The sequence below is a fragment of the Sebastes umbrosus genome, chromosome 11, assembly GCF_015220745.1.
Source record: "Sebastes umbrosus isolate fSebUmb1 chromosome 11, fSebUmb1.pri, whole genome shotgun sequence".
In the NCBI taxonomy this organism is placed as follows: Eukaryota; Metazoa; Chordata; class Actinopteri; order Perciformes; family Sebastidae; genus Sebastes; species Sebastes umbrosus.
Window position 1 is genome coordinate 10,445,144 of NC_051279.1, and position 52,529 is coordinate 10,497,672.

The 52,529-nt window shown below is 39.6% G+C and overlaps 1 protein-coding gene across 2 annotated transcripts; it reads right to left on the reverse strand.

The window, feature by feature from the left end:
- Window positions 1-5,639: 5,639 nt before the first annotated feature.
- On the reverse strand, window positions 5,640-27,943 carry rspo1 (R-spondin 1). Of its 2 annotated transcripts, none has more exons than XM_037785668.1 (6): window positions 27,441-27,943; window positions 22,139-22,810; window positions 18,321-18,515; window positions 14,802-14,945; window positions 13,099-13,323; window positions 5,640-7,327 (listed from the first exon to the last, which is right to left on the reverse strand). In XM_037785668.1, the coding sequence occupies exons 2-6, from the start codon at window positions 22,233-22,235 to the stop codon at window positions 7,128-7,130; spliced, it is 861 nt and encodes a 286-aa protein (XP_037641596.1). In that variant the 5' UTR covers window positions 22,236-22,810; window positions 27,441-27,943; the 3' UTR covers window positions 5,640-7,127. The 2 variants fall into 2 exon arrangements, with proteins under 2 accessions (XP_037641596.1, XP_037641595.1); XM_037785667.1 differs by having other exon boundaries at window positions 22,139-22,813.
- Between the last annotated feature and the right edge of the window lie 24,586 nt (window positions 27,944-52,529).

The window sequence follows — 52,529 nt, forward strand, 5'->3', positions numbered from 1 at the left end:
GCCAATATTTCTACCTGCACTCTCTGAAAAACACCATTGTTGATTCACACTGTTCTCCATCCTTACCCCCAACTAATAATATCATAACATTGTTGATTTAAAGTCATGATCCTTGGGCTCAAATCCAAAAACTAGCATGCTAGAATGAGAAGTAATAACATTTTGATACAATTCTTTAATACATAATTGTTGTTGTTGATGTTCATAAAACATAAATTCACATTCAGCTGCCATTTGCTATTAAGATTAGCGGCGCTCAACAGAATGCAGGTTGTCATTTAAATAAAAATCTAAGAAATTAAAGAAATGTTATAATATGTTCTTTTCATTTTGATATATTGCATGAGTAGACTTATTGCAGCTGTGCAGAAGTAGTGCTATATTTTACAAACCCAGTTATTTGAAATAATCATCTAAAAAGATTGTGTGATTATTGTAAATTTCAATATGTGAAAGACAACAAAGATTTCTTTGACTCTACTTTGACAAGGGCAAAATTGTGACGGCTAGACGACTGGGTCAGAGCATCTCCAAAACTGCAGCTCTTGTGGGATGTTCCTGGTCTGCTGTGGTCGGGACCTACGAAAAGTGGTCCAAGGAAGGAAAACCGGTGAACCGGCGACAGGGTCATGGGCGGCCAAGGCTCATTGATGGCATTGAAGGCTGGCCCATGTTGTCCGATCCAATAGAAGAGCTACTGTAGCTCAAATTTCTGAAAAAAGTTAATGCTGGTTCTGATAGAAAGGTGTCAGAACACACAGTGCATCACAGTTTGTTGCGTATGGGGCTGCGTAGCTGCAGACCGGTCAAGGTGCCCATGCTGACCTGTGTTCACCGCCAAAAGCGCCTACAATGGGCACAATGAGCATCAGAACTAGACCACGGAGCAATGGAAGAAGGTGGCCCGGTCTGATGAATCACGTTTTCTCTTGCATCATGTGGATGGCAACGAGTTCGAGGTGTTGACTTGGCCTCCAAATTCTCCAGATCTCAATCCAATCGAGCATCTGTGGGATGCACTGGACAAACAAGTCCGACCCATGGACGCCCCACCTCACAACTTACAGGACTTAAAGGATCTGCTACTGACGGCTTGGTGCCAGATACCACAGCATACCATCAGAGATCTAGTGGTGTCCATGCCTCGATGGGTCAGGGCTGTTTTGGCGGCAAAAGGGGGACCTATCGGCAGGTGGTCAGAATGTTATGGCTGATCGGTGTATATCTGCTGCACAGAGATTTGTGGGTGAGAATAGCCAGAAAAGCATGCTGGCTTGCATACTGCAAAATGTGACCAGATGTAGTAGAACATCCTGGTATTTTTGGCATACTGCATTTGACATACTATGCTTTGGGACATTCTAAATATTGTTTTGGCATACTAAATAGTATAGATATGGGTATTGGATTCCATGTAGTACTGATTATTTCCAAAAGGAGGCAGTACATATCAAGTATCATATCTACCATTTCTCAAGCATCTTCTAAACGTTTCCTCGTTTGTGACCTTTTCCTGAGCCTCAGACACATTTGGGGTAGATCAAGCTTTGCAAATATAAACTAAAGCTCAGGCTGCTTGTCTCATGCATACTCTGGGTTTCCCACTTTGCTTATTACAAAAAGAACTGCTTGATACATCCTTGTTCCTTCCTGGGAAACCTTACTCTCCCTTTCTTCCTTCTGCAGTAAGCGTCAAGCATAGAGTCAGCTACAAACCCAACAGATGATACTGCAGGAATTTAGTGAATATCTCTTGGACACTTGAACATCTGGCATTGACTCTGAACATCGAACCCTCGTCTGCCAAATTTGTACTCACTACATCACCCTAATGCCTCCATTATGATTTCCATTTCAAGTGACTTATGTCTTTTAACCATCATCAGATGTAGATTTGTCTCTCTCTCACAGAGTAGTGTTGGCTTCCCTAAAACGTTGAAATAGTTTTCTTATTTTGATTTAGCAGCCCATACTTTTATAGATATCTGTTGCTGATCAAACATGCCAGTGTTGATGTACAATACATGTTCTCTTTGTCCAGATTCAACCCCTCAGATCTTGAGCCATAGAGAGGGGATGGTTCAGAGATGGAAATTAAAATGGATCAGTGGGATTGCTGACAGGACATCTCCCAAGGCTAATCTTTTAAGAACTGGAAGCCACTATAGTACAGGGAGGGAAGGGTTCAGTGCTGGCGGCCACTGGTGACTCAGTTGGAGACTCCAGTGGCCTCATGTACTCCAGACCTCTGAGGACAGAGCACCATAAGGAGATTTCTTTAAGAATTATGTCATTGAAGCTGTGGATTACAATGGAACTGAAAACTAACTTTTTCACAGGAATTTTGAGTAAGACGTCAATAAAATAATGAATAGAAACCAGAGGGAGAGTTTAAAGTGTCAAATCATCCAATAACAACCTTGTGGGGGTATTTACCAAGATTGTGACATATCCACTGCTGTCCTGATACAGGTCACTGGAGGTGAATGGAATTATTATTTATTATAATGAGAATTATTCATGGTCCTCATTAACATTTCTTAACAGCAACGTGTCTTGCCAGAAACAAGTCCCTGTTATGATCTGTTTTATCTGGAAAATGATGTTGCAGCTGTTGTTTTCAAGTGTACTTCACTGAGCAAAGTCAGCATTTGTTTTTTGTTTAAATTATCATAATTGAAAATATTGGAGAGTTTTTCTTTCACGCTGAAGTTTAAAAGCATTACCGATAGAAACAAACTATATCAACACGTTCTCATCCCAACTCGTCAGATACAGACCCGTCGCCGTCCCTTTTCAGTCATAGTAAACACATGCTTAATGTTGTGAATTAAAAAAAAAACACTTGCTTAGGTTTAGGCAACAAAACCATTTAGTTAGGTTTAGGAAAAAACAGCATGATTGGTTGGGCTTGGGGCGGCACGATGGTGCAGTGGTTAGCACTGTCGCCTCACAGCAAGAGTTTGCATGTTCTCCCCGTGTTAGCGGGGATTTTGTCCGGGTTCTCCGGCTTCCTAGGTTCATTGTTGACCTGTCCAGGGTGTACCCCGCCTTCGCCCAATGTCAGCTTGGATATATAACACCTGAGTCAGCTCCACTCGCTGATGTGAGATGCAGATGATGACTCTGATGAGTTGATTATGTCTCACAAACCACAAACCGGATTAGAAAACATTAGTGGATTAGATTTAGTTGTAGTCTAGTGGTACTTTGTATTTAAAGACCTGTCAGTCCATTTGAGAGTGATATCATCTGAGTTGCGGTGTAGTGGTGGTACCCTTTTGTTTACATTTGGATCAGGGATTGCGGGTTTAAGTCCAGCAGACATGGACTGGGTGTTCCCTACTGACGTGATGCACTCCCTGGGGTCTGGCTTAAAGGCCAAACTAAAGTAATGAAATCATTCAGTGTTAAGGATCTTGGCAAATCGAGGTTACCCATATACTCCAAAGATTTACCATTCATTTCTCTTGGAAAACATGGGAGTGGGGAACAACAGAGTGAAAAAAGAGAGAGTGGGAGGTGAGGGAGAGCTCTGTCCAATGGAGCCAGGGTAAGAATTTATGGTCAGGAAGAGCGATGAATGTGTAATTTACGGTGCATACTCTACCATTCCCCCTGCCCTCCCTTTTGGTAATGAGAAACGGCTGTTTTGTTGTACGGCCAGGGCATGGTATACCCCCTCCCTCCTGGCTATGACACACCATTAGTTTTTATTTCTGTCTCTGCTTTTACGACCCCTGCCCAGGCGCCAGCATTTGGCCGGTGATCGGGACCATCACACCATCTAAGCTCTTCCACCTCCCAAAATGGCCTCCTGTATAGCCGGAGGAAGACCATAACTACTGAGGACTTTCCACTGGAGATAGATAGCATTATACTCCCAGCAGACCTTTTAACACTTGGGTCTATTATTATTTTATTGGTTATGTAATTGTACTATTGGTTAAATAATTGTTGACATAAGAGAACATCATGAAACGTCTGCAATGAAATCTAACTTGGCAAAAACACGAGTGCTCAGACAGGCTGTAAACAAGTTCATCCAGATTCTCTAAACCACTTTATTTAGTGGTAAAAGTGAGACAAGTGAGTGCACCTGAAATGTTGGTAATAATCCCTCATTTGCACAGGAAAACCGTGTATGTGCAGACCAGTTACAGCAGTTTAATTTTATTGCACTTTATATAAATGTTTACTGTATTTATGTATTTTAAATCATGTTGTTTGTTGGCGCTGAGTCCCGTTTGTCCCCATGCTGTATTGTTTTCAACGCTAGGCCTATATGGTGAAGCCAAAGACAAGTCTGGCTAACCTTGGGGTAAATCCTGTGTGATTGTTGCCTTGTGTTTTTTGCACTATTTGGACTCGCCAACTTTTCAGATCTCAGCTGTTAAAGGAACATTGTGTTACAATTGGGGGGATCTATTGGCAGAAATGGAATATGATATTAATAAGTATGTCTTCATTAGTGTAAAATTAAAATGAAAATAAGAATCAGTGTTTTCGTTACCTTAGAATGAGCGTTTCATATCTAGATAGGAAGCGGGTCCTCTTCACGGAGTTTGCCATGTTGCACCACCATATTTCAACAGGAGCCCAGAACGTACAAACCAAACACTGTTAAAGTTTCCTGCTTGGGCCGGAGTCCATAACGTTACTCATTCCCGTCGCTGGTGCCTCTCCACTCACTTCCCACGTACACACACACTCTAATTACGCTACTCCTACAACAACTGGCTTTAGAGAGGGTCATTCGTGCTTTCGCGTTGGCCACTGTAGCAATCCTACACTCTTGGCACACGGGAGAAATTGTAATCTGCAACCTCACTCCTAGATACCGCCAGATCCTACACACTGTTCCTTTTAAAGGGGACATATCGAGCTCATTTCAAGTTCATTCTTGTATTTGGGGTTTCTACTAGAGCTTTAATGTTAAAAAAACGCTTTATTTTTCTCAAACTGTCTGCCTGAATATACCTGTATTCACCCTCCGTCTGAAACGCTCCGTTTTAGCACCTGTCTCTTTAAGCCCCCCCTCCCGAAAAAGCTCAGTCTCCTCTGATTGGTCAGCATTTTCCGGTCTTCCGCATCTGCACTGTTGCCGTCTCCTCGGCTTCACGGCGTCACAGCAGCTGGAGACTCACTGGGTGTGTCGACTACGCAGAGTTTAGCGGCCCTTACCTGTGACTGTATAGTTGTGACATCGCAAATTTACGGAAGTCCTGATGACTCGTTTTAGTTCCGGTTATTCATATTCAGTTTCTAAATATGGGTTGTGTGCATTTCTCCGTGGATTGAGTGTTTTGATACTTTCACAGTATTGCACATGCGTCTGCTTTATAATCAACGATGACATGTAAATCTCACTTGCTACAATATGGGACCTTTAAGATTTAGAAATAATGTGCAAAAATATGAAAATATAACCCAAATTGTAAAACGAAATGATCCACAACATAGTGAAATCTTTATAAGAATGTGTCCTTATGTGTAAAACGTGTCATACACGAATACATACTGTATCTGTAGCACTGGTATAGACTGGGGGGAGAACTTCGGATGAATAAATGCTGGATCAATTACAGACAAAACCATGAAAACCACTCTAACTGAAATCAAACAAACTAATAGCACAATCAGTGTATGACTGAAGTTTCCGTCAGCTTCATCTGAACTTTATTTAGGCTTTCACAGAATAAGCTATACATGATGATTCTAATACTTCTTATGTTTGATGATAAACACAGTTTGACATATTCAACATCACAATCCATAGTATGAATGAATAATGTAGCGTGTAACACTTCTCCTGAAACTAATATCTTGTGTAAAGCGAACAGACCCATGGAAAACATTCTCCGGATCTGTAATGAAGCTTTTGGAGTATAAATGTGTAAAATGCTATGATTGTTCTGAAACTTGAGCAGTAGGAAACATTATAGTTGTGCAAAATCTTCAGACCCTGTTGCAAACAGACGTGGTTACTGAGCAGCTGATGATTTGATGGCTTATATGATAATCGGTGGCTTGTAGTTACTGCATATTCGATATATCACTGTGCATTTACATTTCCTTCCTCTTGTTTTCCAGAACCTATTCCTTCAATCTATGAGACCAATATTAACACACATGTGCAAACGTTAACACACATGTACAAACGACCATTGACAAACAACTGGATTCCGTGCAGAAATGCATACAAAGTACACTCAGACTTTAGGTAGAGACACACACACACGCACACACACGTTTGCATGCACAAAGGCACGCACATGCAACCTTGTACACATGCAAATACTTGTGTTTTTACTCCTCGTTTTCTGTGCAGAGCTATACACCAACATTTAATTCGGAACAAACAACTACGCTATCAAATGGCAAAAAGTTTGTGTCCAGACACCAGAGAAGGATATGAGCCAGTAATCCTCCAACATCTTCTCTTAAACTTCTTTTGTAACGGATTCCCTCCTCGAAATAACACACTGTACAGAAGACTTTCTGTCCTCAATGACCACAAATGATTTCCAGTGCCTTTCTTTTTTAGTTTCATCTCACAATAGGAAATAAAGGTACAAAGATTTAATGCTATCCATTGTCTTTACATCACGCACAGCGGCTGTTTGAGGAAATCCATCCGCCGCTTCTCACAAAACACAAATGAAGAACAGATTGTGATTAAAATCGGACTGGAACAAAATACATCACAGACCAGAGGAGACCCCTTCATTCATTATCAGGCTTCCAGCTTGAATGCTGCATTTGAATCACAGGAATATGTTCTCAGTTCAAGACGTGACATAGTGCCGGGTTCATAACACGAACCACGTCGAACCGCAATCCTCAACGAGTCCAACAGTGATCCCTCACGGTGGAATGAAACTCAACAAGTCTTTCTGGACACACCGCTAAGACACCAGTATCTTCCAGATAATGTTCATCTATTCAAAAAGCTCAGAAGCTTTTTGCGTTGCAGCAATTCTCCAGTTCTCTTTGCATCGTCTACAATGCATAGCAGCATTAATCCATCCCTTCATCACTTTGACCTTTTGTCTATTGGCTGGTGCCGCTGGGTGAGGCATTGTCTCTGTTTTTTCTCTCGGGCCCCATCCAGCAGGCGATGGAGTTTAGCTGACAGAGCTGGTTGTGATGCTGGGAGCAGTGGTGGTCCTGCTCTGGCCTTTTCGCCTCTTCCCTCCTCCTCCTCCCCCTCCTCCTCCTCCTCCTCCACCTCCTCCTCCTCCTCCTACACGGCTTCCTCGTCCGCGTGCGTTCTCCCTCTCCCTCCTGTTTGGATCATCTTGTCGGTCTCCCTTACTCTTCCTCTCTGAAATGCCAATACATAGAAAATATTATTTACAGTACATACCATTTCTCAAATAAACTCCAGTGAGATATCTGTCATCATCGGATGTTGTACGTAGAAGCGCCTCCGCTTGGCTAAACAAAATTAAAAACATGGATTCCTGAGGGATGAGAGGGGATGATAACGGATGTTGCAGGATTTGTGGTTGTGTGGTTTTTATTACAGGCAAAACAAGCATAAACCTTGCAAATCCAGCCCAATATTATTCATAAATGCCATCACAGTGCTATGTTTAGCCACGCTGACAGGATAAGTACAGCAGCGACCCGTGTGCCACAAGAGATCAACAAATGATAATCAAACCCAATAGGATAAATTAATACATCTAAACATTTGGAAGCCAATTGTTTGTAGCCAGGTTAATTATCGGTTCACCACTGTGGACTGAAATATCTAAAAACTGTTGGATAAACTGCCATGAATTTTTGCACCGACATTCATGTCATCCAGAGGCTGTATCCTAATCATTTTGGTGATCCCCTGACTTGTCCTGTTGCTCTACAATGAGTCCAACATTCCTGTTTTTTAGTGAAATATCTTCGCATTTATTGGATGGATTGTCTGGAAAGTTGTTACAGACTGTTCCCCTCCAGGATTAATTGTATTGTGTTTCCAATACTTTAATTTATGACCAAATACCTGAGACACTAATGACATTCCCTTCAGCTTCAGCTGTACTTTGTGTTTACTGCTAATTGGAAAATTGCATCGTGCTGAACATAGACTGTATAGATGGACGACGCATCTCCACTTCCTCCCACTGTACAAAAGTGAAGCCAAAATATCCCGGATACGGGAGCTGCTATGTTGAGTTTTTGATGTAATATGGAGCCAGAGTCTGTGCAGCAGTGATCGGGGGTCTGGAGCCGCGGTATCGAGGTCCTGCCAACACACCCGCCCGAGCCAATCACGAGCTGAGCAGGGCCGCAGCTTGCTCGTGTGAGCCACCTAGCTTCTACATTACGTTAACCACGGCAGCTGTTTAGCTAGAAAGACACACAACTAACCATAATATCTCTATAAATACATTTATGATCAAATCTGCACATGTTTTATTACCCAGAAGTGACAGTTATGGAAAGTCAAAGTTGCATCTCCTCTCTCATGCAATTCCCGAGCCTCCGGCTGCGCGACTACTTCCCTCAGAGCAGCTGTCACAATCACAGCTGCCAATCATGACATCTCACCCCCTTTTTATAGCATTAATTAACTAATTAAAACCAAACTTATCAGAAAAATTAACATTAACTTAACACTTACATCAGCGTGATAAGAACTACCGCAAATGGCAGAAATCATGACATGTACTTAGACTTTGTAATTTGGCCCATGTCCCACCCACTAACATGGAGGGGGCAGGATTTATGAGCTATACTGCAGCCAGCCACCAGGGGGCGATCAAGATGTTTTGGCTTCACTTTTGGGGAGCTGTCATGTCGTCCACCTTTATGTACAGGCTAAAGTGCTGACATGCCAAATTAATATAATTTTTCATGTTAAACATGTTCATTATTATTATTTTAATTTCTATGTCAACAGCCACTCACTTCTTTGTCCTACTAGACAGACACATACTATATGACTCCCTCCATCTCCTCTCTGCCGGTACTCTTGCGCTAGGATCCACACCTGTCACACGTTTAAGAGTATAATTGCTCTCTAAATACCAACATCCATCACGGTGTGGTTAATGTTCATACGTAACCCATTCAGGAGGGGAAAGAGCTTCTGCTGCTGATTTTAAAATGAAGCACACAGACTGTAAGAGCACTCACGACACTCAAGTGACTCAATTTTCTGTCACATAAATCACTTAGAAGGACCCAATAATGGCCCGTAAGGACCTGAAGAGCTGTGGCAAAGTGGAAATGGACATTGTGTCTGCTGTCAGACGGCTATTGTTTAGGCAGCACTCGAAAAAGTATTCAGTTTTGTATATGTGAGGGAGTGTAGTTGCGCTGGAGGATGTTTGTTATGAACTTGTGCGTTGAGAGTCTCTGCACATCCTGGAAACTGAGTGAACACGTGCCAACGGCTGGACAGTGTTCACTACGCAGTTGACAAGAGCAGGGCTTATGGCGCCACCATGTTTGTCTACTGCTGTTCAGTAATAACTGACGGTCTGTGTTTATTTCTCTACCAGTATTTTGAAACTTGTCATACAAACAGTTATGATTCCTCGGTTTAAGCGCAGAGTAGAAAAACAAAAAGTCCAAAGGTACAATGATCTCAAATTTCAACCAAAACGTGTTTATACATAGCCAGTGAAAATCATTTGAGGGTGATGGAGTAGATTCAGTGTAGCTGAATGTGGACAGACACAATGGCTTTACTGTCAAATGAAAACCAAGGCTCAGTCCCACACAGTAGTGCACAAACAGGGATTACTTTTTCAAGGGCCATTAGTGCCAAAATCATGCAAACAATACTGGCGACGTCATTTGGTGAGTTGACTCAAATCATACAAGAAGGTTTTATGTTCGGCATGTTCAGCAGTTATGTGTTGTCTTGAATTAAAGCAGCAGTAAGTAGAATTGGAGCAAATATGATTAAAAAAAGTTATTTTATAAAACGGTCACTATATGGATATAGTAATATTTCACAGGAGGAAAACAACCAATCAGAGCCGAGCTGGAACCTGCCGTCTCTGAGCAGCTGTCAATCACTTGCAAACTCCGATCAAACGGTCAAACTAGGCAGCGCTGATCAAATATTAATCAATATTCTGTTACTGTAATGCCTATTTCTCACTTAAAATGTTTTCAGAAACATCTTGTAGTGTACCATTTAGCTGTAAAATGAGAGAGTTTGCTCCGGCTGGTGGGCGGTGCTTGGTATTTCCTCAACTGAGGATGTTTCTGGAAACATTTGAGGCGAGACATAGGCATTACAGTAACAGAATATTGATTCATATATGATCAGCGCTGCTTAGTTTGACCGTTTGATTGGAGTTCGCTAGTGATTGACAGCTGCCTTCGTTGAATGAACAGCCGATAGGAACGCTTTCCCTCTGAAATGACCTGTGATTGGTCAAAGTATCCCGTCACAGGCTGGACTTTTTATAGCCATGAGGAAGTGCAGAAGTGTAGTTATCTCTCAGAACACTTGAATTACAATATGCTGAAAGGTTATTATGGAGTTTTTGCCTAAATAATGCCGAAAATATTCTGCCTACTGCAGGTTTAATAAACCTATTTCCGAGCTTTTAAGGCCACCATTCAAACAAGCACTTAATATTAAGCTGTAATAGTTTCAATTTCTATCAATGAGGCACAATGAACGAGAGTGAAGCATGAGTAAAGAGTCCTCACACACACTCTGCAGCGTCTGAGCTGATGTGCTCACTGTGTAAGGACTTAATTACTCCTCTAACAAATCACTAATGGAGCCAAGAGAGGGGGACTCCATCGGTTTATGACAGCCCTGATTGTACCTCCTCTCCATCCAAGCTAAACAATTTTGCCTGACAAATGCAATAACACATCCAGAAAACTCTGTTTTCGCGTGAGACCCTTTCGCGGAGCTTCAGGAAAAGGGGGAAAAAATTTGCAGCCAAATCAACAGAAAGCGTGAGTTCTGCAGACCACTAAATCACTAATGTTATACAACGTCTGCCCCCTGTGTTTTATATAGCCAGCCTGCCAGCCAACTCTCCCACAGATGAATCCACAGCTGCACTCTTTTTTTTGTTTTTTTCTTCTTGTTACGGAGTGGGTTTACCCACATGAACTGGTTCACCGGAGTCATGGTACCATCACCCATGAATTACCTCACAGAGGAACATTCATCCCGGTGCATTCTGGCAGTACTATGTGTCTTATTTTCATACAAAAGTGGCAGAATAGAGGAAAAACAGGACTAAAAAATCTCCTTAACATCAACAATTTCACAATCCACAAAGCTTCTATGACTCATCACTCCTCACATGTCATCCTTGCCTTTTTCTGATATGACCCACCTTTGTTTAGAAGTTTAGAAGTCTTTTCATAGGGCAGTTTATAATATTTCACTGTTAATTATTCATCTGAACCAAAGGCCAACATTCTTTCCAGGATGCAGGCGTCAGACAGAGTAAATTTGCCTCTCATTTCTCAAATTGCGCTGTCACAGCCAGTCCGACGAAGATCTCGCTCACCCACTGAGCAATTACAAGCCACGCCAGCCTCCTTCCCTCTAGACGTGACCACAGATCTATATGGGACGATGTCAGATCACGTTCTATTCTTTAGACCTCACAGCCCTATAGGAAGATGGTGCTCGAATATGCAAGCCTTTCCTACATGTTTACTCACATATATCCAGGCATACCATCTGTTACATGTTGCAACATCTGTACAGTTGCCAACACTGTGCAAATATAGTTGCGTAATGTGGCTGCTGTGCCCGAAATCCCCTAAGCGTGCCACCGTCCAATAAAGGCTCTAAATACCGCTCGTTAACAATTCTCTCAGTCCTTGTAAATGACTGTAGGTTTACAACTTTGGGTAAAATTGGCACATTATGCAAAATAGATTAGTATATGGTGACATTAGAGACATTTTCATTAGCAAGAAAACAAACCCTACAGCTTCAATAAACACTGTTAAAACAACAACTCTCCCTCTTATTTCTGCGTTTCGCAAGGTTTATCATCCCAGCATCACTACGGGGAAATATTTCCTCACTACTAAGTACAACATGTTTGAAAGCAAATTGTTTTTGTAGCTCTTTTCATCCAATAAACTCTGGATCACTTGCCCAGATCTGTCATTTATTAGCTGTGATCGAGGCCAAGAGCGCATAATAAGCTGTTATGAAATTCAATGATGGCCATTGACTGGTGAGAATGACTGTTAACCTGCTGGAGAGCAAGCTGCTGTGTGGATGATAAGAGCCCAAGCAAACATGTCACGGCCGTGTAAACCTCACGCTTCAATGGTTGTCTGAACAAATAGCTCTTTCGAGCTCTGATCCCTGTCCAGCTTCGCACTGTATAATGCCCGCCCTTCATCTGCTTGGCTCGTAGATGGTGTTTATTGTTTACATGCTGAGAAGTCAGGTGATTCTGTATCCTTCTGTGAGCGCAGCCAAACCAAACCCAATCAACATACTGCGGGTCACAGACACGAACGCAGGCCTTCGGATGTTGAGTAATGGCTCCATCGATCAGTCATCATATTGACCGGTGGAGGCATTTTATGAAGTACATGGACTTTATTGCTTGTTCATCTGTAATGTGAGTGTCACCTGATTTTATTAGTTGTACTTTCAATGCGTTCTCATCCCAACTCGTCATATACGCTTTGTCAGACCCCTCGACATCACTCTTTTCAGTCGCAGTAAACACGTGCTTAATGTTGACAAGTAAACAAAAACACTTGCTTAGGTTCAGGCAATAAAACCAATATTAGGTTTAAGAAAACGAACAGCGGTCTTGTGAATGAAACACTTGTGTTTGTTGGACCCATTCACCTCCCCTCCTGCTCGTCCGGTGCGTCTCTTTCTGCTCATAACGCTACAGCACCACACTCCCGTTGCACTTTCCCTGAGCAGATTGGTTTCTATTGTAGTTAATGGAAAGGCCCGGTGCATCTCAAACCGACACTAAAGTGTGCCCAAAGCGTCAGTATTTGACGCCCTTGGAATGAGAACGGGCTGGTACATTTTAATTAGAAGTCCTTACTACATGCCATTCCCTCTTCAATGTATCTGTTTTCTGCACTATACTGTACAGTACGTGTATTTGCGTTTACCTCTCACACAGGGCGTCTTGGTCACGACGCACTTCCTCCTCTCTGTCTGTGGAGCACAGGTCTGTGAGGGCACAAAGGCCGGGGAGGTGTCTGGGCTGGGGACTTGCAGAAGGGGCACGCGAACCCGAGACTGGGAGCCTTTCTTAAATCCACATGTTTTGTTCTTCTTCGTACAGGAACCCCATTGGCTCCACTCGCCCAGTTCGCACTCTGCAGGACGCTGACCTGGGTGAAAAAAATGTGTGAGTGAATGCTCCACAGCTCCAACATCTCACATTTGTTTCACAGCCCTCACGTCTGCTTTTCACAGCTCAGCAGTTTTAGCTCAGCATAATGGCTTTAAGTAATTTCCAAATCTGAAAGCAATTTGATTTCTTCTGTTTTTTGACCTGATAAGGACAGATTGAGAGGACTGCTATGAACCTGAAAATGTACCAAAGCAGATGGCTATTAAGCATACAGCGCTCACAACAAAGGTTAGTTTTTATGGTTTTGTTTATCTATACTCTTACTTATGATATTCTAATTATTTTCAACAACAACAAAATGAAAAGATCAAGAACAGAAAGGAAAGATCAAGAGTTCACTTCCACTTTTCCAAGCCAGAAAATAGAACATAGACAGCTGCTCGGGTGAAGTGATTATAAAGATTGAGTCAACATGTGACTCCCACCTGTGAGCTGCTTCAGTAAGTGAAAGACCCTGAAATAATATGTTGTGGTTCATTACAGGAGCATTAAAGGGACAGTGTGTAGGATTTGGTGGCATCTATCAGTGAGATTGCAGATTGCAACCAACTGAATACCCCTCAGCTCAACCCTCCCTTTCCAAGCCTGTCGGAGAACTACGGAAGCCTTCAGGTAACGTAGAAACGTAAAAGGCTCTCTCTACAGCCATTGTTTGTCCATTCTGGGCTACAGTAAACATATGGAGGAGCAACATGGGGGACTCCTTGAAGATGACCCGCTCCCTATGTAGATATGAAGGGCTCATTCTTAGGCCCTGTCTACACGTATACAGATATTTTTAAAAACGGATACTTGAAAAATGTAACAGTCACAGGACGCCAAGGCAGGGAACACTTTAAACATGTTGAGGCCGAATGGTGATTGAATGTGCTTTTGGGTGATTGAAGGAGAGGTTTGGAGCTACGAACATAAACCTGAATGACCTCCCTTTCGTCATTTATGCATGTAAAAAGACGCAGAGTGATGACATCATCATGCAGTTTGACCAGGAATCCCAGCCCCCCCCCACCAACAATAACTGTTATCCAACCGACTGTAGTGAAGCTGAAGGAAAGGGAGTGAGGAGGGTGGTAACAAAATTCCTTGACCCTTAACTTGGGATCTCACTTGTGGTGACATGTAAATATTGGCGAGTGTTTAGAGTCATTTTTACGTTTGAGTGTGGACAGAGATATTTTGTAAAAAGAAAGTCTTATGGACAAATTTTTTTTTTTTTAAACGGAGGGGAAAATATCCATTTTAAAAATATCTCTATACTTGTAGACATGGCCTGAGCTAACAAAAACAGTGATTCTCAGTTTCAGATGATTATACACTAATGAAAACATAGATATGAATATTATATTTAATTTCTGCTAATAGATCCCCCAAAAATGTTACACACTGTTCCTTTAAGAGATGCTATGGCTAAAGTTTTGAAATTGGTAAACAGTTAAAAGGTCAAAGGTCACTCACCGACACACTCCATGGTCTCATTGGCGGTGCGCTGGCCTGGAGGGCAGCTGACATAACATCGCCCACTGTGTGAATACAAGCCCTCCTTACATTTTGTGCAAAAATTGCGATTGAAACACGCTTCACAATTGTCTATTTTACATTCTGAAAGACAAAAAGAGAGGATCAAATGAAAGGAGCAAATCAGTTTAAGTCACATTGTGTCTGCTGATGCTGATGTGTTTACTTTTAGCTTCAGATTCTTTATCTTCTAGAGAATGAACACAGGAAATATCTCTATGCTTTTTAATGGAAATATTCATTTCTGGCTGAAAAACAGCAAATGGTTCTCTAGAGACAGGACAAGAGGAACTTTTGTTTGAGTTCCTCCGAGAGATTTATTAGTGATTAAACAACACAGGGTCTATTTAGGGGGAGGCACACTCTTCTCTTAAAAACACATGCACCACAGGCCTTGAATGAGCACAGCCAGGAGTGTATTACTTCAGTGGGTTTCTCAAGAGTTTCTTCACACCTCAGACTCATTAAAATCTCCGGTCAAAGAAACAACATTTCGAAATTTGGATAGTTACAAGCACAGCAGGGTAAAAACCTTAAAAACCCCAAAACGCTTTAGTCTCATATTGAAAGGCACATCTTTATTCTCATGAAAAACAGTAGAGAAAGTTGGAAATCTGCAAATTCCTGTCAATATTTCTATATGGGAATTGTACTCAGACCTAGACTGTATTCATGTGTACTAAACTTACAGTAACAATGTCTACTCTGCAGCTGGTCCGATGCCAAGGTCAGAAATGACATAACAAGTTCCTGCCTCCTGCTCCCAATTACTATTTTTAAGCCCTTGACAGCTAAATTTGACAGTACTGACGTTTGTAGCCCATAATGTAAGACAAATGTTGCTAACAAGACATTTTGGGATGACATGTATAAAGTCAGATGATTGGATAATAACCCAGGTTAGCCACTGAGGGCCTCCAAAAAGAATTTCCCCTCTCTGCAACAAACCAGGACGGTGGAAGAATGCTGTAACACATCGCATTTGTTGCAAATGATCCAATATTTTCATAAAAGTGCAAATATGTCCAACAATAATAATAATTCAAAATGTGTCATCTGCACTGATGCATCAAACTCGCAAGGGAAATAAGATAAATGTCTCAATATAATTCATTTATATGAATAAGATACTGATTATGTTGTCTATCTCTCAGTATACGGGCTGTAAAACACAGGGCTCAAACAAGAACGTACAGTACCATCATTATAGTGTGACAGCTGGAGCACAAAATTACAGCTCCTATTTTCGAAATCTCTAAATCTGAAATATTACATCACCATAACCAGAGAGTTTTATCTACTTTGGGGCAGAGATGGGGACTCCAGTCGATAGAAAGACCACATTAATTAGGCTTTTAAAGGTTCTCTATTCAATATCCAGAGGATTAATATAGCATCAAACAACTATTTGCTATGTAAAGTATAGAAAATAGTAAATATAGAGGAGTAATGTCTACCTGAGTAGAGAATGAAGTCACTCTCCCTCTATGTGTGTTGTAATCCGAGCTTCTCTGTGCTTTGATGACATAGCCGGACCGGCCGTGCATGCTTTTTAGTGCATGTTCGTGCATATGCTTGTGCCCGAACTGGTTAGCTCACAGCCTCTGCTCTGCACTGTCCCGACCAATGGCGCCGTCATAGAAGCGTAACACCCACCCTCCGGTTCCCCCCCAGGAAAACACGGTTAACTCTGTCAGTACTGTTGTCGTTGTTTTCACTGTTAGTGCTGTTAGGACCGCTAGCTGCGAGCCACCAGCTCAGCCGTCGCCATGTTGGAGGCAATGGAAATGCTCTGAATTTTTTATTTATCATCTTTAACGTCGGCTACAGGACGGTTACAGGTTTATTGTTGACCACATAACGTTACAAGCTTATTAGGTTACCATTACACTGGGTTTGAGAGGCTACAGGGATGTGTACATTTACAGTAAGCTGTCATTAGTTGGAGACAGTACCTGAAATGGTACTGAGTACCGGTACTACTGAGTCGTGGTTACACCCGTGAGATACAGCTGAGACACCTGCATAGATTAAAATGAGATTTCTGAATATTGCTGTTGATGCGCCGTTATTAGCTAGCTGCAGTACAAATGACTCTGAGGCATTGCAATAGCCTATTTAAAGTGATTATATAGCAGTGATGATAATACAGAAGCCTACATGCTTTGACTTCCTTAGCTATTGCTATACAGTGCTCTGTGCAGACCAGATGGCATGCATCAAGATGAACGCTCATTACAACCATAAGAGACTTTGACTTGCACTTGTAAAAAATGACTTGTGAGCATATCTGCTTTGTGGTTATGTGATCCTGAGAGAAAATATGATTTAGCACATCTGACAGGTATTATGTGATGCAGGAATAGGCAGTCAAGAAAAAACATCTTTAAAGAGAAGAATAGCCTGCATTTTTCTTCCCGTAGCAGAAAATCACAACAGGCTGGTAGGCATAGTAGCTGCCCACTAAAAACCTACGACTAACTTTAAGCCATAAATATCATTAGAGTTTGATCATTTGAGTTAATCAAAGTTTTACTGTGCAAAGAAAGATCATTTTAGATCTGCTCACAATCAAATAAACCTTCAGAGAATATACAGACTGTTTAATGCAGTTAGTAAGGGTGTATCAGAATGAAATATGTGTAAAAGTGAAAGCATAACAAACAGATTGAGACTTGGCATGAGCTTTGCACACAAGGTCCAAATAAAAAAAACACAGACATCCTCTCAAAAACAGACAAACAACAATGCATTTGAGATGTTTTCGTTGGGATTTTGTTCCGATCCTGTTTTCTGCCCACACGCAAGGGGAAACAGACTGAGGTGCTGGCACTCCTCGGCTAAAAGTACGGGACCGGTGCCACCAGAACCAACTAAGAAAGTTTATTACTGTGCAAACGTGTCCACCCTTTCACCCAACTTCTAAATGAGCCAAACCTACCTAAAAATTCTAATGACTTTCCTCCAATTCAGCAAATACTTTGCACTATTTGGTAGCTATTTCTGTGCCCTTTTCCACATGGATAAGTAGCAGCAACAGAAGGATTTCATTAAGTGGTCATTCTTTATTCGCTCACAAGCATTGAAAAATAGTAGCACATATTGGTTAAAAAGAGGAGGCAGCATGAGAATAAAGGGTGTGGTAAATGGTAGGATTTCTGTATTCATATTTTAGGTCTTTGTTAAACACACAATGTGGTGTGGAAATATACAAATAAGATACACAAGACTAGCAGGGTATCCCTCTACTCCTCCAAATACCCCCATATTGTACACAAACAGGAGATGATGAGCCAAAGACAAACAGATCGTTTACACTTCTGCGGGCTTGATTCAACATCAGCTGTGTGGATTTTTACAGAGTGGGCTGTTGCCAGCGAGTTAGCTTCGACCCTGTGTGTATTTGGAAGTTTACAGATGTGAATGGTCAAAAGTTTACAACACAAAGCAAGAACTCACGGGTGCATCTGTTGTTGCCTTCTGGGTTCCTCATGCCAAAGTATCCCACGGGGCAGGAGGCGAGGCACACGCCTATCTGACGGATGTCATTGCGCTCCAGGAAGATGAAGAGCTTCGGCCTGCATTTAATGCAGCCGTTATACTCAGAGCATCTTTCGCAGCCTTTGGGGCAAGATGGTGGCAACTCAGTACTAACTGTGGAAACATAATAAACAGACAGAAAGGTGCAGTCAGGTTAAAGGACCAGTGTTTAACAATTAGGCAGAAATGGAGTATAGTATTTATAAGTTTTCTTTAGTGTATAATCACCTGAAAATAAGAGTCATTGTGTTTTTGTTACCTCAGAATGAGCCATTTATATCTACATAGGGAGAGGGTCCCCTCTCCACGGAGTCTGCCATGTTTCAATAGTAGCCCAGAATGGACAAACCAAACACTTTTCCTGTTTTGGTCGGAGTCGATAACATTACTCACTCCTATCGCCGCCGCTCTCTCTCTCTTGCTTCACAACTCACTTCCCTCCTACACACACCTCTAGAGAGGGCCATTTGGGTTTTCGGGTCGGTCACCGCAGAAATTCTACATGCTTGGCACACGGAAGTTTGTTGTAATCTGCAACCTCACCGCTTAGATACCGCCAGATCTGTTCCTTTAAAGGAATACTTCACTCCCCCAAATTTGTATATCAATTACTCAGCCCGTTTTACCATGAATTCTTGAAGAAAACTTTGTTTTTCTCGCATGCCTCCAAGGTGAACGGAGAATACAAAAACGGAGTAAATCCTTGATGGATTGAAGTCAATTGGGGCCGCGTTTAACTACAGCAAAACTATATCAAAACATCCGTTTACAAACTCCCACACAATTCGTGCAGTATAATCCAAGTCTCATTTATCCAGTTGTATGCTCACTACTTCCCAAACACATGCATTTTTGCTAAAACCTTACAACAATTCTGCATGAACAGTCTCACGCTTGCACTCGTAAATTAAAAATGTATGAGTAGCGGTGGGGGTGAAGTATTCCATTTAAAGGAGCAGTGTGTAACATTAATGGGGATCTATTGGCAGAAGTGGAATACAATATTAATAAGTATGGTTGTTTTTTGTGTAATAACCTGAAAATACGAATCATTGTGTTTTTGTTACCCTAGATTGAGCCGTTTATATCTACATACAGAGCAGGTCCTCTTCACGGAGCCGGACACCATGTTTCTACAGTAGCCCAGAACGGACAAACCAAACCTGCAACCTCACCACTAGATACCGCCAGATCCTACACACTGCACCTTTAAGGTAGGAAACAGAACAGCATGGTGTACTATCAAATTATTATAAATTATTTCAAGTCATAAATTTTAACAAGGAAATAAAAGGGGCACTTGTCAACATTCTGCTTAGGAGAACATCAGGGAACCTTAATATTTTGCTGGCATCTCCACAGATCCAGCCATAAACCTGCCAGCGCTTTATCACTTCAACAAGCACGGGTTAATGCTCGCAGCTTAATCTAACCGGGGGCCAGGCCAAACATCTTTGTTTGAACAGTTACTCACTGTTTACTTCAAACTGCTTGCCGGAGATCCTTAACAGATTTTCATTTGGAGAAACCGGGGTAATTGGGGCTGACAGCCGAGCGAGAGCCAGTCAAAATCAGGCAACTAACATCACACATGGCCTCCAGTGGGGTCAGTCAGAAATGATCTGGGCATCAGAAACCGCAATAGTGATGGACATAGCCAAGAGTCAAACAGCACGTATCCCGCTGTTCTAACTCTGCAGAAGCATTTACTTCACGTCTTTGTAATTCCAGACTCAGACATTAGTCAGATCCCCTCATATTCCGAAAAGGCGCAACCGGTGTATCACCGGTTATGATACATGCAAGGAATCTAAATCATTTCTAGGAAAAAAAAAAAGTGTGTCAAAGTGCACATCCTTTTTCTAGGAGTCATTCAGAGACAAAATCACAGTCAACGGAGTTGATTTACATTCCTGTACTGTATCAGCTCTAAATATACATACTCTCACACAGCCATCCATCTGCCGTCCTGCCTCCCAGAGATAAGTCGGACGGTAAAAGCGTTAAAAGGGTTCTCCCATGAACAGATTACACCATGCGTGTGAGTCACGGTAACCTCAAATGCAGCAATTACAGCCAGGTCCTGTTGCTCGCTATCACAAATGTAAAAAAAAAAGAAGAAGCTAATAATGGCCCTAGGGAGTCATCTTTAACCACAGCCGAGGGGAGTGTTGGAATCAGAGAATGTGGTGTTGTAAACTGTTTGTGACACGTGGTGGGTTGAAAAAGAGAGAGTCTGTTCTGTCTGGAGCTGCTCTCCTCTCTGATGGTTTCAGTTTGATCTCTGCGTGAAGTCATTCAGAGAAAGAAATCTGATGACATTAACCCATTCGTGCCCAAAGACTATATTTAGTACGGCCACAACATTTGTTCTGATTGGGTAAAAGTCTTGAAATTTGGTATGGACATAGATTGGGCAAGTCAGTACAACATCAAGATCCTATGAAAATCCCACTTTTATTTATAATCAAAGAAAAAAATTAGGAAAAACACTAACATTGTGTTTATCAAATATTTTCCATATAATTTGTTTTACAGTGCATATGTGTGCATATCTTTGATATTCAACTTGTTATGAGTTCATAGATACCAAATACTTAATTGTGCTGAATTTAGTTTCTGAAATACAGCCATTTTCTTAGCATACTATGTCTAGTATTTGGGCACATGGAACTACTGTTTTTTCCTAAAATATAATGGAGTCTATTGCAAAAAAACGGTACACTCATGTGCCCAAAGACTAGATATAGTTTGATGAGAAAAACTCCCTTTTCAGCCAAATGGTTTGACCGATTTTGAAAATGTATTCACATTTGTGCTCAGACAAGCAAATTTAAAATCAGTTTGCAGGCACAAAAGGGTTAAATAAGTAAAAGCTGTAAATCAGAGGTGTAAAATTAAATTGCAGACCACTTCCATATCCGAAGGGGAAAAGCCTCAGCTGATCGTTACGCTCATGTATATGGCGAGTGACCCAAATCTTTCTGTCCTCATTACAATGGCACATGACAAACTTGCAACAGCATTTAAGGTCACTGCATAGACATGTGACTGTATACTGTAAAAAAAATGTTCCATTTCTATGACATAAACGACTTCCCAGTGAGTGTGATTTTAATAAAACCACATCTGCTACTGTGGCCAGTCATGGTATTATATGAATTCTGAGTTCACAGCGGCTGGGGTGAGCTTGGCATTGCCTGAAAGCTCCTTGTGTGTAAAGGAAGAATTATTTCAAAGCTGACAGTAACACGGGCGCTGAGACTCTAAGGCCAGAGATATACTGCGAGTCGGGCTGAGCACCATCTTTGTGGTTGCATGAGGTCAGAAAAATGCTTACAACAACACCGGCAGCACGGTCCAATTCAGAGCTTAGAGCTGTCAGGTACTCATTCCATTATGTGCCCGCGGAGCCTGACACAAAACGAGTGATGGCTTTGAGGGCGAATCCATCAAAACCCCCTCTATAAACAATCTTAATACCTATAAATGTCCTACATAAACTGAGAGGCATAATCTTAAAAAGAGGGAGAAAGACGAGCCATTCGGGGGAAACACTGAACCTAACGTAACCGGTCTAGGAAAAACAAATAGGAATGATGAGGGAAATAAACAAAATGTTATCTCTACTTTGCTTGTTAAATGTTTACAAAGCATCCACCAGTGTGACTCAGACCGCAGCCACGAAAGGCAGCAGTGCCAAAGAAGAATAGATCAAAACAAACTGAGATACTCACCCCGTCTCTGCCTTCTCGCCTTGGAGAGCTTGAGAGCATCGCTGTGACCCATGGAGCTGAGGAAGACCATTGCCAGCGCCACCAGTCCCAGCTGCATAGTCCCTGTTGCCTTCGCGGCCACGCAGGGTCCCCCCCTGCGACCAGATGGATCAGGTGGGGGGGCCCCCTTCCTCTGTGGGACAGGTGGATCCCTCTGCTGCTGGGACAGATGATCCCTCCTCCTCCTCTCTCCTGTGGTGCTGCTCTCTTCTCTTCTGGATCTTTCACTCTAGTGGCTGCTGCTTCCGCGAGTCTGTGTAGTGGAGGGTGATGCTGCGGTTGCAAGTCCAAACAAGCTCCAGGCACGACAAGCCATCACGCTGGTGGTAGTACTGGCAAAGGGAGTAGACAGCGCAGGGTTGTAGGACGGACGGGGGATTGTCTGGAGGATGAAGAGGAGGAGTGAATGGAGAGGAGATTGCTGTACTTCTGGTGGTTCAACCCATGGGGTGGGCTGGAAGCTGGGAACCCGCTGTTCGAAGAGGGTTTTCCTCTCAGTGAGTGCCTGAGATCACAAGCATGTGTCTTATTAAAGATGCTCTGAGGAGGCACTAAAATACAGGCGTGCAGATTGAAAAAAGATGGATGCAGGATCTTGACTATGTGTCAGAACACGTCTGCTTTTACCAGGACCTGCTGAGAAAAAAAGAGGCAGAGAAGACAAACACATGGACAACAGATTTAGGAGAAGGATTGTTACAGCCAGGTAGATAAAAAAGGAATACTTTGACCTTTTGGGTAATACTTCTGGCTGAGGGTTAGAGGAGATGTCTGATACCTCTGTCATGCCAAATATAAAGCTATGCAGTCAGCAGCTCATTAGCTTAGTTTAGCATGGAGACTGGAAACAGGGGATCAGTCCAATAGTAATAGAATAATGTCAGTGTGCTATCAACACATTTAAAAAACAGCGACATTCATGTGTAACCCAATGCAACAAGGATATATTGTTTGGCATAAACTGCATTCATTCCAGTATCTTCAAGTATCAGAAATCTCTGTACTCTGAAGAACTAAACTAAAAAACCACAAACACTTCAGGGTCATGGCATTTCAAAGCTGTATTTGGACTCGGTTGATGAATTGAGCGTGTTTATTCTTTGAGAATACAGTGAAGTCAACGCTCTCTGAGAAATGCAACACACACTGGGACTGAAGGCCTTTGTCATAATTTGGTACTGCGATCGTTTTTAGATAGTGTCATGCGCTGCCTGTATTTACAGCTCTTGTGTGAAGAGGACACACAGAACATGTGAGGATCTGAGCAATGGGAGGTCCTCCCTCGCAGCTCAATAAAGAAAAATAAGACCATATTTGGCTGTTGAGTTGGTTGTGGCTCTGAATCACACTAAGGACAATGCCATTTGGTGCGACTGAACATTCCAGCAAGCGATATTACATTATTTGTTAAAGTATAATCAAAAGGGACATTTCATATTTCACTATTTTCCTTTTAACTGGACTGACCCAAAATAATTTGAGCATCCACAATGGAGGTTATGCTTGACTCCGGATATAACATACAATCTTTAAAATGATATTTAAAAAATCAAATCCATTTTTAATATAATTTCTAACTGATACAAAGTGGTACAAATAAGTCCAGATTGATTTCCAGTCCATGTTTTAATGACGAGACATCTTGTCTTATGAGAAGCTATACTCTATTTCAGCACTGAAATGGAGGAAAACAGAGTCCCTAAGCATAAAACTTTCTTATTATTGTTACAATAATGGCAGAACAATAATTGCTTTACACCTAACAGACAACAAAGTCTCACAGCAGTTTGTGAAATAGTCACAAATTTGAATTTATTTGACTTGTGTACATAGACACAAATTTCCCTTTTTTTTGTGACGCTCAGCATGACTTTCAACAACGTATTTTTCATGCGCTTTCCTACAAAAGTCCAGCAACACGTGTCAATTTCTGCTCCAGTATTTTCAAAATAAACTTACTTAGTTCGGTTTAGGAAAAGATCGACTTTGTTAGGCAACAAAACTACTTAAGTATGGAATTTATGTGACAAAAATGACTTAGTTAGGTTTAGGAAAAGATCCAGTTTGGGTTAAAATAACTCCAAAAGTGCTGTAAGTTCAGAAATTACGTGACAATTAAATAAACTTTGATTGTGATTTTGCACGGGGTACAAACACCGGTCTCCTGGGCAAAAGTCACGTGTTTTTTGACCCACCAATCCACCCCGACCTCTTCCATACATGGCATTCGTTGCTCTTTATACTTCTAGGTTCACAATAACGTGGATTACATACAAATTGATTTTGTGCTGACCATCACGAAAAAACAAATTGAAATTCGTGTCTCTGTACACAAATCAATATATTCAAATTTATGACTATTTAATGAACTGCTTTATGACTGGGCTGGAACAGAGGACGGCGATATGTGTCTCCTCTCCTAATTGGGAAACAGGTCAGACTCTCTTACCCAGCAGTAGGTTTATCTACTTCTTAACACTTAATGACTCGCAATGTCACCGACACCTCTCGGCTAAAGTCATATTTACAGGAATGAGCCAAAAGAGTGGTGCAAGCGGCCAGCCTTCGGCAGCACCTGTTACTTGAGAGAGTGATGATTAGAGAATGGGACACGCTAAGTCTCTGGAATACGCAGAACATAACCTTTCCAGCGCTGAGTAACTCAAGACATGTGCCAGAGACTCTTTCATAACCCAGCACTCCCACGACTCGGTGCAACCTGCCAGAAGCACACCTCAGCCCCGTCCATATCTGCTCTCACACTCCACGGAGATAAGAGACGGGATCGGGCTGTTAGCTCACTGAGAAAACTGATTGTTGCACTCTTAGCCCATCTACATTGCGAGACCCACTTTTAACAGTCATCTCACCAGGCATCTGTGGAGCTACCGTGGCACCTGTATATGTTTTGAAAGTTCTCCGTCTCTGCTCCCTCATCCATTAAACCGTGTGCCTCCTCTCACCATCAGCCACATTCAGCTGAGCTCAATGAAACTAAGCCCCGCTCATCAAATAGTCAGGAGATTAAATTGCCTCCTTTGTAAGTCCTAAGTTTGATCTATCAATTATTCAAGCACTGAAAGGGAGCTCCCACACTGGGAATTTATTGAACTCGAGAAGGTGCCACAACTCTGAGCTCAGAGTTACAAATGCAACCTGTCGATGAACTTTCTGCCTGTGGCTGGACCAGTTGACTTTTTGGCACATGTAGGGAAAACAGTACCTGCATTTGTAACTTGCAACAAGAGGCACAGAAAGCACAGGAAGGATAAAAAAAGGCAAACATTTCAGACATTTTATTGTGAGTTAATAAGTCCTAATGGCTTTTTCCTCCCATTGCAAATGTTGGAGCCAACATTTCCCTGCAACATGTGGCCCCATACTAACTTCAAAACACTCTTGTTTTCAAAATGTTTCTTTTATATAATGGCATCTGCTACATGGACTCCAAAAGTAGAGTTCTGGCTTTTAAATAAGCACATTTTTTCCCCAAATTTGGCACCCCGTCATGTGTACCGCGAGCAACAGGAATTTATGGGTGATTTCACCACGTCATAGTGACCAAATAGGTTCAATTTATTTTGTTATTCATAAAATCCCTGATTTGTACATCCGAGCCATGAATGATAGCCAACATAGCTCATGATGAAAAACAGAGAGATGAAGAGATGATGTAAAAGAAAAGAGGGAATAGGTAAATGAGGTGTTGACTGAGGCTAAAAACGTAGTCTTCATCACCGTTATGCTCTCAACACCTTTTAATCTAGATGATAAGTAGCCTGTCCATATCTCTCTGCAGATTGTGGAGAAACACCTGGCTGCACCAACAACAGAAGCCTCAACCATTTTGGTAATCACTTCCAGTTCTCTCATGCTCTGGAGCTTAAAAAGTTCAGGCAGTGAGAGGAAAAATGTGCAGCAGTTAAAAAACACTCAGAGCAGAGAAGAGCATCCACTCAAACCACCACCAGACTCCCTCTCTTTTTGAGTTTTCATGTCAGACTAAAGCCCGCTCAGCTCCAGCAGTCACAGTGCTGATCTTGAACAGCTCAGTTGAGCACAGTTCAGCTCTGCCTCGGAGGCGGCTTGCACACCATGCTGGATTACAGCTGTTTGCATTGCACCGCTCCTCAGGGAGAAGGGAAACAGAGTGTAGATCCCCACCTGTCCCCAATCCAGCATCTCTACTGTCACCTCACGGTCCTGCTGTTTTTCTAAATCTCTCCCTGCCTGTCACTTTAAGATGGGGAGGCTGGCATTTATGTAGCTCCAGAGGATGACAGGGAGCTAGTGTGTGTGTGTGTGCATGCATGTGTGTGTGTGTGTGTGTGTGTTTGGATGGATAGATGCTGTAGAATATAATCCTAAACAGACAGTATGTAAACTATATCCCGCTCTAAAGATCAGTTTAGTCATTAGAAAGAAATATGATGTACCAAAAGTAATTATCAGTATTATTACTAGGGGTGAAAGAAAAATATCGAATATCACAATATTATGTTTTGCAATACTATATCAATTCTCAAAAACAGTGTATCGATTTTTAGTTAAAAGTTTACATGCAAAGATTAACTCTGTCAATACTTTATTTCATTTGCAAAGAGATGTGTCATCTCAGTGTATGTACCCTCTCAAAGTAGTGCTGTGATGTTGTATTTTACTGGGACTGTGATAAATGCAAATCCCACTGTTCTAATTGCTTAAAAAAAATAAACCTTTTTTACTCTGATTTTGTGAATATGGCAGTGTATTCTGACAGTTTTCGTAAAATTAGATTAAAAATATTACTTACAGCATCACAATATATCACAATATATTGAATCGTAACCCCTGTATCATGATTCATGATCGTCATGATTTTTGCCAATACACAGCCCTAATTATTACACTTGTTTTATTAAATATTGGGTAAGTTTGAAAATGTATTTGGGGGAAAAAGTTACATCAGCCCCTTATGATGGATAAAAATAGGGCACTTTGAGTCTTCAGTTTAAATTCTCCAACAGATTGCAAAACAACATGCATAACAAATAAAAACTTTAATAGTTAGGCTATAAAAATAATAATAACGACAATAATGCTTAATTATATTAAAACGAACGCTTTCTATTCGTTTAGGGTACAATAACTTTTACACAAATTCTACATTCGTTATAATAAAGTTTAACCCCAGAATAGCTTATTTATTCAGAAGAAATTGCGAGCCAAAAGCCTTGAATCAGATAATCCTAAATAGTAAAATGTGAAATAAGAATGAACCCACCTGTACAGAGGGGTCTCCGGATAATGCTGTTCATTGAACGGTCGGGACTCAATTTCCTTTTTTATAAGGGGAAAATCCGTTACTTGTTTGGTCACAAAGAACTCCTCCTACAGGATACCCCCATGCAACTTTTTCTCTGTCATCATTTAAAAAAGACACATGATTTCATTTCTTTCACATCTGTCTGTCAAAATGTTCAACTTCCCAGCAGGCTGCAGTGTAGAGGATGAGTGCACAAGACAGAAAAAAAAAAAATGTGCAAAAATAAATTCCTCCAGTAAAAAGATTATATGCATAAAAAAATATATGTATTCCGATGATGAAATTAATCACTCAGACTTTTTTTATTTCGTCTTCTTCAGTCATGACGCGCGTTTTTTGCACTGAAGCTCCGGCGAGTTGCGCTTTTTTAAATCCACTTTGGAGCGTCGAACTGCATCCAACTCAGACAAGTAGTCACACAGCCGTGATATTTGCATCCAAACCCCAGCACTGCCAGCGGGCATTTACAGGCCCCACCCCTCCAATTCTCACTGAGAGATGAAAAACCTGCGGTGGACTTGTGCAAGTGTTGCTTGCTTATAATGTGATTTGATAAAGATTTGTTTTTTTCTCTACACTCTTGGCCTTTTCATCCTGGAGAGGAAACTTTAAGATAGAACACAAATAACATAATGTAAAGTCACTTCAAATGGATGCATTAAAATCTCATTATTTTATGCCACATATAAAAACAAACACAGATGAGCCTCTAAATGACCTTCAGCACCTGCAAGTGACTTTCATTTCACCAGTTTCATCCCATTTTGATTCTGCAACTATAGAAGCTTCTGATTTACCAACAAAGCAAAAACCAGATCAGGGCCCACATTTGTTTAATTTATACAACCTTTATTTAACCAGGTCCAAGTCCCATTGAGCTTGAAAATGACTAATCCTGTGCAGGAAAGATGCGGCAAACAAAGAATGTTTGAAATTAAAACATAACAATGTATAAAATACAATATAGTTTAAGAACAAAAAGATACAATTAGGTTATTCTGAAACATTATTATTATATCAGTGGTTCATAAATTAGTTTTTTTAAGTCTACTACAGCCTTTAACTACATTTTTGAACCAATACAATTATTCAGCATAATATCCTTGGACATGTTGTAAGTGTTAGATAACTGTAGGTTTCTCTCAGCATAACTCTGAAATGGAAAAAAATTTGTGCTGTCAATCAATTAAAATATCTTATTGCGATTAATCGCATGATTGGCCATAGTTAATCGCGAGTAATGGCAAATTCATCACACATTTTTTCTGTTCAAAAGGGAGATTTGTCATGTATTTAATACTCTTAACAACATGGGAGTAGGCAAGTATGTGTGCTTTATGCAATTATATGTATAAAGTTATTACTGGAAATCCATTAACAACACAAAACAATGATAAATATTTTCCAGAAACCCTCACAGGTACTGAATTTAGCATAACAAATTTGCATAAATAAAACATTTGCTAAATGTTGCATTTAAACTGCAGCCCAACAGGCAACAACAGCTGTCAGTGTGTCAGTGTGTAGACTTGACTATGACTTGCCCCAAACTGCATGTGATTATCATAAAGTGGGCATGTCTGTAAAGGGCAGACTCGTGGGTACCCAGAGGACACATTTTCATAAAGATATCTGGAGGTCAGAGGTCAAGGGACCCCTGCGAAAATGGCTATGCCAGTTTTTCCTCGCCAAAATTTAGCGCAAGTTTGGAGCGTTATTTAATCTCCTTCACGACGAGCTATAGTATTACATGGTTGGTACCAATGGATTCCTTAGGTTTTCTAGTTTCATATGATACCAGTATCAGCTTTAAAACGGAGTCCGCTACATCCTCCGGAAGATCGATTGCGTTAATGCGTTAAAGAAATTAGTGGCGTTAAAACAAATTTGCGTTAACGCGTTATTATTGCATTAACTTTGACAATCCTGAAAAAAATCAATTCGACCAAGAAATGTTTTTGATTCACAGAAGTGAAGAAGATCATATGGAGATCTTGGGATCAATATGATGGTATATTGTCTCTCTAAAGAAAAAAAGGAAATCAAAAACCAAAAAAAATTATTTTAGAACTACTGATTCTGTATAGATTTGTATTAAATCTCCATTTAGAACATTCTCCATTTCCTTATAATCCAACAGGGGGCCATAAACAACAATTGTTGGAGATCATGCAGACCAGTGTTCTTTGTTTTGAGACTGTGACATTCATCACGAGTGTTGCGATGAGAAGGACTACTGGATAAACACCAGTCACATTTAGCTACACTTATCCAGCTGACTGATTTATTCTGAGAATTAAGTCACAGTGCGGCCTGTTTGTTTTTTTGCCGAGTCGCCAAGAAATAAACAGAGAGCCCTGAAAATAATACATCATCACTTTACATCTTTATGACGGCCTCTGATGCAGTTTGACGTCTGCCACCATAGAAGAACAGAGATACAGATACAGATACAGATACAGAGAGCTTTATTTATCCCCGAAGGGCAATTCAGTTTCTGCAGTCCACTGAGACATATACACACATTCATACTGCACAATCATCATTGACAGAGGGAACACAGTAGGTGGCATATGGGGGGGTGCAGAACAATAAAAGTACGAGATTAAAAATTAAAAATATTCGCAATAAAAACAATGAATATAAGAATAAAAACAAGACGAGATAAAAGAATAAAGGAATAAATAAATAATTAGAATAGAATAAAGTGCCAAGAGTATTTGCACATTGCAAATTGCATTTCAAGAATGTACCTAATGCAAACACAGACAACCGTTATGTGGTTAGTGCAAAATAACTGTACATTCAAAGTAAATAAAACATTTTTGTTGTCGTTCATTCATGATAGTTACTCTGCGTTCAGCAGATGACACTGTAGCTTAACTTAGTCGAGCATGCGGGCAGTTTGAGTTTGATGTATGTTTTAATTACTCAAGCTATAACTACAGAAGGAATCTCACCATACATGACATGTGATGCTATATTTTACATTAAGAAGGTAAATGACAAGGGGCATTTCTGAACTGGCCAGTTGAACTTTATTCTCAAAGTATTTCTCAGTCACTTTGACAGCCCGTTAAGTCATGAAGACATCCTCCGTCTGCCAAGAGACGGCCCAGAGGAGCCCTAAAACAGAGCCAGACAGTCGTTTTGTATCAGTTGTAAGATGCTTATGCATGCAAATATTGCAAAGTCGACTTTATTAAGGTCATAATTTCTGCCATAGTCTAAAAGCCAAAGGTAGTTATGGGCAATGTAATACCTCCAGTGTAGACTGCAGAGCAGCCAGTTTCAAGAGAGACCTGGGGATTCATGAAAGGTTTATGACTCCAACATTGTGACTGTGCAGAACAGTGAGAATGTCAAAAAAAGATATACAGATGTTCTTCACATCCATCATCCAAAAATGAAAATAGTACCACTGTCCCAAAAACAATTATAAATCAAAAAGAGCTGATTAAAAAAAAAAAAACATAATATATTGCAATCAGCCATTTAAACCACACATCGTACCATTTTTAAACTAAAGTTTTGGGGATGTACATGAGAGGTTTGGATTTCCCTTCACTATGTGAAAATTAATCTCAGATGGGACCCGAAAAGATCATTGTTCATGCTGTCTTTCTTAGATATAAAGGGGAAAGATAATGGTGTCGTATTTCATACATAAAACATGTTAATTTGCTTCTGAAAAACTGATAATCTTGAGAAGATCTGCCCACAATAAGGGGATGTATTCCTTCCTGAAACACACAGATGTCAGATCTTTCATTTTGATCACTCTTGCTTTCCATGAACTCCATGAACTTCTGTGAGTCTTTTCAGCACCATTTATACTGTTTCTGAAAGGGGCAGCCTATTGTATGGGTTATAGGGTAAAATTGATAGTTAAAGTGGCAGTAGGCAGAACGTTTTTGGCGCCATTGGGCAACAGTTCCATAATAACCTTTCAGCATATTAAATTCAAGTGTTCTGAGAGATAACTAGACTTCTGTACCTCCTGATGGCTCTGTTTTCAGGCTTTAAAAAATCTTTGGCCAATCAAAGGTCATTTCAGAGAGAAAGAGCGTTCCTATTGGCTGTTCATTCAATGGAGACAGCTTTCAATCCCTCGTGAACTCCGATCAAACGGTCAAACTAGGCAGCGCCGATCAAATATGAATCAATATTATGTTACTGTAATGCCTATTTTTTTGCTGTAAAATGAGAAAATTTGCTCCGGCTGGTGGGCGGTGCTTGGTATTTCCTCAACTGATCTCAACATGGCTGCCGGGTAACAAAGTTTCTCATACTAAAGCTAAACAGTACACTACACGATGTCTCTGAAAACATTTGAGGTGAAATGGCATTACAGTAACAGAATATTGATTTATTCTATTTGATCAGCGCTGCCTAGTTTGACCGCGAGTGATTGCTCAGAGACGGCAGACTCCAGCTCGGCTCTAATTGGTTGTTTTCCTCCAGTTTGTGAAATCTTGCAGATGCCATTAGGAGCACCGGAGGACACAGAGGCACATGATTTTTTCAGATTACCTGTCTCATGCATTACTGTCAGGATATAGTGACTGTTTTATAAAAAATAACTTTTTTCAATCATATTTGCAGCTTTAACTGAGAAGACAATACAAGTTATTATAATCCTATAGGTATTAGGAATTAAGTATCCATGAAACTGTTTGTTGTCCTTCGATTGGATTTAGTCTCTAAGCATTAATTTCCCCCAACACATTTTCATACCCTGTAAAAATTATTTCAGACTTGGCAATTCTTGCAGGATGTGTCAAACATAAATGGTTGGAGCATATTTTGTGTGTGTGCCATACTGTGCTGTAACGTGTCACAAACTCCTCATCCAATAGCTCTTTACCACATTCAGTTCCCTCCTAATGCCTGACAAAACCACAGCAGAGGCTTGCTCCAAAGTCAATTGTTTCCCCAGTCATCTGTGCAGAAAATCCTCATGACCTCGGCTATTATGTCCAGAGTACAAACAAGATGTAGCTCAGTTACAATACGTGTGTTGCATAGAGCTTAAATGGACTGTCATCAGATGCTTTAAGATAAGATAAGAAACTGGAAGGAAGTTGAACAAGGTATTGGTGATGAATAATTTAAGTATCACCACATAACTTAAGCAATGATACACCCATTGGGAAAGATAAAACAAGGGGAAAAAAATTATTGGAAGGGAATGCCATAATATGAGGCAAGTACTGTGTGTACTTTCCAATGTATTATTTACGGTCAAAGCTCGGTTTTTCATCACAGTTTCATCCTTCTGACAGCTTAAAATCTAAATCAAATGTGGTGTTTTATTACATAGAACAAAAAGTACCCACTGTCACTAACTGCCTTAACTCTTCAAAATGTTGGAGTGGAGGAAAATAAAACCTCACACAAAGGGTTTTGTACTTTTAAGAATAAAATCAAATTTTGGCTGGAAATGTTACCGGCATCTGTCGGGAAATCACTGAGAATTGTTGAACTCAAGGAGGAAGGACAGGTCCAACCTGGCACCTTTTAGTTTACTATCCACCAGGGCTTATAATGAATTTGCCTACTTCTTCACTGACAAAATTAGTGCCTCCATACCAGGCACAGGGTATGTGTTGACCCTGTGTTCACCTAAGGTCAATTAAAATACCATGGCACAATTTTAACCATAAAAACCTGGAGGACATTATATAACAATCTAGAGTCTAGACACTGATGAACAATTACAGGCCCATATCAAACCTCCTGTTTTTAAGTAAAACCATTGAAAAATATGTTGTTCAACAGCTGAACAACGAATTCTTGGCACTAAACAACTGTTTTGATGCATTCCAGTCAGGTTTTTGACCACACCACAGCCCTGAGGATGCTCTTGTTAAGGTCTTCAATGACATAAACTTAAACAGACTGTGGCAGGAAATACTTAGTATTCAGTCTTAGTATTACTGGATCTCACGGCTGCATTCGACACAGTCGACCACAACATATTACTGGTAAACTGGTTGGGACTTTCTGGCACAGTACTAAACTGGTTTGAATCCTACTTAAAGGCCAGGGCCTACTTTGTGTCTAAATGATTACACATCTGAGCGTACAAATATGAGGTGGAGTTACCCAAGGCTCCATTCTGGGTCTTCTTCTATTTAACATCTACACGCTTTCACTCTGGTTGTGGAAAACAACAAAATAAGTTACCATAATTATGCAGATGACACACAAATTTACATAACCATAAGACCTCAAAAATAGGGAGGATTTTGCAACCAAAGCGGGGGGTCAGAGACTTTGGTTCCTGCATCTGGTGACTTTTAAAAAATGATAATAGCAAAATAATAAGTACACTGCAACAGCATTTTTATGTTTAATACTTTAAATTTACTTTTAATTCTCAGGAAATAATGCAGAATAATTTGCTTCTCTGGTGTGAACTTGCATGAAACTATTAATCAGTTTTCATTCATTTATTTGTTTGCCCCTGCTTGAGTGTTTCTTTCTCTTAGTACTTTCCATCTCTCTCTGTCTCTCTCTCAATGAAGTCCCTTTTTTCGATCTTCCTAAAAAATCAATTAGAACAAGAAAGTGGATCACATCACTTTTGCACTTTGTTTTGATGCTTTTGATGTTTTATTGAATTGACTTGTTGCTGAAATGTGCTATGTAAATATGCTTCACAAAGCTAAATCCAAATTATCATCACACTGTAGCCTATGCATATTGTGATGGTGAATATCTAACTTGGTGCTTAGAGGACAGTAGCTCCACTGCACAACCACCAAATTAGATCTTGATATTTTCTAACACATGAGACTAAGTTATGAAATGTTGTGGTGTTGATTGAGATTGACATGATTGACTCCTGAGCTATGCATCCTGGAACATGTAGGCACAGCCAGCAAGGCTCTGCTGCAGGAGAGATCAGCTTTCTTGGTCAATATGGCGCGCACTGACTAATTTGATCAACCCAATAGATCAGTTTTATCACTAAGGGGGCTGTAAAGAGCCTGAGAAAACAATAATGGGATTCAAAACAAAAGCATTCAGCTTGACAAAAGAAAAAATGGTGTTCGGAGCTGTAATCTGTCTCCAGGCGAGTATGACCACTTTATTGGATTGTCAGAAGTACTAAAATAATCACAGGGTTCAGAAATCTCTGTGTTTGACAAACAGATCGAAGACAGAAGACTTGAGTTATGGAATTTCAAAATAAGAGGGATAATTACTGCTTTGTAGCCCCATTGTAACTTTATAAGTAAACAAAGAAAGATATCCTGAACTGTTGCCTGTTGTTTATTGTTTCACTAATCTTCGTGTCTACTCCATCCTGGTGAAGTGCAGACACAATAATCCACCCTGGGAGAACAAACCATTTCTGCCACGGTGTCGATAGATGAATGGTTCCGTTTTGTAACCCTACATCTATGAAACAGACTGGAGACTGCTGAGAGGACTGCATGCGCCTACTGTAGAGAATTATATGTGTACAGTGCATGCATTACATAGGTGTTATGTCTGTTTTTCTTAAGAACTCAAAGACGAAAAATAACTTCATACTACTATTTGGTTCTCAGTTCTTTTATTTTACATGGACATGACATCTTTACCCCAAATGGACTTCCTCAGGTAACGGTGAGGGTGTGAACACATCCGTGTAGATGAGCTGTGATGTCACGTGATGTTGGCATTGTACGTTTCTGCAAACCACGGATACGTTGAATGTCGATGTTTCTGAACCAAAAATATGTTTCACATCAGCCTCGTATCACGCTTGCAGAAATGCACAATGTGATTAATTAATTGTGATTGGCTCAATGGATGATTTATGCTTTGTTTTGAGACAAAATGTTAACTTACCGTATCTTTAAACTGATGACTGCCCCAATCAAAAATGTATAAATAACTGTGTGTAGTATTTGTAAAATGTAGTATTTTGTGTATGTTTGGGGCTTTTGTTCTTTACCACAACTGTGCTTCTTCTGAAACCCTATCACAGCAATGTTTACTAAAGAAAAGAACTCCTCCATTTTTTAACCTGCAATACATTCATGGCCATCTGAATAGTAATAAACATCATGCACGCTGCAATTTATCACACCAATGTATTCAACATCAACATAATGATTGGCAATGACTTAAATATAAGCCATCCTGTCAAGTGAATAAAAGATGTATGTGTAGCTCAAATGTTACGGGAAACGTTTTCTTTGAAACTCTTCCCACTACTTGAAAATAAAGATTGATCCCATTTGAGACAACGTGCCCAGAAAGTTAGCTGCTGCCAACATGTGTTTGCCATATTGGTGCTCAAATGCACAACTGGAATATCACCTTATTTTTATACACGCAGGGCATGTGGTTCCTTTGAAAGGACGTGCAATGCCAATCACTCCTTGCACACAGCACTCCTTTTATTGTCATTGCACAAAGTACAACAAAAATCACAAATTAAAACGAACAATTAAATCTACAACAAATTCCATCTGTGCCATTACCTCAGTGAAGAAATGTTAAATTCATACGGTGCAATTTTGAACAAAAAGAGTGCACTTTCGATTAGACTTAATGTTAGCATGCAAAATGGAATAGATACTTTTTATTTAGGAAAAAATAAGTCAAAGTAACAGTCCCTTATTTTAGAAAAGAAATATTCATTTATTTAAAATTCCCCTGTGGAACATCTTCTTGGATGACACATAAACATTTTGTGTTATTCTCTGACAATTTGAACCAGGTGAGCTGCGTGCTCTAAGATTTCAACTGAGCGAAAAGTAAACACATTTCAATTAACTCACTACAGAGGATTCTAAATACTCATCTGCAATTTCATCTTGGCCCGTACGATCTGAATTACGGTAAAGATAAGTATCAGTCAATGTTAGCTCAGACCAGGTGAAAGAGTCTCATGTCATGAAGATTTGAGACAGAACATCACTGAGCCAGAGAGTGAAAGAGGCCTGCAAATGTTCGAGGCAAATAGCTTGACTGCAACAGATGTTTGAACAATCCAGATGTGAAACTTTCTAGACATTGTACGCTCCCAAAACTCTCAAATTTAAGAAAACTGGAGTTGGAAACTCAAAGGCTTTAAGTTTTTAAAGATTTTCATGATATCCGGCCCTAATTTCAACAGTAGCCAATAAATGTATTTGCATTCTGCAACTGCTTTTCTATTTTTCCCATCCTATGCGGTTTTCCCATCTTCAGCCTTCCTTTTTAAAACAATTTGATGCGATGAATCCTCTCAGCCCACAGTTTGTGTGGGTATACTGTAAACAGATATTCTTCTTATGTGGTCAGAAGAGTATAAACGCACCCAACAGTGATTTAACCATTGGAAGTTAGCAAAAACAAGATTTTCAAGGCGTGTAAAGTGTGTTTGCTGACCCTAGTGGTCAATACAAGTGTCCCTTTATATGAAACTCTGGGATCTGTATTATTAAAACACACTTGACCACAGGTGTCGCCAAACCAGTCAGGACTGAAATATTAAGGATTATAACTTTAAAGATGTATTCAGCTTTAACAATCAATCAAAGGAATAAGGAAAATGTAAGAGGGCTGTTCATAGTGACAAACCCTCAGGGAATGACGTACGTACGCTACACCAAACGGTAGACGGACAAAGTTAGAGACTAAGTGGTGAACATAGCAAGAGCATTTGTCAACTAAAGAGCTAGATATTTTTCTCAGGAGTTGGTGTGGAGACCAAAATAGAGCTAAAAATAAAGTGAAAATTCAGGCAGAGAGAAACATGACTCTATGATAATGCTAATATTGCTCCATGTCTGCTGCAGTGAGCTAAGCTACCAGTTACTCTACATTAAATTAAGCTTCACTACCTGCCTGCTATTGTTTTCATTGGTTGTTTTAATCATGTGACCCAGCCAGGTCATAGTTCAGATATTCCAATCAGGAAATGCTTCATTTGTCTCATTACATGCAAGCCCTCATGCAAGTCTCTTAATACATCCATGATTCCATGTGGTCAGCTTACAGCTCCAGCTACCTTATCCTTTCCTTCCTCTGTTTGTGCCTTTGAAAGCTTCACTTGTAAGTTAGATTTACACTTAGCCTACAGTTAATTATAATAGTACACAAGTGTCATATAATATATTCTGTTAAGTTACATTTAAATACTTCTATACCTTTAGTTTATTTGCATGTGAACACTGCCAATGTTAAACAACACATTTGATAGCATTCCTGCTGCATTCATGGCAGTAGCCTACTGTTTTTTATCAGTGTTTTTAAGCTGGTGAAGTTTATGTACATTATTTACAAGATATTTACAAGTTATGTACAGCTATTTACACATCATTTAAATGTGGTATTTGTACACTATAACTTTGTAGCTGTCATTTACATAAGTATGTCTGTGGTAGTGTGATGCTGTTTAAGACTGCACATATGTACATATTCCATTTATTTATTGTACATACTACATTTATATTATTAACGGACTGTACACACTATGTTCACCCATTCACTCTGTATCTTTTATATCTCTATTTGTTGTTTTTCTAATTTTTGTATACCTTTACCTCTCCTGCGTTTCACTCTGTTTGCTGATGATGTTGCTGCTTTGACACCTGAATTTCCCTCCGGGGATTAATAAAGGTTCATCTTATCTTATCTTATCTTATCTTATCTTATCTTGTCTTATCTTAAATAGCATTCAGTAATTGGTGCTATCTTTCTGTATCATTTCAGTCTTACAAAAATCCTTTCGTGAGAATGACGACAGCAGTAAAGAGCATTCAGCTTTACTCCAGCCTCTGACTTTCTCTTGAAGCCTGTTTGCTATCTGTCGATTTGTGTACAGACACACACATTGAGGACAGAATACCATGGCCGATATTGATCATTTTATTTTTGTTCTGTTTCGTTATAGCAGCTGATATACAAGGCTCCAGACGAACCTTTTTCACCACCATCCCGGAACCATCCCGAAAAGTAATTTCAACCGTCCCGAGGTCAGTGTAAACCGTCAAAAATTCTGAATGTTATCCTTTTTCCTTTGTTTGTGTCATCTATAGTAGTTATTTGCATAAGAACACACACTTCAAATAATTAGGAAACATGTATTTATTTATTTGCTGATTAATAAAATCTTGGCATCAGTAGTTTGAATTATATATTACAAGCTGCTTAGAGCTAGTGTTAGGAAGTTAAACAGGTCATAATTCCCGCTCTAATATTTATTCGATATTGCTTAGAAAACATCTCCTTCAAACAACTGTATTTATTCAAGTTTCTCACCAGAAACTACATTTTACAAGATTATATTTGAACACATCATGATAACGTTAAAATGTATCTTTGCCCAATACTCATACTAACTGTCTGCCCAGTTAATTAGCCAAGCAGGACTGTGCTGCCCACAGGCATGTTTTGTTTTGTTTGAGTAGCGTGTCGCACGCCTGAACAACCACATGTGCACCTCCTGGCCAGTGAACGAGGGAGGAGACGGGACTGTTTGGGAACATTTAGCAACCTCACTACTTGATCAATAAAAGAACTAACCTACTGAAAAGCTATTTAATTCAGAGAACAGCAACGTTACCACCATGCTGCTGAGAAATGTAGTTAAAATTGGATCGCTGGTGCTTGTGGCTTTCTTACCTCTTTTCTTTCATTTCTTGTTGGCTATTTGACATTTTTGCATAATCCACCCAAAGGACTGTCACATGTGCGTTGACATAAACCTTTGCTCAAAACAATTAACCAGTCATCTACTTTTTTAATTTATAACAAAGAAGTACAGGGTGAAGTAGTATGAGCTAGAACTACTGGGTGCACCTTTATTTGACTGGCACATCCAAAGCGAAGGCATGTCGTTTTTGTAAGATGAGCATGGTCAGGGAGGTCAATGCCATAAACCTGCAGTCGTGCTCTGGCAGGTGCACAGGAAGATGATGTACTGTATATTAACCAGCGGAACATAAAACAATAGCTCTCTCGCTGGTTAACATTTACTCCATTAATCATAAAAAGAAATCGTTTTGCTTTATGGTCAACTTCACTGTGGAATGAGCTCATGTGAAGGATACACATATCAATACCAGCTTCTTAAAATAGTGGCATCATTTGTGTCTAATGGTAAATTTGACACAGTCAAATTAAATTTGATATGTGGCCCAATATGACAGAGGACTGCATCAAATTAAATTAGATGCCAACATTTGGTCAGATTTTACAACCATAAACCATAAAACAAATACGTAATATGAAACATGAGCCTTTAATAGCCGTATCGGATGGGTTTTCTAAATAAATGTGCAGTGTTGACGAGTGTTGTTGCAGTGTCCTTCCATGTTTAGTTGTTATGGATTTTACGGAGGATCAAACTGGGAATGCTAACATCTGTTAGGTCTGTCAGAAGAAAGATTCATTTGATCCAATAATCTTTCGATAGATGTTGTTTCAATTTGGTTGCAGACAGAACCAGAAATTGTTTTTCTCTTATCTGAGCAATAAAAGAAAAATGCTACAGGTCAATAAAAAAGTAAATAAGAGTTTCCTGCGTTGAAAAATGGTAATTGTCTGTATTGGATCGTACATTTAATGTTTTTAGATTCTGTAAATGATCAGACATTCATTCTTTCTGTATGTAAATAGTGAATGATTGTTTCCCAAAGCCACAAGAACATTCTTAAGTTCAATGGTCGTCCACATCCCAGTTTTGCGAGTATAAGCTTGAAGAACAGAACAAAAATATGCGTAATAGATACAGTATCCTCTGTATTACCATAATTTGTGGTTCTCCATTGTTATGACAAACTGCTGTGACAGCGGATACTACTACCAAATATTGTTGTTTTATATTTGATAATAATCCCTTGCAATGGTAACACATAAGCAGCACTGTAAAAGATGAATTATGGTTACAAAAAAGTCACGTTGTGTTCAGTTTCAATCCACTGATCCCATTAAAAAATGTAACTAATGCTCATGTCTGTGACAACGTGTTCACTGTCAAATTTGGCATTGTAATGCACTGAAATTACTGTATACACAGTAGGTTCTAACTATTGGAAACTGCCGAAGGAATCTCAAGGTAATAATAATGGAAATTGCCCAGAATGGAGCCAAAAACAATAAGTACTTGTCTAATGTATTTTATTTAAGATTATGATAATTATGATACCAATGGGGAAATTAAGTTGTTTCACTAAGAGAAAAAAGTAAAACTAAAATAAAAATCAGATTGACTATAAACAGGAGTATAGTAAGTACACAACAATTTAAAATTACATATATGTTTATAATATATTTAATATATTAAACATTTAGAAAACAAATTTGCATTTTCATTTTATTTTATTTATCGCAATAACAATATAATTTGCATCAATAACTACTTTCTATAACTCACCGAACAAGAACTGGTTCTCATAGAAAATGCTAAAAAATATGTCCCTGTTAACCCCGACACATTGGCGTATCCAATAATAATTGCTGGATGCAAGTCATGCCAAACACTGTTGTTTCTTACCACAAATATTGTGTCATGACAAAAATTTTCCTCTGTTAGATATTCCCTAATATTTTTACCAGATAAAAACTAAAGTCTAGTCTGAGTGATGGCTCCAGTGAATACGAGCCCTGCAGCTAAGAAGGATTTGTAATGACAAAATGTGTTAACTGTCAAATGCTGGATATCAGATGCTATGCAAGAAGACATCAGGGTAATTGTTCCATTTAATAGCGTGTAAATAATCATTACGTCTGACACAACCTGTATTTTTTTAAGTGGTGCACTAAAAACTGAAACCATTTAAGAGCCACTGAGGGCCACATTAGCAGATAATAAGGTTATATATCTCAGTTTTTGCAAAACTTCTATTCACTTTTTCTGCTTCTGCTCCTTCACTCTCTCATCCCCTTTCCCTGCGTGGTGCATGGATTACACAGCTCCAGTCATGCTTCTTCTCTCTGACCGATATTGTTTATGTTTCACTCGACCATGATTCGCCTCCCACAGATGTTCTGGAACTGTCCAGGGTGTTAATCACAAGTAACGTCCTCCGTGGTGTAAAGGAGCCTGGCGTCATTTCAACCTTCCCCAAACGTCTCTATGAGGCCGGTGTGTTTTTCTCATCCAGAGGCTAATGAGTTCATTAACACTTGAAACTGAAAGGGGCCCCTTAAAGTGTCTAAACTCACCAGACAAAAGACTTTAAGTACTGACATCACTCACTACTGTATAACATGCTGTATTTTTCTGCAATATTTTAGGTGTAAAAAAAGTAAGACTTGCCAGTATGCATGCCTGGAATTTCTATTTGCACAGTCAAATTTCTTAATAATGTTAATAGTTGTGTTTTATCTCTCTTTGCCATTGCTCAAATTAAGTGGCATTAATAGTTAATATAATAGTTCTATCTGGAATTAATTTATCAATGCCACAGTCTTAAAAGATGTCCCAAACCAGCCATTACCCATTAAAAAAACAATTTGAATTCATGCAAATAAAATCAAATTTACATTGACTCCATTAAGAAATGGATTAAGTAAATCTGGATTATTTAACATGAGTTGTCAACTTCCTCTCCAGTCTCTTTGACTTCTATTAAGTTATACATTAAAGCTGAAGTAGGCGAGATTAGAGCAAATATGATTTTAAAAAAAAGTTATTTTTATGACCACTTCTTATATACAGTCCATGATTTAACCAGATGTGGACTCTGTGATTCAGATGATACCAAAATATGTACCAGCTGCAGCGAAGGGCACACAGACATCTGTATCTTTTCTATGCATTTTATGTGTTAAAGCTACGGTAGACAATTTATTTTAGAAGTATTTTTGTTGTATTTGTTGAAATTCTCTTTATATCCTGACAGCAATCATTAAATCAAATGCTCTGACAAAAAATAAAATAATAATAATCTGGTATCTATGACTGTTGCAGGCCTGTAATAAGCCTGTCCAATCATTTCATCTGGCCCAAATGAAATGATTGGATGGCCTACCTGCCTGTCTACCTGCGCGCACTCTGGCCGTGCACTCATTGAGGTAGTTGGATATGGTTAGCGAAGACAACGATGCGCCCCTCTCCCCAACGTGGACTCGTCGTCCAGCAGTAGTCAGTCAGTGTGGGTTAATGTGTTTTGAGAAAGTGGCTTTGGAGGGAAGCCTGAAGGGAGGGGCTTTTTGGTTGGATACTTCCAAAATCTATCAAAATCTCTGGGTGGTTTCTCCAAAGTTGCCTGGACATGCTCAGGTTTTATACAACACTTTTGTTGGAAGTGAAAATTAATTGTGCTGTTTCCCAGATATTACTGCTGCATATTGCTCACAAGATAAATCACACCAGCACGCATCTGTTAGAAGTTGTTGTGCATGCACATTTGCGCCCATCATTTAACTGTAAAAAACATCCGACACTCAATAACTCTTTTATAGAAGAGCATCCAGATGTAGCAAATTCATCTGCAGCTATTTAAAAGCTTTAACTTGTCACATGTTGTCAACATTATTATTGTAGGGCTGTCAATCGATTACAATATTTAATCATGATTTATCACGTGATGGTCCATAGTTAATCGTGATTAATTGCAAATTAATCACACATTTTTTTATCTTTTCAAAATGTACCTTAGAGGGAGATTTGTCATGTATTTAATACTCTTATCAACATGGGAGTGGATATATGCTTGCTTTATGCAAATATATGTATATATTTATTATTGGAAATCAGTTAACAACACAAAACAATGACAAACTCTCACAGGTACTGCTTTTAGCATAAAAAATATGCTCAAATCTTAACATGGCAAACTCAAGCCCAACAGGCAACAACAGCTGTCAGTGTGTCAGTGTGCTGACTTGACTATGATTTGCCCCAAAACTGTATGTCTAGCTATTAATAGTTCATTCTAAGATCATGTTTTTTGATTTTCATTTGTTTCTTTGCACTCAGAAGAAAAACTGTAACTTAGCCTGCCTGATGAAATCTCAAAGGCCAAACACTAAAACAGCACAATATGACTCACAGAGATAGCCACATCATTAAAAAAAAAAAGGGTAATATAATCTTTTAAGTTGTTTATTGAAGCTGACATGAGATGATTAGTGACTGGGGCCAAATGGGTTCCATTGTCATCTGGTATTAAACAACTCTCAGGAAACACATTTTTGTTTAATACATGAACTGTTGTCGTTATTTCTAAAGTGTACTGTTGAAAATGTATTCAGTTTTAGCCCTTCCGTTGGTCGGTCAGGTTCACCACTTTAGTCGAGAATATCGCAACAAATGTTCGATGGATTGCAGTGGAATTTTGTACCGATATTCATGATCCCCAGAAGATAAATCCTAATGACTTTTCATCTAGCTCCACCAGCAGGGCAACGTTTTCACTTCTAGCAAAATATCTCAACATCTACAAGATTGATTGGCACCAAATTTTGTACAGATATTCATGTTTTGCAGATGATGTAATCTTCTGATTTTTAGGATCCCCTGACGTTTAACCTAGTGCTACCATGTTGACATTTCTGTTTTTAAGTGAGATATCTCACAAACTATTGGATGGATTAGCATGTAAATTGGTACAAACGTTCATGTCCCCCACTGGATGAATTGTAAGAATTTTGGTGACCCTTTAACTTTTCGTCTAGCGCCAGATCATCATCTGGTCACATTTTCAGTGGGTCCAATACTTTGGCTTATAACCTAAACACCTGCAAAACTAATGACATTCCCGTCAGCCTCAGCTGTACTTTTTCTACATGGTGTTTAGTGCCGATTTGCAAATGTTAGCATGCTAACACGTTAAACCAAGACAATAGTAAACATGATACCTGCAAACCATATGTGATGTTAGTATTAAAGCACCCCATATGTCTAAATACAGCCTCAGAGCTGTTAGGGTGGCTGTAGACTCAAAGGCCAATTCACAGTCCACGGCACATAAATTTCATTATCTGCCCATGGCCGTGAAGGTTAGTGAAGTGACTCCAAATGCACCAGCTGTGCATGCACTAGAGAGGCAAGCTTAACGCTTGTTTGATGTGCTGAATATAATGTACAGTATGTACTTTATTCTCCGTTCTTGGTCCTATTCTTGTTAAGTGGTTGCACATACATTTTTTCATTTTACAACTTTTTCTAGTTCAGCCGAATACAAAAAACAAAGCAGCTCTTCTTCTTGCTGTTGTGAGGTTGCCATCTTGTTCTCTAATGTGCATGATTGGAACATGTACGCATACCCTAGTATGTAGCGTCTGCTGTCCATATTGAAGTATGGTCAAATCTTGTGTCAGTATGACTTACAGATATGGCACCCAATTACACACATTCTTCACGTAAAAAATATCAATTTAATAAGCTTTCATCTGACTGACTGTCATTTATATTTTTACATAGAAATCTCTTTAATGTATGTCCAGTCTCTAGATCCTCTGCAACAGGTTCTGGGCAGAAGGAAAACAGTATAATATTTCTTCATTTCTAAACTCAGCTGTTAATCATAGGAAACACTTCCCATATTCACGCTTTGTTGATAATGTAGTGATAAGGAATGAATAATAGTGATGTGGAAACGGCCCTACTCATGGAGCAAATCGCTTGAGGGAAGCTGTGACTCACACTAATTCTTTTCTCAGATACGGGCTGTAAACCTAAATTTGGGTTAAATTGCTCCTCTACGTTGGGGTAATTTTAACTTTCCTGTCTATTCCTTTTGTTTTCTGTGCCCACTGATCGTCATTGATAACATGCACAATGAATAGCATGTGACATTCCAACATGTTTCAGTTTCAGATTTTTTTTAGTGGGTTTGAGATCAGTAACATTTCAGAGTCCTGCTTTGTGTAGGCATACTTCAAAAAATGTTTGCTCAACATTATATCTAACCACCCTATATTGTTCTTTTTTTGTATTAACATAATGCAATAAGTGCACTGTCACTCAATGTTTTCTCTCTGTGGTGAGGCTGCAGTTTTAGGACCTTTAATTTGCAATAAAATGTATTTTTTATCTTAGTTTGCAATCTAAGTGAAAACATGTTTCTTATTCTATGCTTGAGATGGCGATCACGTCTTTGAGCAGGTCTGAAGGCAGCACTGTGCAATTTACCTGCCCGATGCATATACTTGACAACTTGTTAGGATTGGAAAGGCCTTTGAAAACACACTCCAAAATAAACACATTTTTGCAAGTTAAGTCCTTTTTCTTGGTTGAGCCAGGAACAGATGTCCAATCTGGCTGATGAATCGGAACCATCTGAAACAACTCTTTTAGCCTCAGTTCAATAAATATACCTTTCAACACATTCACGGGAAAAACATGTGGAGTCACAATACAGGCTTTGCTTTTGTGGTAGCCAGTACGCTGCAGCGTTATTATGGAGTAGATTGCTTGCCTATTCATACATATTACAATTATCTCTTTAAAATCAATTTCACACCAAGCATGGATATTCGTCCAAAAAATGTTCATGGAAATTTATAAAAAATGATTTTGTTGGTTATTATGAATACTTGCACAACCCTGCAGAACATTTGTGTAGGGGGAAAACATTCGCATGGAGCTCGATTTCAGCGACCATAGAAAATCCTTTCTTCCAACTGATGTCAACAATCTCGATCTCTTGATCTCCAAAGACGCCATTACAGAAAACATGCTTTTACAACACAGTCTCATGGCACTTTGTGAAATCGTCAAGAAATTCAATCAATTTGTTTTGTGTACATAGACACAAATTTAGCTTTTTTTGTGACGTTCAGCATGACTTTCAGCAACGTATTTTCTTACAATTGTCCAGGAAAACGTGTCAATTTCCACTCCAGTCTTTTCAACATAAAACTACTTAGTTAGGTTTAGGAATAGATTGACTTGGTTAGACTTAGGCAACAAAACTACTTAATTAGATTGAGGAAAATATTGCGGTTTGGGTTTGAATAACACTGGAAGTGCCGTAACTTAAGTACGGAATTTATGTGATAAAAACATAACATTAAATTCTGTGACTATTTCACTAACTGCTGTCCGACTGTGCTGACTTGTAATAGCCCATTTACAGGATATTAGCGCCAACTGTTAAACAAAAACAGAAGAGCGGTTTATAGTGTCTCCTCCGGCTCTGGAAGGAGAAGAGAGACTTTTCTGTCTTTTATTTGACATGACTCTCCCTCTTAGGACTGTTGACTCGTGCCTTCTCTCTGCTGAACAGGTGTCAGACAAACAGACATTTTTGTCCACAATGTATATCTGTGTCTGGTGTAAAGTCAATGTTTTGAGAGCCAGCGCCATCAGACCAGACACTTGACATCTACTGCTTATCTGTACATTCAAAGGCAAGGCAAGGCAAGGCAGCTTTATTTGTATAGCACATTTCAGCAACAGGGCAATTCAAAGTGCTTTACACAAACATTCAAGAACATTGCGACAAAGTGCAAAAGAACATTAAGCCATAATTAAAACAGTCATAAAAACATAAAAACGTTAAAGATTAGAAAATAAGAACAAGCTAATTCAAAGAAAAATTACTGCATGTGTAGAGCTTGAGAGTAAGGCCATTTATTTTTTATTACAGGTATATAAGAAAACAGCTAACAGATGGGTTGAGTGCTACAGGTGGCAGCATGATTTACTTTATTTCAAAAGCAGCTATTACCAGCTGTACATTTGAAAGCGTTAGTATGAACATCTGTGTGTGACTGTTTCGAGAAAAAATAAATCATCCATATACTGCAGATTCGCTCTTTGAACATGCACGTGTATCCCACTCAAAAGGCGTTTGGTAGCCGAAGTCATTAATGGGACTTGTTTCCCATCTGTACAATTAAAACATAAGAGGAGCTGCGTGTCGGAAATCTGAATGTGCTAGTGATTCAGTATGTCAATCTACAGTAAACACCATGATTCAAAACCCCACTTGACCCCCTACTGCTCAGAAATCAGAACTGATCCCACATCTGCTGCCGACATATGCGCCCCCAACGGCCCTTAAATAAACACTCCACATTTGTCCTAACAACTCCTAATTGACCCTCAAAGAATGACTTTGATTTGATTTGTATGTGAGTTTGTAGGTACGAGGAAGGAAAAGAAAAGAGGAAAATCTCTGACAAGATTCGGTTTCTCCCAAAGGGCTTGAGAGTCAGTTAAACTGTCTACAAATTGCTCAATAATTGAGCTCAAGTGCTGCAGTAGGAGACGGACCCTATGGAGGATCAAATAACTGATTACTTAGGAAAAGAAAGTGAGGGTGCCAGTGAAGATTTGTTGAGGAACCAAAAGATCAGTTTGTGTAACAAAAGATATGGCACAGACTGGAAATTCCTCTAAATCAAATCGTGTGTGTTTGAGATGAAAGTTTGGGAGCAGTACGCAGGAAGGACCATCGCTGTGGTTGCAAATTCAGTTGCACAACTTCTGTTGAAGATTTAGAGTACACAACGGTCCTTGCCTCCTTAGACAAATATCTTACTGTCAGCTTTCACTCAAACTAGCTATTTGATGGGGAATTTAAGCCATTGCAGACCGCCAGAGGGATGGTCATGACTACATGCAACCCTACACGACAATTTCAATAAGTGGTTAACATCAGAATATTGTTCACAGATTGGACTGTGCAACATGATGTATAGATAAAAAGGAGTGGTAACAGAATTGCAGTGATTTTATATTAAGCTAGAAGGGCACTCGGAGAGACCTTCGCCAAGGCCATTTCCATAATTGAAAAAATAAGTGCATGTATTCGCCCCGTGATTCCTATCAGCTCCAAAATGTAATGGCTTCTTCTTTGGCCTCTGCTACACCCTTCCACCAAGTTTCATGAAAATCGGCAGGTAGTTTTTTCGTAATCTTGCTGACAAACAGACAAACAAACCAAACTAAAAACATAACCTCCTCGGCAGAGGTAGTAAGGACTAAAAGTATTTATGGAAAAAGTGACAAGCATACATTTATTTTGGTGAGTTAAGAATTCTCAATAGTGCACTTTTTGTTTCGACTGAACTGATGCAATAAATGCAGAAACTGAGTAAAACACAGAGAGACAGGAACGCCAATGAAATCCCAGACTTGCACACAAATGAACAACAACAAATATGACACTGATCTCAGTTTCTCCAAAATTCATCCCAGCTGTCTCAAATGGAACCATTATTTTTATTGCTAAAGATAACATTCAATATCCTGTAACGTGAATTTGATCGACTGCAAAAGCATTCTTACATGTCACATGTGCAGACCTCTGACCCTGTGCTTCCTTTTAGCATGCATGTGGACTGATGTTATCTGTTGGGTGGTCAGCGTTATGGAGACTTCATACTCTGGTCACTACAGTCTCCTTCTCCTTGAAAGAAAATTTGGACAGCTGTTAAGTTTGAGGGTTGTTTTTTTTAATTGTTGGGTATTTGTGATTTCCAATGTGGGGAGAAATCACTTGACAACCTGGTCTCACAGGAAGGAAATAGCATGACATTGCAAAGATATTCCGCGTTTCATGAGGATGCATTTTAGGCTTTTCCGCATGTCATTTGTATGCCATGCAACAAAACGGGTAACGTCCACAGTTCAGGCAACTAAACCACTCACTTAGGTTTACGCAACAAAACCACTTAATTAGGTTTGGGAAAAAACATCGTGGTCTGGCAAAAAATAAGTACGTAAACTAAGTAAAATACGTATGTACATAAGTACGGAGAACAACACAAACGTCACTAAAAAAATACATGACAAACGTCTCTAACGTATCTTTTTGTGTGTTTGTTTTCTGTGTTTGTTGGACCCATCCAGCTCCCCATCCACCCACCATAAGCAATCACTAGCTCTGAGTGTTGCGTATTTACGCTGATGCATTGCTGTCAGTAAAGACTGCAGGGCGTACAAATGACAATGGCAATAAAGGCGTTCTTATTGCACGCTAAATGCCTTGCACATTATCGTGTCATTTATACACCTTTTCCTGCGAATGGGCTGCCCTTGAAATGGCTGTGCTCGGTTGAGGAATTAAGGACTGAAGTGGAATGGAGGTTCTCTTTTTCTGCCTCTTTACCTCCAAATATAATAGGTGTGTGATTTTGACATATTTATATTTTCCATGTTATGACTCTTTAATATAATTAAAAAATTGTGTAAAGGAAAGTCATATTTCCCCTGATATTATCAAACATTTTACTTGTAGAATGATCATTATTTGTATATGTTGCTGCTATATGTTGAACTAATTAGCTTAAAGGTGCAGTGTGTAGGATCTGGTGGCATCTAGTGGCGCCAGATTGCAACCAACTGAAACTTCTCCTGTGTTCCATGCATGTAGGAGAACTACGATGGCTGACACGAAAATGCAAATTTCCCTTACTAGAGCCTGTGTTTGGTTTGTCCGTTCTTGGCGTCTGTAGAAACATGGCAGACTCTGTGAAGAGGACCTGCTCTGTATGTAGATATAAACAGCTCATTCTAAGGTAACGAAAACTCAATGATTCTTATTTTCAGGCATTATAGACTAAAGAAAACATACTTATTAATACTATATTCCATTTCTGCCAATAGATCCCCCGAAATGCTACACACTGTCCCTCTTAGACACAGATCAACCTAAATGTTTAATACATAATGGGAGGCGTTGGCTTGTCCATTCCAAAATCTGTGTTGATATTTTCTTGGATATGATTTTGACATAAACTTGGCTCTTCACAGGTAAAGACATGGGTGAGGCAGAAGACTACACACAGGGAAAAAGCTGCGGGTGAGCTGAGGTAAACAGCATTTTTCATTTTATGGCCTTTCAAAAGAAGATATAACTTTTGACTACGTATTAGAACAAAATCATAAAGGAGCACAAGGAGCAGAGAGAGAGGAAATGAGGGATGCATGTTCCACAGATTCTCCAGTTCCACATTCCTGCAGTGCAAGGAGGTGTAGTTCACACATCCTATCTGCTCGCTCAATTTAAATATTTTGCTCTGTTTTAAGTGCTTCTTAATTTTTCACGGTCTTCGGCCCTTCCAGCTGATCCCTTCCAGATGTGGTTCAAGTGGGAGGTGAGTGAGGAAACAGGGGCAAAGACACTCCACCCTATACACACCAAGCACACACACACGCATCCGTTTCTACGCTCATGTAAAACAGTTTCACCCATTTCTTTATCTCTCCATCTCAGCTCAGAAAGATGTATTAAACATACAAAAGGACACGCATACGCAAAGGCGAGGGTATGGGAGTCATGTCCAATGTTTTACTCAAATGCTGTGGGAATAACAGTTAAACTTGTTTTAAAAAATCACAAAAACAGAGGAGGGAAAATGATCCCTGCAGAAATTGACTAACCACAAACTCTGCCGCATGGGCCAATCACTGTCACGATGAATGCAGACATGCCATATCTTGATCAACTACAGAAAGCCTCCAGGCTTATTCGCTGCAGGGTTAAAAAACATTGTTTCAGGGCGCCTGGCTAGCTCAGTCGGTAGAGCGGGCGCCCATGTGTGGCCAAGGCTCAGTTCTGGCAGCGGTGGACCCGGATTCGAATCCGGCCTGTGGACCTTTCCGCATGTCATCTCTCTCTCTCCCCCTTTCCAAGACTCTATCCACTGTCCTATCAATAAACGCTTAAAAAAATGCCCCCAAAATAATAATTTAAAAAAAAAAAAAAAAAACATTGTTTCAAACAAACGAATGGTGGGACAATCAACCCCAAAATTTTGCTTAGGAGCTCACAGTCACATAGTCTCAAACATGAGGGAATGTTTTCCTCACTCACAAGAAAATATGTTGTTGCTGCCATTTTCGTTTGGATTGACAATCATAACCAGTTTCATCTAAAATAATGAAGCTTAGTATTTGGGATGTCAAAGTTAATGCGACAGTAACGCGTTAACGCAATTTTCGTTTTAACGACACTAATTTTCTTAAATACATTATGCACTTACGATTTTTCGGTTGCTGCGGGCTCAGTTTTAAAGCTAGATTGAAGATACATTATATGAAATGGTATCATATAAATAAGGAATTCATTGGTGCCAACTGTGTCATACTAGATTGTCGCAAAAGAGGCTTAATAATGCTCCAAATTTGCACTAAATTATGGCGAGAAAAAACTGGCATGGCCATCTTCAAAGGGGTCCCTTGACCTCTGACCTCAAGATATCTGAATGACATGCCCACTTTGTGATAATCACATGCAGTTTTGGGGCAAGTCATAGTCAAGTCAGCACACTGACACACTGACAGCTGTTGTTGCCTGTTGGATTTTAGTTTGCCATGTTATGATTTGATCATATTTTGTTATGCTAAATGCAGTACCTGTGAGGGTTTCTGGATACTATTTGTCATTGTTATGTGTTGTTAAGTGATTTCCAATAATAAATATATGCATACATTTGCATAAAGCAAGCATATTTACCCATTCCCATGTTGATGAGAATATTAAATACTTGACAAATCTCCTTTTAAGGTACATTTTGAACAGATAAAAAAAGTGCCATTAATTATGATTAACAATGGACAATCATGCGATTAATCGCGATTAATATTTCAATCGATTGACAGCCCTAGTTAAGATATTTTTCTAAGTTCTACTGTAAGAGAAACATGTGATTAACTGTCAAATTATTTACAATCTTCATTTCATTTCAGTACAGTGTGAAAATCAGCTGATAAAGTTAATCTATTCTATTTAGACAGCTTCTGTTTTTGTCTAATTAATTCATGTGTCACACAATATATATAAATAACTTTTATTAAAAACTTACTTCCTTGGTGATTGACAAAGTGTCAAAAAGATTAAAGAGACAGCTAGTAATTATTTATAATGCATGATTTTAGATGCAACTTCACATTATCTTTTTCTCATCTTCTTATATTTGCTTTTCCAGCTGCCATCGTTCAGTCTTGGCTGTCAGGGACTCGCTGAAAACAAATACACACACGAATGCATCACCATGCAACCACAACAAGATTTCTACCAAAAAATAAAGTGACAAATCACAATGTTCACAGTCATTTAGTACCAATATTTTCACATTGTACTGACTCTACTGAATTAAAACCAGAGCCTGCCTGAAGGGTAAGACATAAATCAAGTAACAGGAATTAATCAA

Coding starts and splice junctions, on each gene's coding strand:
- rspo1 (XM_037785668.1), bottom strand. CDS start 22,235: ATGCAGCTGGGACTGGTGGCGCTGGCAATGGTCTTCCTCAGCTCCATG. Junction 13,324..14,801: donor TGAGACCATGGAGTGTGTCG/GTGAGTGACCTT, acceptor TTTTTCACCCAG/GTCAGCGTCCTGCAGAGTGC. Junction 7,328..13,098: donor CAAGACGCCCTGTGTGAGAG/GTAAACGCAAAT, acceptor TTGGCATTTCAG/AGAGGAAGAGTAAGGGAGAC.